This window comes from Triticum urartu, chromosome 5A (genome assembly GCF_056163025.1).
Source record: "Triticum urartu cultivar PI428250 chromosome 5A, HENAU_Tu73, whole genome shotgun sequence".
In the NCBI taxonomy this organism is placed as follows: Eukaryota; Viridiplantae; Streptophyta; class Magnoliopsida; order Poales; family Poaceae; genus Triticum; species Triticum urartu.
In genome coordinates this window covers 475,509,435-475,581,523 of record NC_141877.1, presented here as the reverse complement: position 1 = coordinate 475,581,523, position 72,089 = coordinate 475,509,435, and the positions used below count along the sequence as shown (strand labels likewise).

The following is a 72,089-nucleotide window of genomic DNA, read 5'->3' as shown; positions in this document are numbered from 1 at the left end:
CTAAGGAAATGATACTTGACATTCGGAAAAGCTATAGCAAACGAACTACACGATCTTTGAGCTATGCTTAGGATTGGGTCTTGTCCATCACATCATTCTCCTAATGATGTGATCCCGTTATCAATGACATCTAATGTCCATAGTCAGGAAACCATGACTATCTTTTGATCAACGAGCTAGTCAACTAGAGGCTCACTAGGGACGTGTTGTGGTCTATGTATTCACACATGTATTACGATTTTCGGATAACACAATTGTAGCATGAACAATAGACAATTATCATGAACAAAGAAATATAATAATAACCATTTTATTATTGCCTCTAGGGCATATTTCCAACATTATAAACCATAGAGAAGTTGGAATACAGTAGGTTTAACACCAATATAAATAAAGAATGAGTTCATTACAGTACCTTGAAGTGGTGATTTACTTTCTTATACTAAGGGAGCTTACGAGTTTTCTGTTAAGTTTTGTGTGGTGAAGTTTCCAAGTTTTGGGTAAGGATTCGGTGGACTATGGAATAAGGAGTGGAAAGATCCTAAGCTTGGGGATTCCCAAGGCACCACAAGGTAATATTCAAGGATATCCAAGAGCCTAAGCTTGGGGATGCCCCGGAAGGCATCCCCTCTTCCGTCTTCGTTCATCGGTAACTTTACTTGGAGCTATATTTTTATTCACCACATGATATGTGTTTTGCTTGGAGCGTCAATTTATTTTGTTAGGATTTTCTTTCTGTTATTTAGAACAATTTTTTGCATCTTTTATTTCAATAAAAGTGGCATTGATAGCCTTTACTATGCCTATTTTACAAGTCCTCATGTTGCTGTTTGAAAACAGAAAGATTACCGCTGTTGCAATAATTCCCTAGAAAAGTCAGAATGTGATAAAATGTTTAAACCTTTTGCATATTAAGCTCTGATAAATTTACTACAGTGGGAATTTTCTTTCATAATTTTTTGAGCTGGGGAAGTATGGATCTTGCTGCACTCTTTACAGACTGTCCTGTTTAGGCAGATTGTTGTTATGTTTGCATATGTTTGCTTCTTTGATGATTCTATTTTGAGGATAGGACTATTAAATATGCAGAGGCATGTAGTATGCAATGTTGAATAATAATTTTAGTTATTTTCTACAGTAGAGTATGATAAGGTTTTTGCAATGGTTTATACTAACTTATCTCACGAGTCCTTGTTGAGTTTTGTGTGGATGAAGCTTTTGAGATTTAGGGAGACCGTGATATGAGAGGAATTAAGGAGACACAAAAGCTCAAGCTTGGGGATGCCCAAGGCACCCCAAGATAATATTTCAATAAGTCTCAAGCATCTAAGCTTGGGGATGCCCCGGTTGGCATCCCACCTTTCTTCTTCAACAACTATCGGTTAGTATCGGTTGATCCTAAGTTTTTGCTTCTTCACATGATGTTCGCTATTCTTAGATGTCATTTTATTTTGTTTTTCTTGCTGTTTGAATAAAGTATCAAGGTCTAAAATTATTAAATGGGAGAGTCTTCACATAGCTGCATAATTATTCAACTACTCATTGATCTTCACTTATATCTTTCGGAGTAGTTTGTTGTTGCTCTAGTGCTTCACTTATATCCTTTTAGAGCACGGTGGTGGTTTTATTTTATAGAAATAGATGAACTCTCATGCTTCACTTATATTATTTTGAGAGTTCTAAACAGCATGGTAATTTGCTTTGGTTATGAATTTAGTCCTAATATGATAGGCATCCAAGAGGGGTATAATAAAAACTTTCATATAAAGTGCATTGAATACTATGAGAAGTTTGAAACTTGATGATTGTTTTGAGATATGAGGATGGTAATATTAGAGTCATGCTAGTTGAGTAGTTGTGAATTTGAGAAATACTTGTGTTGAAGTTTGTGATTCCCGTAGCATGCACGTATGGTGAACCGTTATGTGATGAAGTCGGAGCATGATTTATTTATTGATTGTCTTCCTTATGAGTGGCGGTCGGGGATGAGCGATGGTCTTTTCCTACCAATCTATCCCCCTAGGAGCATGCGCATAGTACTTTGTTTCGATAACTAATAGATTTTTGCAATAAGTATGTGAGTTCTTTATGACTAATGTTGAGTCCATACGCACTCTCACCCTTCCACCATTGCTAGCCTCTCTAGTACCGCGCAACTTTCGCCGGTACCATAAACCCACCATATACCTTCCTCAAAACAGCCACCATACCTACCTATTATGGCATTTCCATAGCCATTCCGAGATATATTGCCATGCAAATTTCCACCGTTCTGTTTATTATGACACGCTCCATCATTGTCATACTGCTTTGCATGATCATGTAGTTGACATCGTATTTGTGGCAAAGCCACCATTCATAATTCTTTCATACACGTCACTCATGAGTCATTGCATATCCCGGTACACTGCTGGAGGCATTCACATAGAGTCATATTGTTGTTCTAAGTATTGAGTTGTAATTCTTGAGTTGTAAGTAAATAAAAGTGTGATGATCATCATTATTAGAGCATTGTCCCGGTGAGGAAAGGATGATGGAGACTATGATTCCCCCACAAGTCGGGATGAGACTCCGGACGAAAATAAATAAATAAAAGAGGCCAAAGAAGCCCAAATAAAAAAGAGAGAAAAGATGCCATAAAAAAGAAGAGAAGGCCCAAATAAAAAATGAGAGAAAAAGAGAGAAGGGCAATGCTACTATCCTTTTACCACACTTGTGCTTCAAAGTAGCACCATAATCTTCATGATAGAGAGTCTCCTATGTTGTCACTTTCATATACTAGTGGGAATTTTACATTATAGAACTTGGCTTGTATATTCCAATGATGGGCTTCCTCAAAATTGCCCTAGGTCTTCGTGAGCAAGCGAGTTGGATGCACACCCACTTAGTTCTTTTGTTGAGCTTTCATATACTTATAGCTCTAGTACATCTGTTGCATGGCAATCCCTACTCACTCACATTGATATCTATTGATGGGCATCTCCATAGCCCATTGATACGCCTAGTTGATGTGAGACTATCTTCTCCTTTTTGTCTTCTCCACAACCATCATTCTATTCCACCTATAGTGCTATATCCATGGCTCACGCTCATATATTGCGTGAAGATTGAAAAGGTTTGAGAACATCAAAAGTATGAAACAATTACTTGGCTTGTCATCGGGGTTGTGCATGATTTAAATATTTTGTGTGGTGAAGATGGAGCATAGCCAGACTATATGATTTTGTAGGGATAGCTTTATTTGGCCATGTTATTTTGAGAAGACATGATTGCTTAGTTAGTATGCTTGAAGTATTATTATTTTTATGTCAATATTAAACTTTTGTCTTGAATCTTATGGATCTGAATATTCTTGCTACAATAAAGAGAAATACATGATGAATATGTTAGGTAGCATTCCACATCAAAAATTCTGTTTTTATCATTTACCTACTCGAGGACGAGCAGGAATTAAGCTTGGGGATGCTGATACGTCTCCAACGTATCTATAATTTTTGATTGTTCCATGCTATTATATTATCAACCTTGGATGTTTTATATGCATTTATATGCTATTTTATATGATTTTTGGGACTAATCTATTAACCTAGAGCCCAGTGCCAGTTTCCGTTTTTACCTTGTTTTAGAGTATCGCAGAAAAGGAAAATCAAACGGAGTCCAATTGACCTGAAACTTCACGGAACTTATTTTTGGATCAGAAGAAGCCCAGAGGACTTGGAGTGCACGTCAGGAAAGAAACACGGGAGCCACGAGGTAGGGGGCGCGCCCTCCACCCTCGTGGGCCCCTCGTGGCCCCCCTGACGTACTTCTTCTGCCTATATATCTCCATATACCCTAAAAACATCAGAGAGGACAATAGATCGGGAGTTCCGCCAGAAGCCTCCGTAGCCACCGAAAACCAATCTAGACCCGTTCCGGCACCCTGCTGGAGGGGGAAATCCCTCTCCGGTGGCCATATTCATCATCCCGGTGCTCTCCATGACGAGGAGGGATTAGTTCTCCCTCGGGGCTGAGGGTATGTACCAGTAGCTATGTGTTTGATCTTTCTCTCTCTCTTGTGTTCTTGATTTGGCACGATCTTGATGTATCGCGAGCTTTGCTATTATAGTTGGATCTTATGTTTCTCCTCCCCCTCTACTCTCTTGTAATGGATTGAGTTTCCCCTTTGATGTTATCTTATCGGATTGAGTCTTTAAAGATTTGAGAACACTTGATGTATGTCTTGCCGTGCGTATCTGTGGTGACAATGGGATACCACGTGATTCACTTGATGTATGTTGTTGTGATCAACTTGCGGGTTCCGCCCATGATCCCTAGGCCTTGTTTCCTATCATTGCAATACCGTTTACGCTCACTTTTATCACTTGTTACCTTGCTGTTTTTATAATTTCAGATTACAAAAACTATTATCTACCATCCATATACCACTTGTATCACCATCTCTTCGCCGAACTAGTGCACCTATACAATTTACCATTGTATTGGGTGTGTTGGGGACACAAGAGACTCTTTGTTATTTGGTTGCAGGGTTGCTTGAGAGAGACCATCTTCATCCTACGCCTCCCATGGATTGATAAACCTTAGGTCATCCACTTGAGGGAAATTTGCTACTGTCCTACAAACCTCTGCACTTGGAGGCCCAACAACGTCTACAAGAAGAAGGTTGTGTAGTAGACATCAGGAGCAAACTCAACAAAATAACTATCATGTGAGGCATAATCCAGTTGAAAATTAAAATCAAAATGACAAGTTTCATGGTTATCATTATTCTTTATAGCATACATGTCATCACAATAATCATCATAGATAGCAACTTTGTTCACATAATTAATTGGAACCTCTTCCAAAATAGTGGAATCATTACTAAATAAAGTCATGACCTCTCCAAATCCACTTTTATAATTATCACAATAAGATTCAACATCCTCCAAAATAGTGGGATAATCACTTCCTAAAGTTGACACTCTTCCAAACCCACTTTCATCAATATAATCATCATAAATAGGAGGCATGCTATCATCAAAATTTGGGGGACAAAAAATATCATCTTAATCAAACATAGCATCCCCAAGCTTGTAGCTTTGCATATCATTAGCATCATGGATATTCAAACAATTCATACTAACAACATTGCAATCATGCTCATCATACAAAGATTTAGTGCCAAACATTTTAATGCATTCTTCTTCACACTTTGGCACAATTATCGAAATCCTTATTTTCATGAAAGACATTAAAAAGATGAAGCATATGAGGTACCCTCAATTACATTTTTTGTAATTTTCTTTTATAGACTAAACTAGTGATAAAACAAGAAACGAAAAGATTCGCTTGCAAGATCTAAAGATATACCTTCAAGCGCTAACCTCCCCGGAAACAGCGCCAGAAAAGAGCTTGATGTCTACTACACAACCTTCTTCTTGTAGACGTTGTTGGGCCTCCAAGTGCAGAGGTTTGTAGAACAGTAGCAAATTTCCCTCAAGTGGATGACCTAAGGTTTACCAATCCGTGGGAGGCGTAGGATGAAGATGGTCTCTCTCAAACAACCCTGCAACCAAATAGCAAAGAGTCTCTTGTGTCCCCAACACACCCAATACAACAGTAAATTGTATAGGTGCAGTAGTTCGGCGAAGAGATAGTGATACAAGTGCAATATGGATGGTAGATATAGGTTTTTTGTAATCTGAAAATATAAAAACAGCAAGGTAACTAATGATAAAAGTGAGCACAAACGGTATTGCAATGCTTTGAAACAAGGCCTAGGGTTCATACTTTCACTAGTGCAAGTCCTATCAACAATAATAACATAATTGGATCATATAACTATCCCTCAACATGCAACAAAGAGTCACTCCAAAGTCACTAATAGCGGAGAACAAACGAAGAGATTATTGTAGGGTACGAAACCACCTCAAAGTTATTCTTTCTGATCGATCTATTCAAGAGTCTGTAGTAAAATAACATGAAGCTATTCTTTCTGTTCAATCTATCCTAGAGTTCGTACTAGAATAAGACCTTAACACACAAATCAACCAAAACCCTAATGTCACCTAGATACTCCAATGTCACCTCAAGTATCCATGGGTATGGTTATACGATATGCATCACACAATCTCAGATTCATCTATTCAACCAACACAAAGAACTTCAAAGAGTGCCCCAAAGTTTCTACCGGAGAGTCAAGACAAAAACGTGTGCCAACCCCTATGCATAAGTTCACAAGGTCACGGAACTCGCAAGTTAATCACCAAAACATACATCAAGTGGGTCACGTGATATCCCATTGTCACCACAGATAAGCACATGCAAGACATACATCAAGTGTTCTCAAATCCTTAAAGACTCAATTCGGTAAGATAACTTCAAAGGGAAAACTCAATCCATCACAAGAGAGTAGAGGGGGAGAAGCATCATAAGATCCAACTATAATAGCAAGGCTCGTGATACATCAAGATCATTCCGAATAAAGAACACGAGAAAGAGAGAGAGAGAGAGAGAGAGAGAGAGATCAAAAAATACGTCAGGGGGGCCACGAGGGGCCCACGAGGGTGGAGGGCGCGCCCCCTACCTCGTGGCTCCCGCGTTTCTTTCCTGACGTGCACTCCAAGTCCTCTGGGCTTCTTCTGATCCAAAAATAAGTTCCGTGAAGTTTCAGGTCAATTGGACTCCGTTTGATTTTCCTTTTCTGCGATACTCAAAAACAAGGAAAAAACAGAAACTGGCACTGGGTTCTAGGTTAGTAGGTTAGTCCCAAAAATCATATAAAATAGCATATAAATGCATGTAAAACATTCAAGGTTGATAATATAATAGCATGGAACAATCAAAAATTATAGATACGTTGGAGACGTATCACCCCCCCCCCCTTGTCATGTCAATTGTAACGAGAGGAGATGTGTTTGGCAGGAGCTTCCGATATGGGGCCCACTGATTACGGGATGACAGTGGCACCGCTCGTGACTACCACTGTCATAGCCACTCCACCACTTGCTCTAGACCTCGCAACGATGGCCATGGCATCGAACATCCATGTCCCTTGCTTCGGCATTGCGGCGAACCCGAGCATTGATCACCACGCCACCACCGATGTGGATGCATGGTACTAGATGGATGTGATCATGGAGGAATATTTTTCCTATGGCGAGGAGAGAGGCAGACTGCTATGACGAGTTGCGGAAGTGCGCCGACATGGAGGCCGCCTGCTAGGCCATTAATTGGATAGTTGGTGGCTTAACCACCTGGATGAATGGGTGGAGGCGGTCGATCGACTAGTCAGCAAGGCTAGCGGCATAACCATCAAGCCCAAAGGGAGGCAGCAAGGAAATTGTTTGGCATAGTTGTGTGGAGAACGGAATCCAACGATGTTTCCATGGCACTTGTTGGGAAAAATAGTAAAAACAAAAAATGCCCTACAATCCTGATCTCAAGAACACTACGAAGATGCATTAGAGATCTATATCAGATCGTTACCAACTTTAAGTTGCAGCGAAAGAAGAGTTGGTGTAGACTGAACTTGAAGTCCCTTGAACCGTCCACAATGATCCCTCGAACAAAAGACCGAAAGCACGGCCTGTTTACGGATTGCACGGATATGGGCTTCACGATCTGGTAGCGCTTCACCGTCCAGAGCTTGGCTTCGCCGAAGAAAGAGAGGTGGGAGAAGAGAACCACACGGGGCTTCTCTATTATGTGGACTAGAGAAAATTAGAACTAGATCTAGTCTAGAACATCACCGGTAGCACTTCGGCAATGGCGGTAAGCCCTATTTTCACCTCCTCGCTAACGATTTTCATATTTGATCCACGTATTAGATCTGGTTTGCGCATTTGATCTACGTGCTAGGGATGATTGATTGTGAGGGTTCGATATGATTGATCAGCACATCTTGATGAGTAGTAGCAGCGATGGATTTTAGGGTTTGATCAAGATTGAGTACAAGGGGATGGGGAATGGGGTAAATCTTACACAGTAGCGCTAAATCCTAGCCACGACGACCCTGGAGGCACTTGGAGTGGCGGGGGCCCTTGTCCTTGTAGTTTTCCACCTTCAGATCAACCGTAGCATGCACCATCTCCTCATCCTCACTGTCGTCCAGAATGATTGGCATAGTACGGTGGCCTGGCTCCAGCACCCTGACCACCACCTCCACCGCTTCTTATTCTTCCTTTGACTCTAGAATGATGATGGTTGGCGCCACTATGGCAGTTGGCTGGTCTTGACGAGCCTTGTACTGATTGTACTTCGCCATCTGGCTCTCTGACTAGCATCGTCAGACTCGGCCTGATCCATCACCCATCATAGCATGTCCACTAACATAGCACCTTTGATTAGATCAAGAATCAAAGTCTTCAACTCCTTATATGTCGCCTTCAACAACACAGTGTTTGCCTCCTTATGCATGTCCTCGATGTTGGGCAAGTTAGAGCACACTTCCATTGTGTTCTTGAACTTGGTGCGATCACCAAGTGGGTAGCCAAGGAAGAAAGCCCTCCATCCAATGCCCCGGGGGATGGGGTTCATGGCGATGGAGATGTGGAAGAGGAGTGATAGTGAGAGACAGAGAGGGTTAATTGAGTGCGGTGGTGGGTAAATAGTAGAGCCTTTGGGTGGGTAAATATATGGGCTTTGGACGATATAATTGAATGTTGATCGACCTGTGAACTTTATGTGGTTCATAATGTTGATCGAGACGGAGAACACGAAGGGCAAGGAGGTGGTGGCGCCCAGGGACAAGGGCAAGGTGGTGGTGGCGCCCAACGACAAGGGCAAGGACGTGGTGTCGGCCTTAGATAAGGGAAAGGAGGTGGTGGCTCCCTTATACAGTGATGTGGTGTTGGATGGGGGCCCAGCGGAAAGCGGAGGAACTATGACCACTACCATGAGGAGGCAGGACCAACTCACTTTCGCAAGGTGATCATTGCCCTGAAGCTGGAGTGCCTTCATATGCCTCTGTACTTCACGAAACACTTCTCTGTCGTGCCTTAGGAGTTCAAGCTAAAGACGAACACTAGATGCACATGGAGGGTGACAGTCCGGCTGATGAACGGCAAGGTCACCGTTGATCAGGGTTGGGCCCCCTGTGCCGTTGTTCACCAGATCAGGAGTGGCTACATGGTCACCTTGTTGCTGACTCCCGACACCCTGAAGGTGATCGTCTTCAACGACGACGACATTGGAGTGGTGACCAAGTGCAAGAAGCACGATGACGCCTTTGTTGTGAACGTCTAGAAAGCTCTCTTTTGCCTGATTGCGTGTCTTCAAAATTAAATTGGTTCCTGCTTTTTTAAGACTATGTCGTGTTGGCTTGGTTTAAGACTGCTTGTTTAAGTTTTGTACTATGTTAAACTTCTTCCTATGCTATCTATTTTGTGTGTCTCTAGTTTATTTTGCTTGTTAGTGTGATGGTAACTTCACCACCTCCACGAGGAGGTTACCAGACAACATGTGTTGCATGTAACTAAACAGACTGACTTGTGTTTCCACCTAATAAAACCCGCAACCAAACAACCCGCCTTCCATTTCGTTGTAGCCAGGCTAGAGGGTATGCAGGCAACCAAACAACATGCAGATGTTGGCTTTTAGCCTGTTTTCCTCAATCAGGCCCACTAGGACAAGCATGAAATGCAAGAAAATAGATGCGAGCAACCAAACACGTCTTAGTGATTTCGTGGGTTTTGGTCTGCTGTCCTAAAAAACTCGAGCAGGAGGGAGTACTTGGCAGAAGCAATCCTCCTCAGCCAGGCCCGGGGAATGCAGCTTTGGCCCATTTGGTTGCCTCTGTTTCCTTATGTTCTACTCACCTCCTTAATCTCCTTCACCTAATCTCTTCTAATCTACAAACATTGCTTCGGTTTGAGATAAGCTCTACATGAAAAGATGCACATCGGCGTTGTGATTCCATTCAGGCAATCGGTTGCAGACTTGTTCCTATGTTATCGATTTTGTGTGTCTCTAGTTTGTTCTGCCTATTAGTGTGATGGTAACCTCACCACCTCCCCGAGGAGGTTACCAGATAACATGGGTTGAATGTAACCAAACAGTCTAACTTGTGTTTCTGCCTAAACAAGCCCGCAACCAAATAGCCTGCCTTCCATTTCGCCGCAGCCAGGCTAGAGGGTATGCAGGCAACCAAACAACATGTAGATGTTGGCTTTTAGCATGTTTTTCCTTAGTAAGGCCCAACTGGGACAAGCATGCAATGCAAGCAAAATAGATGCGAGCAACCAAACACGTCATTAGTGATTTCGTGGGTTTTGGTCTGCTGTCCTTAAAAACCCGAGCAGGAGGGAGTACTTGGCAGAAGCAATCCTCCTCAGCCAGGCCCCGGTAATGCAGCTTTGACCCATTTGGTTGCCTATGTTTCCTTATATATGTTCTACTCATCTCCTTAATCTCCTTCACCTAATCCCTTCTAATCTACAAATGGTGCTTCGGTTTGAGATAAGCTCTACATGAAAGAGATGCACATCAGCGTTGTGATTCCATTCAGGCAATCGGTTCCTAGTTTCAATTACCATAAATCTTCAATTCATGCTTGGAGTTTTTTCAGACGAATTTCGGCAAATTCTTCACACACACACACACACACACACACACACACACACACACACACACATTTGACCATTTGAAACTTCCTTTAACCACTAGCTTCATCTCGTTCCATGCGGCTTTCGTGTTGTAAGTGTTCTGTTTCGACGGTCGTAGCCGAGTAGATCTATGTCTCCCTGCTGGACTATACAAATGTGTTCATGTGTGTGTGCTGTTTTTGGCGAATTTCGGCAAATTCTTCTCCCCAGGTTGATCGTTTGAAATTTCCTTTGGCCACTAGCTTTATTTCATTGTTCCACACAACTCTCATATTGTTAGTTTTTTTTTCTTTATTTCAACACTCATAGAAAAGTTCTTCAAATGTGGTGGTGTGACCGTGTGAGGTAAGTTCATGCATATAACCAAATAGTTGAGTGTTGCATATGATGAGCCCATGCATGCAAACAAACAGTCATGTGTATGTTTTTACTCAGCCAGGGTGGAGGTGCAGGCAACCAAATTGAGTGCAGGACCTAGAGCATATATTTACTCAATCAAACTCTACCAGGCCACATATGCAAAGAGGTCAAAATTGATGCAGGCAACCAAACAGGCTCCTGGTAAATCAATGGAGCCGTCGGTTATGTCACATAACTGTGTATGTGACATACACAGTTATTTACTACTCCCTCTGTTCTAAAATAAGTGTCTCAAACTTAATACAACTTTGTATTAAAGTTAGTACAAAGTTGAGACACTTATTTTGGGACGGAGGGCGTACATGACTGTGTATGTGAGTTAATATATGTCACATAATTGTGTATTTACATAACTTATGTGCCTCAGTTAATATATTTATTACCCTTTTGCGAAATAATTCGTTTACTTTTTGAGTTTGGTGTTTATTTACTATAGGGGGTATAATTCTGAGAAAAACATTAGATTGTCATTACAAAGAACCCAAAATAGGTTCTTTATTCTTACTTAAAATAATATTATAAATGATTCTGAAATAAAAAAACTCATATTCTTTGTAGATTATTTTGAATCCATTACATTTGAATATTAATTGATCCATATATAGTTTTTTTAGCAGCTTGGAACTACGTGAGCTTGTATCTAGCTCGGTCCCTGCAAGGTCTATTCTTAAGCAGCGACGCAAGCCATGCAACATTTGCAAGCAACCTTTGCTTCATCAACGCGTGCTTGTATCTTTTCCGCAAAAAAGAAAATGCATGCTCGTATCTGCTTTGGTGGCGGTTTAGGTTAATCCTGTGGCGAAGCCATGCAAAAACTATTTTTACAAGCAGTCTTTGCTTCACCAACAATAGACATTAGCATGTTAACAAGTTGGAAGTTTAAGGATTGCCAAAGGCTATGAAAGGTAGTTTCACCAAAAACACTAAAACTGATCTACCATGACTTTGTTTTTCATAGAATGGTACTATCATGGAGATCCTGATAGAAGTACGTAGAAAGATTTGATTGCGTGCAGTCCAGCGCTCCTAGTTTCTCATGCCTCAGTATAAATTAAAAGTAAACCAGACAGAAGCAATAACTTGTGGCTTTGAACAAACAACTACTTCAGCATATACACTGCAATCAATATGCCCCATTTACAGTACAAGCAAAAAAAAAGTTAACCGGCAACTACGGATTGATCAAAGGAAGCCAAAGCTGCTGAGGTTAAGACCAAATATGTGTAAGCATTTAGATATCAACAGGCTATGATGTCAGAAGACCAAACCTGTGTAAGCATTCACAAAATGGACAGTGCACCATTTACGCATAAACTTTGCTAGATGCAACAGAAGATAACACTATATGGATCATCATGTCTTACAGAGTAGGGTTACAGGTCAAAAACAAATAGGCTAATTAGAAATCTCTGAAGCTCATCTTAGGATCGTCGAGTCTCGAGTTCCCCCGCCTTCCCCTACCCCGGCCGCCTCTCCCTCGTCCCCTACCCCTACCTCTCCCCCTGCCTCTCCGCATAAAGAACGACTTCCCATGCTTCATCTCAACGAGGGAATGTAACAGCTCATCACACAAGATACAACCCTCATGCAAAGTAGCTCCATCTTCAAGAGGGGTGGCTTTCTTGTTGAAGTCGACTTCAATGATAGTTGACTCACATGTTGGGCATTTCTTATCTGTGGTGGTGATCTTATGAGCGGCATGTGGGAGTAGCACAACGCAGTTACACGTGTTGCAGAGAAGCCGCCATTTTGGTGCGCTAACTGGATCAAGAATCAGGGTACCGCTACACTCTGGACAGGCGCAAACTCCCTGAGTGATCATCGATTGCTTGCATGTCGGGTGCGGGCAAAGGAAGCACGGCATGCCAGCCCCTTTCCCAACCTTGCCGGTGTCATCAAGCTTGAGTGCACCGAAAAGTTTGTCGATGCCTTCGAATGGAGGACTATTGTAGCAACAGGGGCATAGTGGAAAAGATTTTGCATCAGGGCCCACCATTGAGAACAGAAGCAACTCAAAACCATCAAGGGGGCAAATAATTTCCTTGTAAAGCTGGAAAGGATAATATCATTAATCAACCAAGTATACATGAATTGATGCTTGGCAGAACAAAGCATAAAAGATAATGCACTTTTTACAATCATTACACATATCACAAAGGTCAATGCAGTAGGTATGTTCAACATGAAACGTGGTAAAAGAATGTTAGGCGTGACATACCGAAGTTTTGGACAGGAAATAAAGCAAAACAAATGGTAACAGAACGAATATAATATGGCAGTGAATAAGAAAAAAACTGAAAGCTGCAAAAACAGGACATCATGCTGAAAACTAAAATAACGACCACATAATCACACAGAAAAATGGGAATAGAATTTAGTAAAGTAACCACCTTAATAGAACCATTCTGGGGAAGATAATAGACCTCCTCACAAGTTACACAATACATCCTCATTGGCTGAGTGGAAATATATTTCATATACCGACCACATTTACCGCACTTGCTCAATAGACGCCCAGAGTCTGCCAGAGGTGAAAACTGTGCTTCGAACAAAGTATCCATGTTTTCAATCTGCAAGCAACACAGTTCATTATAAGAAACTAGGAGTAGAAGAAAAGCATCCATGTCAATCATTGTCATCATGTACAAAGGAATAGTTCAATAGTCAATTGTAAAGATGGATGTTATTAAAAAGCATTTACTAAGAATCTAAAATTTTATAGCAACTCAAACATGTCATGCCTTGCACTTGTGCTTTAACTAAAATTTGCCAACATTTTCTAGGTATGGCTTTAATGAGTTGCTCACTCAATGATTTGGAAATGCAAATGTAAATCGTAAAATAAGCAAAACTAACACGATGGAGTCGGTCTTTGCCACTCAAATGGTAATTCTCAATAAGTTGATATTTTCACTGTAACATAAGTTTTGGGACTCCATAGACCAAAATTATAAGGCATGACATTAGTAGGGGAACCGGGATTAATACCCTTTTCAGGCCGGGACCAAAGCCCTGTTTTCTACTAGTGTTACACTGGGAATGTTGACAGATTGTCAAGTGCCAATCTTTAAGGTGGCAAACGACCAGCTGTCCCTTAAAAACAATACACCACATATAAAACCATAATTTTAAATTAAAGTCTGAAACATTTGTTCTAACTTAACAATCTTATTATATTTATGAACGAACGGGCGTGAGCTCTGCCTAATTTCTTTATTTATAGAAGGTGAAAATAGAGTATGTACAAAGTGTCGCCGGCAAGTAAAGGCCCTGCTGAAGGCCGACCAAGCAACTGGAGAGGGAAAGCTAACTCACATGTACAAACGCTGAAACAGCCAAATGTAGCTAATAGGGACAACTAAGCACTTTGGCGTGCCCTCTCACACTATATCAGTAAATATTGGCTGTTAAAAACAAGTTAGGACACTGAAGATCGAACAGTACTTAGCAACACAATGAGAAGTAAATCTGTGGATCGTATGTTCCTCTGTTTAACTACATCAGCCAAATACAAGAAAGCATGGGTTTATGCTTGATGCGGCATTGGAAAAAGCTTAAGAACCCATTCAAGTCAATGAACATATATATTTTGGAAGATTATGCAAGTACGCTCAGGTGAAATATACAAGAATGCAATTCACAAGACATCAAAATCTCAGACTATTAACATAATCAACTACCTTCTTCACAAAATAAGAGTACTTTCTCATAAACTGTTGAAGGACATGTTGAATGACTTGAAGATGATCAGCTTTGCCTTTTGCAATTAGAGTAATCTGCTGCTCAATAAAACTTCGGATATCTGGCAGGCAGAGATCGGCATCAATACACTGATATCCTCTTATCAGGGTAGTTCCCAGGGCTGTTGGTACTAATCTTCTTCCAGAATTTACCTTCAATAAAGATGAGGAGTTGCATTTACTCATGTGTATATTTGCATATTTAAGCAGGCATGCAGCGTTGAAGTTCACTACCATAAGATGTCAAAACTGTCAGGAGAGAAAAGCCCTCAACTAACCTGGACATAATTACGCTCCGAAATGTTGTTTATATGGACAGGAATTGATGCGTCTGTGCCTATGCCATTCTTTTCCATGAGAGAGATCAATTCACTCTCACTAAGGTAATCAGGAGCCGTGGTGCTTCCCTTAGTAAAGAATAAATATCCGTCAGTAATCTCACATCCAAATAAAAAGCAAGCTCAGGTAAATGTGAGGCTGTGACAAACTCATAAGCTTTACCTCGTATATGTCAACCTTATGAATATTAATTGTGTCCCCTTTTTTAAATGTTGGGAGATTATTCTCACCCACAGCCAGCCATGGCATAATAGATGTAAATCCTTTGGAAGTGACTCGGTGGCCAACACAACGGAAAATCTCTCCACCTGAAGTGAACTCAACTGCAGTCCTGCAAACCATTTTTCCCAGAAAGGGAGATGTTAATCACTAATAGTTCCATCAATAATCAATAAAGCAAGAGCTGGATTGATATGTTTACATTACAATAGAACAAGACATAAATTTAGGTACGGGGATCAGGAATAATGCATGTGATGACCAATGGGACAACAATACATATAATTTAGCAATCAAATGCAAATCCGAATACTCGTGCACTACCTTGTATATCTACAATCATGACTGACAGTGCCAATAAAATGCTGGCATATGTACTGGTACAGCCTCCATGCATCAGTTTCCAAAGCTTCTTCTGGTGCTAGTCGCATTGGAGTAATCGGGGGATGGTCCCCAACATCATGACCTTGACGAGGCTTAACAAAACCAGCATCCATCAACGTTCGGACGTTATTGGACCACAAAGGATTATGTGCTAATGTAGAAAGTACACTTCTAAAATCAAATGACGCGGGATAGGCAGTGCTCTCTGTACGCGGATAACTGTATAAAGATAATTATTAGAGCTTTAGCAGGAAACTCAAAAAACAAACATAATCATTAACTGTACATCAGCACCTATTTATGCAATTTTCAGCTGTAGTAAAAAGATGGTTGTAAGTCAGATGACGATCTACTCTCATAAGTCGTAACTACAACAAGTTGACTACAGTAGGGGGCTCCCTTACAGTCTTTCTGTTAAGAAAAAACAAGTTGACTACAGATTTACAAATTTTCCAGATAAAATTTAAAACATTATCCTGTGTACTACATATGACATCGTAGAGAGTAGTGTAAGGCTGACCCTTAAATGACACCTAAAATAAAATAAGACCATGTCAGCATATATAAACTTGACATAAAAAGAGTTCATGCAGGAATAGTGGGTACAAGAAGGACAAGTCAGACCGCCTGTGAAATATTTTGACAGTTAATCATACTACTTATGTGATAATGCTAGCAGATAGAATGTATACGGTAAGTTGGTAAAACTTTTGCTAATTCTCAGTTTCCTGAAATTGTTGAAAATCTCAGTCACCCCATACTGCACAGGATTTAGCCCACAATTGCGCTCTTGGACGGTGTGCAACTTTAGATAAATGTTAGTGCAATATTTTTAGTTTAAGGTCATATATGGAATTACATGGAGGTGGAGAAGGTTGGATGTTGATCCAAAAGCTTACAGAAGTGACTGAGAGTTAAGAAACTTCAGGCTAATTATGAATAGACCCATATGTTAAATAGCTCATGCCGACTTCAAATTAACTAACATTTTCCATAGAAAAGGGAGAGTCATTTCTAAAACCTTATGTATCCTTGAATGTAAAGCCGCTCGGCCATATGCATGGCTGTCTGGGGTCCGATACCTAGCGCACTTGATGCAACCTGGGATAAGAGCAATATTAAGCACACTAAAACATGAAACTGATTCAATGATTGGAGAAACTCTATCTAAGCGTATCCTAGAACTAGAAGCCCATTTTATACTCAAACGGATGTCCTGGTGCCATTATGACATACTCCAACAGCATAATCTTGGTACTAGATTCCATTTAAAGGCCATATACATTAATATGAAATTGCAATATCAATACTAAGGTCCAAACAGAAGTGAGCAATGCATCATTCACAGGTAAGCACAAATGAACTTTGCAGGCAACAAAGTAAAATGGCAATCCATACAGACATCGTTATCCAATGAAGTTGTAACTTAAACATGGAAAAATACTGCCAGCCTTAGAACTATCGCACCTTAAGCAGATTCACCGTATTAAGACCAGGTGGGCGGGCTTTGCACTCTTCCTTCACTGATATATCTGTTATTTTTAGAGCTCCATCACTGGCTACCATCTTTTGGAACATTACAGTAACCTGTGAAATTGAATGATGAACATGCTGAGAATACTTAGAAGGATGAAGTCAAATCACTAAGGTAGGGGATCTTACATCGAAATCAAAAAGTTTCTTCCTGTCCCATTCTAGCTGTATTTCATCACCATCTTTGATAATGTAAGCTCTCAAAGACCAGAATTTCTCTGGTTTGAATGTGTTAATTTGCTGGTAGCGTTGTACACAGAATCCAAGCGTAGGTGTTTGACAGGGACCGTACCTAATTTAGAAGAAGAAAAACAATCATAAGACCAAATTCTCCAGGAGATTCTTAAAGCAGGGATTAATCAAAGCTTTAAGAAACAGAAAAATGAATGATAATTGCAATTCAAATCTCTCCCTGTAAACCAGATGAATCATTCAAACATCAAAAGCATAAACATCCGCACTTTCCAACATGAAAACGCCAGTGAAGGCATACTTACATTACTTGCACTATCAAATTTATAGAAAGTGTCAAAAGAAGAATATTTGGAAAGGTTGCAAAACTCAAGAGACCGAGCAAAAGGAACTTCCGGGAAAAGGTGATAAGCACTGACAATACAGATATTTAGATAAAAACCAGCAATGAGTATTTGAAGAATGTAGGTGGTACTTTCTTGTCAGAAAATTAATTCAATATGCAATTGGTTAACAAATTTATAGAGCTAAAGGGAGATAGAGAACTCACGAAATGACTCTTGAGTCGAGATTTCCATATTTTCCTTGAAAATATCGGGTCTGAAATCGAGTAAATGCTACTCCTACCTTCAAGTCTATTTCTTGCCGAGCATCCACCGCTAGTGCCTCGTCTTTGTTTGGCAACACAAGATTATCCATAGCATTTGATATGTCTTTCTCGGTAACAGATGAGAATCTAGCTCGAAATATTCTTTTGCCAACCTCATTCTCAGGAATCCCGGTGCAACTAATTACTGGAAAATACGATAGCATTGCTATTACATTAATAGGTTGTGAAAGAACCGAGCAAGCTGTGTACGCAAAAGTAATGAATGAAAATCACTCATATCAATTACATTACTCAGGAAAAGGTAAAATCTCGCATACACCAAATAATTTAGTTATAGATATTCACTGGGGAAAGAAAAATTATGTATAGCTTTGAGAAATTCAAAGCAATCTAACTAATCCAGCAGTTAACTTAGTTCAGCAGAGTATTTTGCCATCTGATAGTCTCTCTATCTTGGTCAAGTTGTTTGAACTTTGCTTTCTATTTCTAGAGTCCAGATCGTTTCTATCTCTATAGAGTCCAGATCATACAAAAATAAACTTCATGTAGAGCTCTTTGTGCAACAACCGAATTTCTAATACAGAACTAGATAGGATATAATGCACATATATTGCAGAACTGGAAATTATACCTTCAAAGCATATGTTTTCCCCTTCTCGGTCACAGTCAAGCCAAAGTACCAAATAGGTGCAGCCTCTAGCTTCCTGGGCTAGATGCCTGTGGATATGAGCCTTCAAGAGATACATATATCAGTTTGTATTTAAATATGGAAATGGGACTGTAACGATGGTGGTATTTGTGTATGTATAGTCAATTTGTCATAAAACTTAAGAAGAGGCATTTCAGTATTTCACCCACCATGTCCTTTACAAATTTATCCAAGTAATACAGCCGGGAGTTCTTTTGTGATAGGGCAGTAAATTTGTCAGTTTAGATTCTAGAAAGTAGAAACTAGGCATAGTGTCAAAACGTTCTTATATTTTGGGACGGAGAGAGTACATCAAAAAGCCAAGTAAACACTTATAGAGAAAAAGATGAAATAGGATGACTGAGGGTCAGCTAAACTGTGTAGTAGATCCACCATAGTACCATCTAAAGGTAGAGTAGAACTCGTGTATAAATGTACAATATATACGTAGAGAACTAACTGAAGTTGTTCTTACATAATTGAGATTGTTTGATTACTCCTGTGTCCTACTGTTAACTGAGTTGTATTCGCTAATTAGAGTTATAGAGTGCATTACCTTTGGGTTACTCTCGGATCTCAGAACTGGAGCGTTAAAAAGGTCCATCGGATCAGTCCCTTCCCAGTTCTGATATGCAGGTGGGAAATCAACACTGCAAAAGACGAGACATTGAGTAAAAAAATGGACACAAAAGAACTTATTGCCCAAGGTTAGAATTGTAGTGAGCAACTGCAATATTCATTCAGCAAAAGTGGAATAATTACTTATATATTTTGTTTAAGGTATCTATTTTGCAAATATGCAGTGGGTCCACCATGTGTTCATGTCTGTAACTGTAAGTATCAAGACTGACATGAAGAAAGCGTATGCACATCAATTCAAATGCATTGTGCAGTTAACAACTGGAATGGACTAGAGCTAGTGCATCAAGTGATGCAACTGTAATGAAGGATCTTGAAAGAATTGATGAAGAAATGCAGGACCTGAAGACATGTCCGATGACTGATGTCACTCTGAAGAATGCCTGAGAGCCCTGAAACATCCCATCAAACTCGTGAACATCGGTACTTCCCTTCCGCGTAGACATCTGCACAAATGTTGACGATTTTGAAATGTGTGATGAGAGTGAAATGCTAGAGCACCAAACGCCCATTTGCTTTTCATGATATAGCCCACATATGCAGTACAGTAGCAACTACCCAAAAGTGTATAGCCCTTCATCCCGGAAGTGATGAGTTGATCATTACACAAAATTTTGCACTAAGTTTGATTTGGATTTGCAGTGGGAGCATTAAGCAGCATCAGAAAGAAATGTTCCATCCATGTCAGTGCAACTAGTTCTATCAGCTCTCTACTAGCATGCCCTGAATCTCACTGGAGCTACTCTACAGTGACAACGACCGCGACTACTTGCAACATCGAGCCATTACGAGGACAAGCCGTTTCCTATAGGGGAAACCTGGGCTGCGACCAGACAAGCTATCTGCCTGGCTTCTCTGAACCAGAAACTTGTTGCCGTTAGGGCTCGGTCCTAATACACTGTCGCCGATTTCGAGTTAAAACCACAGCCAAATTAGTCGCCAGGGGGGCAAAAATATCACGGCCGTGGGAGGTTTGGGCGCGGGAGGGAGGGAGGAGGGAGACTTACGCGGCCGCCGGAGAGGGCGGAGGCGATGGAGAGCGCGATGCTGGGCTTCTCCGCGACCTGCAGCGACGGCGACCCGAGCGTGAGAAGGTCTGGAGAGTAGGGCTACCGCGGCCGCCATTAGCGACAGCGCGGTGGCTCGGTAAGCTACGCCGCGGCGGCGGCGGCGGCGGCGGCGGTGGGTGCTTACCATTAAAACCTTGGGCGCCATGGGGACGGAAGGAGAGAAAGAGGAAGAGGTTCGGCTCTGAGTGGGTCTAGCGGCCGAGCCCGTGTCCGTGTGGTACTGTGGTTGCGTTCGTGTCGTGTGTCGACCAATTGGCGGCCCTCACAGTAGTACCGCCGATACAGTAGCATTTTTTTTTCTGATTCCGAGAGTAAAATCTGTTTTAAACCTTGTAAAAATTTGAATTTGTAGAGATGGTTTAAATCAAACCCTAAACTTCATGAAACAAAATCAGCACCAACCGACAATTCATGGTCATTTACCTTTTGTCCATTTGCAAATAGGGATCGCTAACGTGGCCACAGTCGTCACGTCTATCTCATCGGCAACCATGAACCACATGTTCCCTCACACCATATCCCACATCTCCCCTGCTACCAACACACTTTCTTTAGTCATGCCCGTCCCTTCGCGCGCGCACATGAAGCTTGAGGAGGCCACCCCAACCAACACGCCGCTTCAGTTTGGAGCTCATTTGTGCCGGTCCTCCTTGCTGATGTTCTTCCAAGCTGCCTAGAGATCCATATTTGAAGCCACCGTGGCCATATGTTGGCACGGCACGACACGACACAGGGCCAAGTCGGCCCTTTCAACACAGTTTGGGGCCGTTTTGACCCATTTAGGGTTGTTTTGACCTTTGTGGTGGTTGTTTTGGCCTTTTTAACCTAAAAACAAAAGGCCCGGAAGACCGAAACAGCCCACAAGGTCAAAAATCGAGCCGGATCATCCCTTTTAGCATGCGTGTCAAGGCAATTCATGAGTCGAAACCTTTGGACCAGCATGACATGAGCCTTTTATAAAAGGGCCTACGTGGGTTAGTCATGCCAAGCCTTTTTATGGCTGGGTTGTGTCATGCCGCCCATATTGCCGCCCATATGGCCATGTTTGGATTAAACGCTTGTAATCCCCTCTCCCACACCGCCTCTCTGCATATGTATATATCCCTCTTGTACTTTGTACACATTGCAATGAAAATTACTAACGGGGAATCACCTGGTCATTGAGAAGCTTCACCTTAAGGGCATTGACACATCTACATGGCATACCAAGGACACCGTGAAGAATTGGTGGGTAAGCAGAACCAGCGTGGGCACATCTCATTGAAAAGTCATAGCTTTGCTTACCATGCTTATGGCTTGGACCATTTGGAATGAGCGTAACGCTAAGGTATTCCGCCACAAGAGCGCCTCTCCGGCAATCCTTCTCAACATCATCATGACCGAGGCAAACTTATGGATCACCGCAAGTGTGAAGAAATCAGGATCCGTTGTATCCAAGGTTATTTGTAACAAACTCTATCCTCCCTTAATTAATAGATTAGGCAAATCTTTTGCCTCCATTTCAAAAGAAAGTATATTAGCATGTGACAAGATGAGGATGATAGATATCAATATCTGTTGCTCATCTTGAGGGGAGTGTTGTGGTTGGAATGTGTTTATGTGTGTGGAGTAAAAGGCCCAACATGCATGTGCACTGAATATATATGTACTCTCCCTGCCTCACAATATAAGACGATTTTGCAAGCTATGGGACGGAGGGAGTATTATGTATGTCTTCCAAGGCAAGAAGAGAGAAGGATTTGGAGAGTTGCACACCAAAAATCGGGTATTTAAAATGGTGTTCAGGCTCATGTGCTCCGCATTGAATACTAAACCAGAAGAAGAAAACAGTAAAAAAATGTTTACTCTCAAGTGTCAACATGAGTGTCTTGTAAACTGTGTGCAAATTTTCACGAGGAAAAGACATCTATGGTGGTCTGCGAAAAAAATTAGCGTTCATAACCCTGAGTTTCAAAATGCTTCCCCCACCAAAAAATCTGTTAAAAATGTGTACTGTTATCGTCTATCCTGCACAACTACAAACTGAGATCAAAAATTGAAGGTCAGTATGATGACTGACATAATCACCATGGAAGACCCTTGGGCACAAAAACTTCTGGATGATTCAAGAGAACAATGAATTGATCTCTTATTGACAAAATGAATAAGCCATCAGTTACAAGATCATCAGCAGTTTTGAGTGAAGGAAAGAACAAGCCTAAGGTAATTCTATGAAACAGATTACACTGATCACTGTCCATTCATTAACAGGACGAATTTCCCCTAAAGAACACTCCTTAAGAATCAAGAGGGAAAATCCCACTCCCTAAAGAACACTCTTGAAGAAACAAGGAGGAAAAAATCAACTTATTTTTTAGCAGTGGCATGACTCTAGACTCCTTGTTTGGGCTACACAGAGAATGGCAGCTGGTAGAGGTAAGTGAAGCATATGTACAGAACCGGAGCAACTCCTTCCCTTCCTGGTTTATGTGAGATATCTAAAGGCTTCCCTGACCCCCATCTCCTAGACAGAACTGCAGTATTGATTGTACTCCTTTCTACAGGCCTCAGGGACAACGCATGCGGTACAAATCATGCACCTCCGCGCTTGCGAACTGCGCGTAGTCCTGTTGTTGTTGACGACTCGCCTCCTTCTTCTTAGAAGAACGCTTAGTCGGCGCTTCACTGGGCATGTTATTGCTTGGTGGAGTTAGTGTCACCGGTGGATTGATAGGTGGGGGCGCTGATGTTGCTGGGCAGCGATGTCGGACATTGATCATGTGCGTCTTGGTTGCAGTTGAGGTGCTACCAGTTATGTTTACCATAATAACAGCTTCCTTGTCCCTGGTGTCTTCGCACCACCAGTTTTGTGGTATCCCGTCGACAAATTCTTCTTGTGTGTAGAAGTCCTCATGGTGTATTGTAATATCCACGGTTTCTCCTGGTTTAATAAGACCGTTCGCTGGTAGGACCTGTCGTGCCATGGTAAATTACAAGTTGGTTATGGTATTCAGCATAAAGGCAAAGACAAATCGAGAATGCCAAAGAACCCGCACTTCAGAACTACTGTCTGCCCTCTGCCATGGTCAGTCAAACTTCCGCCGTGATTCAGTAATGACTAACGATTATTGATCTATATGGGCAAATGGCTACATAGTTTGTTTCTTATAATCTTTGCTAGAAATTATAAGGAGTAATAATCGATGAATCATATGGTTCCTATAGGTTGCCGCGAGAACCTACATATAGACTGAAGTTTCACATCATGGAGTCATCGATGGATCATATGGTTCCTATAGGTTACCTTTAGACTCCATGATGGTACAACATAAAAAGTTGGTCGAAAAATTTAGTTGCATCAAGTATAAAAAAAATAGTCATTCATACCTCAAGCCAAAGTGGAAAGCCAAATGATGCCCTTGGAATAATCTCTGGTTTAGTCCCGTCGTCCTTTTTGATCGACTGGCCTTCACATAGGATTTCAAAAGCTGCTTTGCTTGTTTCACAATTATTGGTAATTTGGAAAACAATATTCTCTTGATTTTCCAATATAATTTCCTCTGTGCTAACTGTGCTGTCAGGAACAAAACAAGACTCCTTAAGCATAGACCGCACTTCCTCATTCGATTCGATTATTTCTCCATACTCTTGTCTTCTTGTTAACTCATCTACTCGTGCAATATCAACGCTAAATGTGCACCTCACAGGTTTATGATCACTCTCTGTGACCTCCATGACAGCTACATACCTATTAAAACAGAGGTAAAACAATATGCATATGAGAGAAAGGAATGGTGGGATATCACAAGAAGAAATCAAGAAAAAGTGTTGTAGTAGCTGACGATGTAATTGCAGCAACTACAGGGCACTCTAGCGAGCATTCGGCTACTGATACAGCACGACTGTCGCGATATAGCACCCTATCACACCAAGCAGGTATCCGCTTCTTCTCACCCGAATCATACCCTACAAGGCAGTTGAATAAGAAGCTTAAGAACCAATGGTTTTATTTACTATGCGCTAATAAATTACAAAGCAATTAAGAAATATATATTTCTAAGTGAGCCAGTGGCAAGATCTGAGCAGAGTTTTTTTAAAAAAAATCATCGGTGAACAGAAAATAATTGATCAAATGCTTGTAGAATCAAAAGAGGCATACCTCCAAGACCTGGCGCGTGCTTTTGGAATTTGTAAGTCGGTGGGAATTTGATCAGACCTTCACGCATTCCTTGAAATACTTTTCCAGCTTTCATTTCTGCTCGAAGCTGATCCTTCTCTCTTAGCCAATCAAAGCTTCTTTGGGAAACCATGTCCCTTGCTTCATCATATGTGATACCATAAAGCCGGTAGTTGAAATCACCAAGAAAGACAACCATATCAGCATCAGCCAAGTCAGGCCTGACCTCATCAACTGGATTTCCATTAACCTGCCATTACCACAAAATCTGGACATTAGCATAATTCATCAGTATGGATATCCTGAAGGTTAGAGAACACGTACATTCACTGTTCTGTGCAATTGGACAGATGTAGCAGAAGCTGAAACAAAAGAAATCACAAGGGTTAGAGAAAGTACATTTTGGTGCTTGAAACAACATTATGCAATACTCCCTCCGTTCCACAATGTAGTGCATATAGATTTTTCTAAAAGTCAAACTTTATAAACTTTGACCAAGTTTGTAGAGAAAATCATATACATCTAGAATACCAAACACATGTGCTTAGATACATCACAAGACATACTTTCATATTATGTACATTTGGTATTGTAGATATAAATAGTTTTCTCTATAAACTTGGTCAAACTTTATAAAGTTTGACTTTGCAGAAAATCTATATGCGCTACATTATGGAACGGAGGGAGTACATATGTAACACCTAAAGTCCAATACAAAAATATATGGAAATTAAATAGGAAACGAACATGTGGATCCATGAGGTTTGTTGAAAGCCATTGTACGATAAATGTGATCGAAGTCAGCATTGCGCCTGGCAACAGCTTCCAGATGTGCAGCAAAATGATTGCTCACAAAACACATTTTACGATCGTAGACTCTTATTCTTAATCCTACACCACCCTGCAGAAGAATCACTTGTCATGACACAAGGAAAATAATTGGGGAGCATGACTTAGACACATGCAACAAAATATAAATCGGTGCAGTGATCAGTGATTTGAATGTGCTCCTGCATGCAAGTGTTTCTTCCTATTCAGAGAGGCTTGCTTATGAAATCGTAAATAGAATTTCATTTTCCCACATAATATATACCACAGAAGCCCTTTATCTTGTAAGGAGTATACAAAGAAAATATCCTCGAATATCTGGCGAGTACTCTACTGATTACTTTGTTCCAACTTTCATTCTTCATGTTTAGAAACATGTCATTATGGTAGTTGTACATAAGGACACAACCTTCAAAAATGGAGGCCACAACGAGGAACTTGAATGTCTGTACATATATACCATCATATACCTTATTGCCGATGGCACGTCCAAGACCACATGGAACTGCTGCAGCCTCAACATCACCGACATATGGCTTAAGACTTTTTCTTGCCCTTGAAAAGTTAATATTTTCCATATTATGTATATCACATGAGAACGGAAACTCAACAGGTTATCATTATGCGGCAAGAGAAATTTGATCGTAATTCTAAGAAACTAATTCATGACAGGCCCATACCATGCAGCAATAAGCAATGCAGCCAACTGCCTAGAACCAACTCGGTGGAATGATGTCCCCTCATCAAGTGCTTTGCCTATATTATCTATCCACCATTGACCATTGGCACTTCCCTCAAGTCCTACCTAAAACCATGAACAAGGGAAGTTCAGTAAAGCGTGTGACTCAGGGATACTTACACATAATGAAAGCAACAATATGAGCCATCACGGAGATCATAATTTTTAAATTTGAGAGAGAAAGTAAAACAATCAAAATAAGATAGACTTAACGAAAAGAATGATGCAGATGACATTTTGGTTCATTCAAGTGAATATCATAAAATTGGAAGTGTCCAAGAAAAACTGTAGTTGACATGAAACAATACATAAATCATGTCGCATTGATGATTGATAACCAAAAGCTTGGTTGCTGGGGAAAGCAACAACTAATGACTGAATTGTACAATATCAGGAAAAGATGAAACAGCAAAACCGTGATAAAATGGCTAAAACATGTTAGTAAGAGTATAATGAACAACATTACAACTTGGAACAGTATTGAAGTGTTCTTTTCGCATAAGAATGCTCGTAATTGCTTTAGAAAAAAAAAGCTGTCACAAAACTAATCTCCGGTGGTGAAAATTCAAGAGTTGAGAGTGATCTAAAGCACAAAAACGGAATCTAAAGGGAATAATCTCACTTCACAAGTAAATTGCTAAGATGGTGAGATTGGCAGGTTGAACCATATACTTCAAATTAACACTCCTAAAGCAGGATTAGTTGTTAATGTTCTTAGCTACCAATACATACTTGGACGCAGGCTTTAAATAATTGATTGATTGAACAGCAACAAAATGAATGACTGAAAGGGAGATAAAGTATCTCACAGTTTCTTTTGCTGCAGAAATTGCAAGAAAACCTGCACCCATCTCAACCTCTTGTAATCCAACAACAACTAACCCGACATCAGATGCTACGCTACCCAACCATGCTTTAAGTGACTCGGCAGTTGCTTTTCCCTGCGCTACATTCCAACTTCCAACCATTATGTTTATCTTTTCCATTCTAGTGTATGACAATTCTTTGTTAGCCAATTCAGTTCGCAAAACATCATCAAGAGGTCCAGGGGATGTCAGTGGCCATCCCCGGATACCGCCATGATGTGCCAGAGTGTAGATGTAAGAACCACCAATCGCCATCCTTATGACCGGGCAGCTATGTCCAGTCCATCCTGCGAGAAGGTTACCATCGACATCCATGACTTGAACAGTACCACTGGCGTAGCCGACCCACACCCTATCTCCGAGTGCCTTTATGCACTGCACAGAAGAAGTATGATGCTGGAACTCCTGCATTCGGTTCCCATTTCCATCCCACTGGATAATGCAACCATTTGTGCATCCAGACCAAATTGCCCCATCATCTGCTTGAGCCACTGCTCCTGTTCTCCGGTTATCTTCGACAAATGTCCCCTTTGTTGCAACCCTGCGCACCGCGTCGGCTGCTCCCATTAAGGCATTCCTAGATTTCTGGAAGAAGTTCAAAGAGCCTCCCGACTTGTCCTTCTTAGATGGTTTTACTTTGACCTCTACTTCCTCCATGGGTTGCTCTGGCATGACCGGTGTATCTAGCCGAGCCGACTCAACTTGGCCATCCATTCCAAATACTTTCAGCAGCTCCCTTGTACGAGCATCCCTGAGGCACACATTTCAGTACAATCTACAAGTTAAAGCAGCTACCTGGCAAAGACGGTAATCTAATCTAAACACAACATTTCATTAGTATTTCTGAAGGCATACCAGAGAGCAAATGTCATGCTTGTCAGGGTCCAAACCTTGGCCCGAGAATGATCGGCAAGCATGTACTTAACATCAGATGCAGGGAGAGAGCATACGTTGCCAACTGTGCAATGGTTCCTGAGGTCAATGTACGCCCTCTCCACCAACAATGCAGCCATGTGCCTCTCTTCCGGTGACAGCGAGAGGGACTTGGCAATGGCGTCGTATGGCCATGCCTTTATGACTCCACCCTCTGAGCCCGACCATATCTCACCTGTCAGATTCAAACAGCGAGAGGGACTCTTCACATTTGGCAAGCACATACAAGAGAAATGCATTGTCACAATATGAGGAGATGATAGATAGATGGCATGCTGCTCACCATACGAGGTGATGGCCATGGAGAGCACCGGCGTGCGGCCGTAGGCCTGCCACGTGAGGGCTTCCCTGAACACGGGGGCGCTGTTGGGTCCACCGTGTGCGCTTCCCCCAACGCTCCCTTCGCCGCCTGAACCAGGAGGCGGAGGCGCGGGCGCCGTGGCGGCCGTCTCGAGGTCCATGCGCCACGAGCGGATCCTCCCGTCCTTGTGCCCCGTCCACAGCAGGCCGTTGGCCCTGTCCATGGCGACGCAGAGCGCGGGCGGCGCGGGCACGCCCTCGCGGAAGGGCGCGCTCTCCTCGTCGCCGCGGCGCGCGCCAGCGCCCCACCCGGCGAACACCTCGTCGAGCGCCCACACCCGGATCCCGGACTCGGCCCCGGCCCAGAGCTGGCGGCGCTGCGGATCGGAGGCGAGCGTGCGGAGGAAGGAGCCGGCCTGCGTCTCCCGGAGCGGGTGGGGCCGCACCTCGAGCGGGGGAGGGCGGTGCGGGTGCATTGCCGCGCGGAGCGGCACGCGGAAGATGCCCTTGCCGCCGCCCGCGCCGACGAACTCCGGGAGGGTGCCGGCGCCGCCGCCGTACTCGGACATGGCGCGCTCGAGCGTCATGGAGCCGTCGCTGGCGCCGCCGACGGAGCGGCGGGAGCTGGGGCCGGAGGAGTAGGAGGCGCTGGGGTGGTGGTGGTGCTGCTGCTGCGGCGGGAGCGGCGGGTGGTATCCCGCGGGGACGCCGGCGGAGGGGTCGTGGTGCGCGTAGGAGAGGGAGTGGGAGGCCGGGAGGACGTGGTCGTCGTCGAGGCTGAGGTTGCGGAGCGCGGCGCGGCGCGCGGACGCGGTGTCCCCGCGCGACAGCGGCTGGCTGTAGGAGATGCCCCTCCGCTGCGGCGGCCGCGACGAGGCGGCGGCCAGCTCCTTGAGCGCCTCGTCGTCGGGCTCCATGGGTGTGATCGCGCCCCCGCCACCGACGGCCGGTCGATCTGATGTGCGTGCGTGCGCGCGGCCTGATCGGTGAGTGGTCCTGGGGCTGGGCGTGGGAATGGGAGCGGGAGGGATAAGATGGAAATGGTCAAGATGGCGAGGCGAGGGAGGAGGGCGCGGCGAGGGAGGCGCGGGAGAGGGAGTGGTCGGGGCTCCGACGCCGTCGGAGACGGAGGCCAAGGGGGGCGCGTGTCGCGTGCTCCTGTCTGCGGACCGGGCCCCACTGTCAGCGCCCAAGGCTATTTTTTCACTCTTTTCATCATTTCTCTTCTCCTTGCATGAAATTTCCTTCAATTTCAGCCACCTAAATTAGTACTGCTACAAGATTAGTTACTATCTAACACTCAGCCAAGCAATGTTATTGGGTACTATGTTCTTTTGTGTTTAGGGTATTACGTTTGAGGTTCTAATTATGTTTCAAATGTGATTAATTAGTCCTAATAATTTGAAACAACCTAGTCCCAGTTATTTACAGACCTAACCTACTACCAGGCGAGTCCGAGCGCCCCTTCTCCCTCCGCCTGTCTCTGCAACGACGAGAGGGACGGGCACCTCAGGTCTTCGGTCTGATGGTGGTAAGGTTAGAATAAATTTAGCATTGTCACCATTCGATGGCGATGAGGCAATGTTTTGTCGCCGTCAACGTGGAATAAGGTATCCCAGTCTCGCCCTCATTCCAGTGATGCTTCTTCATATAATCGAAAGGTGTGTAAAAGATGTTGTGTCCCGAATCTGGTTCTTTAGGTTTGCTTTTTTTTTCCTATAGGTTTGTCTCGATCGCACTATCCTACACAGGGAAAAATGTGGTTGTACATCTTGGTCATCTGGCTCCAGTTCCGATCTATAATGGTTGGCAAGCCTCGGTCCTATTGGGGAGCGTAGGAGATTTGTGCTCTTCGACTCCGTCTGGTCAGAACTGAGGCGTTCTGCAGGCCTTGTCTTGAGTTTTCTTCTCTAGGGCGGCGATTTTTTATGCAGGTTGCGGCCACCTGTGTCTTATGGTCTACAAGGACAATTTTACGGCCGCTACTTTTGCAAGATCCTAGGGTTAAACAAGTTTTTTCTGCTAAGACACGGGGCAGAGGCGACGACAAGCTTTGCTTGAGGCGCGTCGTCGATGAAGGCAAGAGAACGATACATTGCCACATATATTCTACTCTTGACAGCGTACGATTTAGGGTGCCGACGATGCTCAATGTATTCACATCAGAAGGTGCGACAAGGGGGTGTGGCTATGCGGACCAAGGGGATGGAGACGCGGTGATGAAGGCCCGACCCCCATCCCTTGAGCAGCGACATACGACCGACCGAAGGGGGGACCCTTGTTCCTCTTTTTTTATGGGAGCATGACCGGTTCGTTCTCTCAAGAGGCAACCTCCTCTGTCCGGGAGGGAAATAATGAATCGATATCCACTAACAAGTGGCAAAGGGGGGTAAATACTCCCAACTTCTAGGGAACATAGCAAAATGGTTAGTTGTGAAGTTGGAAAATTGGGGTGATCCGGAAGCCAAAAATACACTACCAAGTTCTAGGTTTTTCACCGCCGCCCGATTCGAGCTCCCCTCCCCCCTCCCCCCGGCGCCACCAGATCCCCACACAGACCCGCTGCCACGCCGCCGCCGCGTTTCTACGGCTCGATTCGAGCTTATCGTGCCGCTACGCCGCTGCCAATCCGCCACCCAATTCGAGCTCCCGCCACCGGCCATTTGAGCTCCCTGCCCGCCACATTTGACGCTAGACGCTCAGGCGCTGCACCGCTCCTCGCCGCTCAGCCACTGACGCTCCTCTCGAAGCTCGGTCGTCACCGCTCGATCTATAGTCGTGTCGCCGCCATGTCGCTAAAGAAAATCCCGAAGAGTAAGACCGGATTCTTCGGGGTGCAGAAAAAGCCGTTTGGAAACTTCAGCATGGAGTTCCAGTGCGATGGCTATCGCTGCTGGATCGACAGGTTCAACTCCATCACATGGTCCTGCGTGCATATGACATTGCCACGCGACGCTTTGGCTGACAGAGGCACAAGATGAACTTCCCAGAGATCGAGACTCAGGCGGGCATGGAGCTAATTGGGCCGAAGAATATTAACATTTGGCAGATGAAAACGAGAAGGAGGAGGAGGAGAAGCAGAGGCCGGTAATTCTCTTTGCTCTCGGCGATATTCATGAGGCGACAATGACGAGGTTCGCGCAGGAGCATCCAGAGTATGTCCAGGCCGAGCACGAGTTCTTCTGAAAGCGCAAGGCCAAGCAAAAGAAGAAGAGGATGAAGAAGAAGGAGGAGACCAGCCCCTCGGCAATGATCACCGTCGAGTCTGACTCAAGAAGCATGATAGTTGGGGAGCCGGATCCCCTGACGTACGGCCACCTTACGTTAGGTCATTGACGCGTGCGTCCAGATCCACACGTCAGTGTGTGGACCGTACGTCAGAGGAGCCGTGTCCAAGGCAGAAAGAAACCATTGCTACCTAGGTATGCCGTCGCGAATATATATCAGTACACTGCACAAGGTTGTTTCGGCGAGAAGCGTACCTTGTGCAACGGCTTGCTATACTTCATGTAGGAGTGAGCCTATTGTTTTGTAAGCCAAAAGTCATCTTCTGCTCCCGAGCTCATTTGAGCTTGGGATGGACAAAAATATTGAAATATTTTTGGTGTAAATACTGACAAAAGTTTTACGTGCTCGCAAAATTTCATGTTGAAAAGACATTTTTGGAAATCATGGCAAAAGAAACAAAATCAACACTCCAAAATACTTTTGAAAATAACATTTTTGAAGAATCGATTTTTCTTACCGCGGATTTTAACAATGTGATATGAAGATGAATTTTTGTGAGCATGTAATTTTTTTGTCAATGTTTGTACAAAAAAATCAGAACCTTTTGATTTGTTCTTTTTTTGGACTTTACTGTTCATTTGAGCTCATTTGAGCTCGGGCTCAGAAACTCCATATCCATTGTAAGCAGCTTTTTTATATAGAAAGTCATATTACGAGTGGGCTTGCATTTTAGTTTTTTCTTGTGCAAGCTATGCTTCTATTAATTAAATTCACAACAATAGCTGCTATCCTTGTTTTAGGTTCTGTCAATGGCCGACTGAGATGTCTCTACTGTCTCATCACCTCGATGATATTTTCACACACACACACACACACACATTCAGCTTATCATGTTTTCTCTAAACAATATTTCTTCAAAACAAAATCTAAAATCATTTATGACCTAGTGTCTATTTGCAAAAATTGTTTCTAAACATTAAATTATTTGTTAGCTATTCCCGCAATAATGTATTGGGTATCATCTAACAACCCACACCACGACAAAGGAATTGCTTCATACTCCCTCCGTCCGAAAAAATTTGTCCCTCAAATAAATGTATCTAGCATCAAGTTAATGCTAGATACATCCATTTAAAAAACAAGATTGGGACAAGTTTTTCCGAACGGAGGAAGTACAAGCAATACGTCTTAGGGATGCAAGAGTGGGTCCCACCAAGCCCGTAAAAACATGAAAAAATTATGTGGTAACGATAGGTGGTGCAACACATTGCGCCAACCTTGTCTCCCAGCGAGTTGTTGGGTTTTTCTTCTACACGTGGGTGGGAGGATTGGTACATGCTTTCTTTTGCTATATATCTAATTTTCCAAAATGAACTATCTCTTAATCGAACTCAAATTACAAACTGTTTTCACTGTTGTGTCTGTTGTGTCAAGAGCTTCAAAACTAGATCTTATATTAATAGATTTTAATATATTTTTCTTAGGCTTAACTTATACTCCCAACTATATTTGGACCAGTATCACGTCCCCGCCCCTGCTAGGGTCCTCCTGAAGGTGCAACTATCCCTGAGTGGTTTTGGTAATTCCTAACAACATATAGCTCATTGAGTTAACATTATTCCAAGATTAATATTTCAGGAAAAGCTCAATGAATGGCATGGCATAGATGAGGAAAGTGGACCCCTCAAAATACTAAGGACAAAAAAAATGGCTCAAGATCAAAGCTCAAGACTCTACATTTTATATTTTAGTGATCCAAGATCACATTGAGTCTTTAGGAAAAGCCAATACTATCAAGGAGGGATGAGGTGTTGCTTGATGAGGTTCTTGCTTCATAGTGCTTAGTGATATGCTCCAAAAACATCAACTACCTTCCCACATCCATATATGACCTAAACCAAAAGTCAAACTCGGCCCCACCGATTCTTTCTATCCTGCGCCACCGAGTTCAGATGTCATAGCCACTTCCACAAACCCTAGACAAATCGGTCTCACCGATAGGGATCTCGGTCACACCGAGATGGGGTTGTAATCTCTCTGTTTTCCTTCGTAACATTTCGGTACTACCGAGATGAGTGACCGATCCCACCGAGATTGCAATGTAAACTCTTTGTTTCCTTTTGTAACATTTCGGTCCCACCAAAATGAGCAAATCGGTCCCACCGAGTTTACCCGACCAACTCTCTGGTTAGCTTATTACCAAAATCGGTCCCACCGAGTTTGTGTAAGCGGTCACACCGAGATTACGTTATGCCCTAACCCTAACCATATCGGTCCTACCGAGTTGCATCTCGGTCCCACCGAAAATCCTAACGGTCACTAGGTTTGCTAAATCGGTCCGACCGAGTTTCTCAATTCGGTCTCACCGAGATTGGTAAATTGTGTGTAACGATTAGTTTTTGTGTGGAGGCTATATATACCCCTCCACCCACTCTTCATTCGTGGAGAGAGCCATCAGAACATACCTACACTTCCAATACACATTTTCTGAGAGAGAACCACCTACTCATGTGTTGAGGCCAAGATATTCCATTCCCACCATATGAATCTTGATCTCTAGCCTTCCCCAAGTTGCTTTCCACTCAAATATTCTTTCCACCAAATCCATATCCTGTGAGAGAGAGAGTTGAGTGTTGGGGAGACTATCATTTGAAGCACAAGAGCAAGGAGTTCATCATCAACACACCATTTGTTACTTCTTGGAGAGTGGTGTCTCCTAGATTGGCTAGGTGTCACTTGGGAGCCTCCGACAAGATTGTGGAGTTGAACCAAGCAGTTTGTAAGGGAAAGGAGATCGCCTACTTCGTGAAGATCTACCGCTAGTGAGGCAAGTCCTTCGTGGGCGATGGCCATGATGGGATAGACAAGGTTGCTTCTTCGTGGACCCTTCGTGGGTGGAGCCCTCCGTGGACTCGCGCAACCGTTACCCTTCGTGGGTTGAAGTCTCCATCAACGTGGATGTATAATAGCACCACCTATCGGAACCACGACAAAAACATCCGTGTCTTCAATTGCGTTTGAATTCTCCAAACCCTTCCCTTTACATTCTTGCAAGTTGCATGCTTTACTTTCCGCTGCTCATAGACTCTTTGCATACTTGCTTGAATTGTGTTAAGATTGCTTGACTTGTGCTAAGATAACTAAAATCTGCCAAAGACTAAAATTGGGAAAAGGATAGATTTTTAATTGGTCAAGTAGTCTAATCACCCCCCTTCTAGACATACTTTCGATCCTACACCCCCCCTGCCGCCGCCGCCCGCCCGCCCAGCGCGGCGCCCCGCTCCCCTGCTCCCGCTCCCCCGCTCGCCCGGCGCGGTGCCCAGCTCCCCTTCTCCCTCCCCTGCTCCCGCCGCCACCGCCTGCCCAGCGCGGGCTCCCCGCCCCCCTCTCTTCCCTCCTTCTCGTCCCGCCGCCTCCGCCGTCTCCCCGGGAGGCGGCCGGGACGGTGTGCGACCCCCTTCCGCCATGTCCGCCCCTCTTCGTCCCTTCCCCCGCCGCCGCCTGCGGTCGCCCCCGGATCTGGCCGGGTGGTGTCGGCGGCGGCGGGCCATCCCTTATCCGTGCGCGCTCCTCCTTCCCGGGGTGGGGGAGGCGGCGGTGATGCTCGGCCATGGCGGTCCGGCGTCATGGTGCGGAGGCCGGCATCGCTCGCCGTGGTGGTGCCGCTTCTTGGTGGTGGGGCGGTCCGGTGGTGCTGGTCGGCCGGTGGCGTGTCCCCGGTCCAGATCTGGGGCCGTAGGGTCCCTTCTGGGTCCTTGCGGGTCGGCTCCAGCGTGACCGTGATGCCCTCTATATGGGGAGGCAGAGGTGCGGCTTGGACTGCGACAATGTCGACGACGGCATGCCAGCTGCTGCGCGGAGGCGGGAGCTGTCCGGGCCTTTGAGGGCCCGGCCAGGCCTGTGGGGCCACAGGCCCGGTAGGCTCCTGCTATGGCATCCGGTCGGCTACCATCGTGGATGGTGGAGGTGGGGCCCTCCTGTATGCCGACGGTGCCGCTGCACTAGTCCCGGCTCCTCTTCTTTGTTGTGAAGACCATCTTCGCGGTGCTGTGATGAGACAGCGTGGGAAGCTTCGTGTCCGTGTTGGCGCAGGGTGGTGGTCGGTTTGGTGGCGAGCTCCGAAGTGCCTTAGGTAGAGGCTGGGATTGGGAGAAATCCCTGTTGGCTTGGCCGACACCAACGCGGTGGCGCCTGAGGGTGCCGCAGGACCTTCCTGGAGGGCGTCGGGGCTACCCTTCCTCTCTCCTCGCCGTGTACCGGCGGAAACCCTTGGCAGCAGCGTCGTCATTGTCACGTTCCTTCTTGGAGGTGTTGATTGGTATCGCCGCTTCGGAGTCTCGGAGCTTGGTGGGCAATCTCCGGTGAACGCAGCGGTCATGAGGCTTTGTCGTTTTTGTCGAGCTGCTGTTATCGGCATTTGTTTCTTTTCTTTTTCTCTTTCATTTCTTTTGGGCGTGATTATGTTGCTTCCGCTCTAGCTCCTATCGTTGGTTGTATCGGATGGTTACTTTGTAATACAAAGCGGGGAAACCCTTTTTCTTAACTATATTTAGACTTGTACTCCCCATGCCACAAACTTGTACTTCACGTGTAACATACTTCTACTCCCTATGTGGTAATGTACTTCTCGGGGTTGTAATTTGTACTCCTAGTGGAGTGCAACCTGAACTACCCGCATCACACAACCTGTACTTCCGACGGTATACTCCCTATGTGTTCAACACGTACTATCTACTTAATGCACTTTTTTTGCGGGTTATCTACTTAATGCATTTGTACTCACACGTTGTGTGAGAAACCCAAGGAAGTATTAGAGAGAGAAATATTTGTTAACCCCAATAGAAAAAATCAGACACAAAATGAAAAACAAACAAAAAGCACCAGTCTCCCCATACCGACAACCTCCACGCCTGTATCCCTCATGTGCCTCTGGGCGCCACTTCCTAGGCTTCTATCGTGTGCCATGCATCACATACTTGGGTCATCGTGCACCCGAGAGGTGCCCCATCTATGGGGGTTACCTCCTAAAAGAAAGAAAATAGTTAACGTGTCTGTATACTTTTTTTGCCAACTCAGCCTGACAGTTGAGACCTCCCTGTCATAAATCGCATCAATCGGCAGTTATGGGGCCATCAATGTTTTAGAGTCATGGGTGGTTCTTCATTACCTAAACGAATTGTGATGGTTTTTGGTTATTTTTTACGCAGATATGATAATTTTATGTGATTAACTCAATTATCCCGGTCACGGCCATCTGAAACAAGAGGGGTAAGTCTGGGTCTGAGTTAACCAAGTCGTTCGGCGCGTACCCCTTGGCTGAGCTCTAGCGAGTCAAAGGCGGCTAGGGCTGCACGCCTCCTGCCGGCCCCGCCGCAGGTGTATTCGTCTGTTGTGGCCTTAGGCCATGGATATGTGGTGGATCTGGTCATTACCGGCGGGAGGGCTCCAGCTCTGTTCTTAGGTGCGTAGAATGCGAGGTCGTGGAGGCTCTTTGAAGATGGAATAATGTTCTCCCCGCCCGCCCTCTGTCCCGACGGTACGTCTAGCCTCGTTGGAGGGCGTGTGGAGGTGTGTCTCCAGCGGATCCTCGTGGAATTCGGTCGGTGTTTGTCTTCAGTGGATCCGCTTGAATCCAGTCTTCGTTCGTCTGCCTGTGTACCTGCAAGTTGAATCCTTCCGATCTATACTTCTCTTAATCAGCGGTGGTTGCTGTTCTAGTGCGCTAGTCCCAGTGGCGGATCCAGGAATTTAAAATTGGGTGTTCAAAAAAATTCACGCTAACAGAGGAGCCAATTCGTTCACAGCAACACAAATTGTTCAGTAGCAACAACATCTATATCAATAAAAGCAGAAGCAAGCAACTAAAAGACAACAGATGAGTCAATTCTGGATCCGCCTTAACAGAGGAGCCAATTCGTTCACAGCAACAGCAATACAGATTAAGGAAATTACAAAATAGATAAGAAAATTACAACTCGACCATATGCTTTGTCATGGCTTGAAAGCGAGAAATGACAACATCATCCTTCACTTTAAAAAAGAATTCCCTCTCAATAAATGTAACCAAGCAATCATTCAAGAGTTGATTCCCCATTTTATTCCGTAGCTTGTTTTTCACATAAGTCATTGAAGAGAACACTCTCTCAACACTAGCTGTTGCTACTGGTAGGATTAGAACCAATTTGAGAAGCTTGTAAACAAGGTTATAAGTGACACTCTTGTTTGTCTCGACAAGCATAATAGAAAGGTCGACTATGTTTTTGACCTTTCTAAACCTCTCATCTCTACGCATATCAGTAATGAAGTGTGTAAGTTGATAAGGAATATGCATCAGATCTTCCTCCGTGAAATCCAAAGGATAAAGATGTGCAAGCTTAACCAATTTTTCCTTATGATAAGCAGCAAAAGAATTTACCGGACTGAATGATCCCATGTAATGAAGTAATTCAGTGTTTACCTCATCAAATCTATCTCCAAGCTCTCGAAGTTGCCTATCAATAAGACCCAAAAACATCTCAACATGGAAGCGATGGAGATTCGTGAGATTTTTGTAGAATCTTGAGGGTCTTCCAGGTGGCTTGTACTTACCACCCATTTGAGGAACTTTGACTTTATGCTTGACACAATAAGAAGTGACCTCTTCAAGGAAAGTTTTGTTGGGTTTCGTAGTAATTTCAAAATTTTCCTACGCACACGCAAGATCATGTGATGCATAGCAACGAGAGGGGAGAGTGCTGTCTACGTACCCACACAGACCGACTGCGGAAGCGTTGACACAACGTAGAGGAAGTAGTCGTACGTCTTCACGATCCAACCGATCAAGCACCGAAACTACGGCACCTCCGAGTTCGAGCACACGTTCAGCTCGATGACGATCCCCGGACTCCGATCCAGCAAAGTGTCGGGGAGGAATTCCGTCAGCACGACGGCGTGGTGACGATCTTGATGCACTATAGCAGCAGGGCTTCGCCTAAACTCCGCTACAGTATTATCGAGGAATATGGTGGCTGGGGGCACCGCACACGGCTAAGGAATAGATCACGTGGATCAACTTGTGTGTTTCTGGGGTGCCTCTACCTCAGTATATAAAGGAGCCAAGGGGGAGGGGGGCGCCGGCCAGGAGGAGGGCGCAGGAGGAGTCCTTCTCCTTCCGGGAGTAGGACTCCCCCCCCCCAATCCTAGTTGGACTAGGATTCCCCGAGGGGGAAAGAGAGAGAAGGGGGGCCGGCCACCTCTCCTAGTCCTAATAGGACTAGGGGGAGGGGGAGGCGCGCGGCCACCTTGGGCTGCCCCTTTCTCCTTTCCACTAAAGCCCATCTAGGCCCATATGGTTCCCGGGGGGTTCCGGTAACCTCCCGGTACTCCGGTAAAATCCCGATTTCACCCGGAACACTTCCGATATCCAAACATAGGCTTCCAATATATCAATCTTTACGTCTCGACCATTTAGAGACTCCCCGTCATGTCCGTGATCACATCCGGGACTCCGAACAACCTTCGGTACATCAAAATGCATGAACTCATAATATAACTGTCATCGTAACCTTAAGCGTGCGGACCCTACGGGTTCAAGAACAATGTAGACATGACCGAGACACGTCTCCGGTCAATAACCAATAGCGGGACCTGGATGCCCATATTGGCTCCTACATATTCTAGGAAGATCTTTATCGGTCAGACCGCATAACAACATACGTTGTTCCCTTTGTCATCGGTATGTTACTTGCCCGAGATTCGATCGTCGGTATCCAATACCTAGTTCAATCTCGTTACCGGCAAGTCTCTTTACTCGTTCTGTAATACATCATCTGTCAACTAACTCATTAGTTGCAATGCTTGCAAGGCTTATGTGATGTGCATTACCGAGAGGGCCCAGAGATACCTCTCCGACAATCGGAGTGACAAATCCTAATCTCGAAATACGCCAACCTAACATCTACCTTTGGAGACACCTGTAATGCTCCTTTATAATCACCCAGTTACGTTGTGACGTTTGGTAGCACCCAAAGTGTTCCTCCGGCAAATGGGAGTTGCATAATCTCATAGTTATAGGAACATGTATAAGTCATGAAGAAAGCAATAGCAACATACTAAACGATCGGGTGCTAAGCTAATGGAATGGGTCATGTCAATCAGATCATTCAACTAATGATGTGACCTCGTTAATCAAATAACAACTCATTGTTCGTAGGTTCATCATGATCTAGTAGCATGACTTCTAGAACAGGATTACCGTACCACTCTGGTGCGGATCTCACTCTGGTTGATCTACGAGGTTCAGTAGTATCTTGATCTGAAGTTTCATGATCATTATCATTAGCTTCCTCACTAACTGGTGTAGGTGTCACTGAAACAGTTTTCTGTGATGTACTACTTTCCAATAAGGGAGCAGGTACAGTTACCTCGTCAAGTTCTACTTTCCTCCCACTCACTTCTTTCGAGAGAAACTCCTTCTCTAGAAAGTTTCCGAATTTAGCAACAAAAGTCTTGCCTTCGGATCTGTGATAGAAGGTGTATCCAATAGTTTCCTTTGGATATCCTATGAAGACACATTTCTCCGATTTGGGTTCGAGCTTATCAAGTTGAAGCTTTTTCACATAAGCATCGCAGCCCCAAACTTTCAGAAACGACAACTTTGGTTTCTTGCCAAACCACAGTTCATAAGGCGTCGTCTCAACGGATTTTGATGGTGCCCTATTTAACGTGAATGCGGCCGTCTCTAGAGCGTATCCCCAAAACGATAGCGGTAAATCAGTAAGAGACATCATAGATCGCACCATATCTAGTAAAGTACGATTACGACGTTCAGACACACCATTACGCTGTGGTGTTCCGGGTGGCGTGAGTTGCGAAACTATTCCACAATTTTTCAAATGTACACCAAACTCGTAACTCAAATATTCTCCTCCACGATCAGATCGTAGAAACTTTATTTTCTTGTTACGATGATTTTCAACTTCACTCTGAAATTCCTTGAACCTTTCAAATGTTTCAGACTTATGTTTCATTAAGTAGATATACCCATATCTGCTTAAATCATCTGTGAAGGTGAGAAAATAACGATATCCGCCACGAGCCTCAATATTCATCGGACCACATACATCTGTATGTATGATTTCCAACAAATCTGTTTCTCTCTCCATAGTACCGGAGAACGGCGTTTTGGTCATCTTGCCTATGAGGCACGGTTCGCAAGTACCAAGTGATTCATAATCAAGTGGTTCCAAAAGTCCATCAGAATGGAGTTTCTTCATGCGCTTTACACCGATATGACCTAAACGGCAGTGCCACAAATAAGTTGCACTCTCATTATCAACTCTGCATCTTTTGGCTTCAACATTATGAATATGTGTGTTACTACTATCGAGATCCAACAAGAATAGACCACTCTTCAAGGGTGCATGACCATAAAAGATATTACTCATATAAATAGAACAACCATTATTCTCTGATTTAAATGAATAACCGTCTCGCATCAAACAAGATCCAGATATAATGTTCATGCTTAACGCTGGCACCAAATAACAATTATTTAGGTCTAATACTAATCCCGAAGGTAGATGTAGAGGTAGTGTGCCGACTGCGATCACATCGACTTTGGAACCGTTTCCCACGCGCATCGTCACCTCGTCCTTAACCAATCTTCGCTTGATCCGTAGTCCCTGTTTCGAGTTGCAAATATTAGCAACGGAACCAGTATCAAATACCCAGGTGCTACTGCGAGCATTAGTAAGGTACACATCAATAACATGTATATCACATATACCTTTGTTCACCTTGCCATCCTTTTTATCCGCCAAATACTTGGGGCAGTTCCGCTTCCAGTGACCAGTCTGCTTGCAATAGAAGCACTCAGTTTCAGGCTTAGGTCCAGGTTTGGGTTTCTTCTCTTGAGTAGCAACTTGCTTGCCGTTCTTTTTGAAGTTCCCCTTCTTCTTCCCTTTGCCCTTTTTCTTGAAACTAGTGGTCTTGTTGACCATCAACACTTGATGCTCCTTCTTGATTTCTACCTCCGCAGCTTTCAGCATTGCGAAGAGCTCGGGAATAGTCTTGTTCATCCCTTGCATATTATAGTTCATCATGAAGCTCTTGTAGCTTGGTGGCAGTGATTGAAGAATTCTGTCAATGACGCAGTCATCTGGAAGATTAACTCCCAATTGAATCAAGTGATTATTATACCCAGACATTTTGAGTATATGCTCACTGACAGAACTGTTCTCCTCCATCTTGCAGATATAGAACTTACTGGAGACTTCATATCTCTCAATCCGGGAATTTGCTTGAAATATTAACTTCAACTCTTGGAACATCTCATATGCTCCATGACGTTCAAAACGTCGTTGAAGTCCCGATTCTAAGCCGTAAAGCATGGCACACTGAACTATCGAGTAGTCATCAGCTTTGCTCTGCTAGACGTTCATAACATCCGGCGTTGCTCCTGCAGCAGGCCTGGCACCCAGCGGCGCTTCCAGGACGTAATTCTTCTGTGCAGCAATGAGGATAATCCTCAAGTTACAGACCCAGTCCGTGTAATTGCTACCATCATCTTTCAACTTTGCTTTCTCAAGGAACGCATTAAAATTCAACGGAACAACAGCACGAGCCATCTATCTACAATCAAACATAAACAAGCAAGATACTAATCAGGTACTAAGTTTCATGATAAATTTAAGTTCAGTTAATCAAATTAATTAAAGAACTCCCACTTAGATAGACATCCCTCTAATCCTCTAAGTGATTACGTGATCCAAATCAACTAAACCATAACCGATCATCACGTGAGATGGAGTAGTTTTCAATGGTGAACATCGTTATGTTGATCATATCTACTATATGATTCACGCTCGACCTTTCGGTCTCTGTGTTCCGAGGCCATATCTGTATATGCTTGGCTCGTCAAGTATAACCTGAGTATTCCGCGTGTGCAACTGTTTTGCACCCGTTGTATTTGAACGTAGAACCTATCACACCCGATCATCACGTGGTGTCTCAGCACGAAGAACTTTCGCAACGGTGCATACTCAGGGAGAACACTTCTTGATAATTTAGTGAGAGATCATCTTATAATGCTACCGTCAATCAAAGCAAGATAAGATGCATAAAAGGATAAACATCACATGCAATCAATATAAGTGATATGATATGGCCATCATCATCTTGTGCTTGTGATCTCCATCTCCGAAGCACCATCGTGATCACCATCGTCACCGGCGTGACAACTTGATCTCCATCGTAGCATCGTTGTCGTCTCGCCAAGTTTATGCTTCCACGACTATCACTACCGCTTAGTAATAAAGTAAAGCATTACATCGCGATTTCATTGCATACAATAAAACGACAACCATAAGGCTCCTGCCAGTTGCCGATAACTCGGTTACAAAACATGATCATCTCATACAATAAAATTCAGCATCATGTCTTGACCATATCACATCACAACATGCCCTGCAAAAACAAGTTAGACGTCCTCTACTTTGTTGTTGCAAGTTTTACATGGCTGCTACGGGCTTAAGCAAGAACCAATCTCACCTACGCATCAAAACCACAACGATAGTTTGTCAAATAGACTCCGTTTTAACCTTCGCAAGGACCGGGCGTAGCCATACTTGGTTCAACTAAAGTTGGAGAGACAGTCGCCCGCAAGCCACCTGTGTGCAAAGCATGTCGGGGGAACCGGTCTCGCGTAAGCGTACGCGTAAGGTTGGTCCGGGTCGTCTCGTCCAACAATGCCGCCGAACCAAAGTATGACATGCTGGTAGGCAGTATGACTTGTATCGTCCACAACTCACTTGTGTTCTACTCGTGCATATAACATCAACATAAATAACCTAGGCTCGGATGCCACTGTTGGGTTTCGTAGTAATTTCAAAAATTTCCTACGCTCACGCAAGATCATGTGATGCATAGCAACGAGGGGGAGAGTGCTGTCTACGTACCCAACACAGACCGACTGCGGAAGCGATGACACGACGTAGAGGAAGTAGTCGTACGTCTTCACGATCCAACTGATCAAGCACCGAAACTACGGCACCTTCGAGCACACGTTCAGCTCGATGACGATCCCCGGACTCCGATCCAGCAAAGTGTCGGGGAAGAGTTCCGTCAGCACGACGGCGTGGTGACGATCTTGATGCACTACAGCAGCAGGGCTTCGCCTAAACTCCGCTACAGTATTATCGAGGAATATGGTGGCTGGGGGCACCGCACACGGCTAAGGAATAGATCACGTGGATCAACTTGTGTGTTTCTAGGGTGCCTCTACCTCAGTATATAAAGGAGCCAAGGGGGAGGGGGGCGCCGGCCAGGAGGAGGGCGCAGGAGGAGTCCTTCTCCTTCCGGGAGTAGGACTCCCCCCCCCAATCCTAGTTGGACTAGGATTCCCCGAGGGGGAAAGAGAGAGAAGGGGGGGGCGGCCACCTCTCCTAGTCCTAATAGGACTAGGGGGAGGGGGGAGGCGCGCGGCCACCTTGGGCTGCCCCTTTCTCCTTTCCACTAAAGCCCATCTAGGCCCATATGGTTCCCGGGGGGTTCCGGTAACCTCCCGGTACTCCGGTAAAATCCCGATTTCACCCGGAACACTTCCGATATCCAAACATAGGCTTCCAATATATCAATATTTACGTCTCGACCATTTCGAGACTCCTCGTCATGTCCGTGATCACATCCGGGACTCCGAACAACCTTCGGTACATCAAAATGCATAAACTCATAATATAACTGTCATCGTAACCTTAAGCGTGCGGACCCTACGGGTTCGAGAACAATGTAGACATGACCGAGACACGTCTCCGGTCAATAACCAATAGCGGGACCTGGATGCCCATATTGGCTCCTACATATTCTACGAAGATCTTTATTGGTCAGACCGCATAACAACATACGTTGTTCCCTTTGTCATCGGTATGTTACTTGCCCGAGATTCGATCGTCGGTATCCAATACCTAGTTCAATCTCGTTACCGGCAAGTCTCTTTACTCGTTCTGTAATACATCATCTTGCAACTAACTCATTAGTTGCAATGCTTGCAAGGCTTATGTGATGTGCATTACCGAGAGGGCCCAGAGATACCTCTCCGACAATCGGAGTGACAAATCCTAATCTCGAAATACGCCAACCCAACATCTACCTTTGGAGACACCTGTAATGCTCCTTTATAATCACCCAGTTACGTTGTGATGTTTGGTAGCACCCAAAGTGTTCCTCCGGCAAACGGGAGTTGCATAATCTCATAGTTATAGGAACATGTATAAGTCATGAAGAAAGCAATAGCAACATATTAAACGATCGGGTGCTAAGCTAATGGAATGGGTCATGTCGATCAGATCATTCAACTAATGATGTGACCTCGTTAATCAAATAACAACTCATTGTTCATGGCTAGGAGACATAACCATCTTTGATTAACGAGCTAGTCAAGTAGAGGCATACTAGTGACACTTTGTTTGTCTATGTATTCACACATGTATTATGTTTCCGGTTAATACAATTCTAGCATGAATAATAAAAATTTATCATGATTATAAGGAAATAAATAATAACTTTATTATTGCCTCTAGGGCATATTTCCTTCAAGTTTCCCATCCACCATCATCTCTCAACAATTGCAATTGAATCTTTGTCAAATGAATGAGTTCAATAGCATTAACAATGTCTTGATCTTTCTTTTGCAAAGCACGACTTAAGTCATTGGTGTGCCCAAATATGGTTTGCAACAAGTGTGCCATGAAAACAAAGTCAAATGACTCAAAATATGTCGACATAGTTTCAGCAAGCATAGCCTCGTTGCTTTGAGTTGGTTCTCTTACTAACTTGTTGAGAACTAGCCAGATTGAAGGATACATGCGGAGAATATGCATAATAGTTTTGTGGTGAGATCCCCAACGAGTGTCACCCGGCCTACTCAAACCCATCTCTTGATTCATGCCTTTCCCAGTTTCAATTTCCTCCAATTCCAATGCTTTAATGATCCGTTCAGCTTGAGCCACACGAAGCATTCTAATCTTCTTACAAGACATCCCAAGAACATTCAATAGATTAGCAAGTTGTTGAAAGAACAAAACACAATCACGGTTCTCCTTAGCAACGACAACTAGAGATAACTGAAGTTGATGAGCAAAACAATGCACATAATAGGCAGAAGGGGACTCATCCATAATTAGTTTCTTTATACCATTGACATGACCCTTCATGTTGCTAGCACCATCGTACCCTTGCCCACGTACTCTAGAGAAGGTCAAACCATGTTCCATAAGCAAACTCTCATTTGCTGTTTTGAGTGTCAAAGATGTGGTGTCTGCAACATGTAAAATACCAAGAAACCTCTCAACCACCCTTCCGATTTTATCAACATAACGCAGACAAAGAGGCAATTGTTCTTGTAGATACACATCACCTGATTCATCACCAAGTATTGAGAAACAACTATCACCTAGCTCTTCCATCATAAGCCTAGTAGTTTCTTTGGCACAAGAGTTGATGAGGTCTGTTTGTATTTCATGAGCTATCATTTTGTTGTTCTTTGGAGCATTCTTAAGAACCACCTTATTCACTTCTTCAAAATTCTTTGCTAGCCAATGTAGAAGCTCAAGGAAATTACCTTTATCAAGTGAAACTTCTCTTTCATCATGTCCACGAAAAGCTAACCCTTGACCCAAAAGAAACCTCAGGCATTTAAGAGAATATGTCAAGCGAGCTATATATAGAACCTTGTCTTGTTTGGTGGTTGAAGAAAATGATTCTACGATTGTTGTTTTGGGTGCAATGAAGAAATTGTATTTCTCTTGTGCTTTCTTGTGTGCACTATTGATCCCACCAACATGTTTCCCAAAACTAGCCTTGTGATTCCAATTTCTAAATCCTCCATTCACAAAGCAATCCCCACCAACATCTGAATTATCCTTGAAAAGATAACATACAAAGCAGAAAGCAGCATCTAGTTCTTTACTATACTCAAGCCATTTATAAGACTTGAACCATTTAGCTACAAATCGACACATACCTTCAACAGGGTGTTGTGGAAAAGCATACTTTTTTGGTCGACAAGCCCCTTTTGCAATGTATCCTCTTCTAATCCTGTTCTGGTCATTAACATCATAATCTACAATAGCAATCCTCTTCCCAGGATTAGGTTCAAAGAGCTGAACATCGTAAACTGCATTTTCAGAGTCATTCTCTTCCTCTATATTTTCAGATTCTTTGCTTGCTTCATGCTCAATCTCAGGTTCTGCAATTGGACTTGTGTTCATGGCACCAACAATCTGTAGCTGCTGCTGATTTTGTGTTGGGGAACGTAGCAGAATTTTAAAATTTTCTACACATCACCAAGATCAATCTATGGAGTCATCTAGCAACGAGGGAGAGAGGAGTGCATCTACATACCCTTGTAGATCGCGCGCGGAAGCGTTCAAGAGAACGGGGTTGATGGAGTCGTACTCGACGTGATCCAAATCACCGATGACCAAGTGCCGAACGGACGACACCTCCGCGTTCAACACACGTACGGTTGGGAAGATGTCTCCTCCAACTTGATCCAGCAAGGGGGAAGGAGAGGTTGATGAAGATCCAGCAGCACGACGGCGTGGTGGTGGAAGCAACGGTGATCTCGGCAGGGCTTCGCCAAGCGCAGGGAGACGAAGGAGTGTCACGGGAGGGAGAGGGAGAGGCCAGGGGCTTGGGTGCGGTTGCCCTCCCTTCCCCCCCCACTTTATATAGGGTGCCTAGGGGGGGCGCCGGCCCTAGGAGATCCAATCTCCTAGGGGGGCGGCGGCCAAGGGGGTGCCTTGCCCCCAAAGGCAAGGGTGGCGCCCCCACCCCTAGGGTTTCCAACCCTAGGCGCAGGGAGAGGCCCAAGGGGGGGCGCACCAGCCCACTAGGGGCTGGTTCCCCTTCCACTTCAGCCCATGGGGCCCTCCGGGATAGGTGGCCCCACCCGGTGGACCCCCGGGACCCTTCCGGTGGTCCCGGTACAATACCGATTACCCCCCGAAACTTTCCCGATGGCCGAAACTTGACTTACTATATATAAATCTTCACCTCCGGACCATTCCGGAACTCCTCGTGACGTCCGGGATCTCATCCGGGACTCCGAACAACTTTCGGGTTACCGTATGCTAATATCTCTACAACCCTAGCATCACCGAACCTTAAGTGTGTAGACCCTACGGGTTCGGGAGACATGCAGACATGACCGAGACGCCTCTCCGGTCAATAACCAACAGCGGGATCTGGACACCCATGTTGTCTCCCACATGCTCCACGATGATCTCATCGGATGAACCACGATATCAAGGATTCAATCAATCCGTATACAATTCCCTTTGTCAATCGGTACGTTACTTGCCCGAGACTCGATCGTCGGTATCCCAATACCTAGTTCAATCTCGTTACCGGCAAATCACTTTACTCGTGCCGTAATGCATGATCCCGTGATCAACCACTTGGTCACATTGAGCTCATTATGATGATGCATTACCGAGTGGGCCCAGAGATACCTCTCCGTCATACGGAGTGACAAATCCCAGTCTCGATTTGTGCCAACCCAACAGACACTTTCGGAGATACCTGTAATGTACCTTTATAGTCACCCAGTTATGTTGTGATGTTTGGCACACCCAAGGCACTCCTACGATATCCGGGAGTTGCACAATCTCATGGTCTAAGGAAATGATACTTGACATTCAGAAAAGCTACAACAAACGAACTACACGATCTTTGAGCTATGCTATGGATTGGGTCTTGTCCATCACATCATTCTCCTAATGATGTGATCCCGTTATCAATGACATCCAATGTCCATAGTCAGGAAACCATGACTGTCCTTTGATCAACGAGCTAGTCAACTAGAGGCTCACTAGGGACGTGTTGTGGTCTATGTATTCACACATGTATTACGATTTCTGGATAACACAATTATAGCATGAACAATAGACAATTATCATGAACAAAGAAATATAATAATAACCATTTTATTATTGCCTCTAGGGCATATTTCCAACAGTCTCCCACTTGCACTAGAGTCAATAGTCTAGTTACATTGTGATGAATCGAACACCCATGCAGTTCTGGTGTTGATCATGTTTTGCTCTAGGGAGAGGTTTAGTCAACGGATCTGCCACATTTAGGTCCGTATGTACTTTACAAATCTCTATGTCTCCATTTTAAACACTTTCATGAATGGAGTTGAAGTGACGCTTGATATGCCTGGTCTTCCTGTGAAACCTGGGCTCCTTGGCAAGGGCAATAGCTCCAATGTTGTCACAGAAGAGAGTCATCGGGCCCGACGCATTGGGAATGACTCCTAGGTCGGTAATGAACTCCTTCATCCAGACTGCTTCTTGTGCTGCCTCCGAGGCTGCCATGTACTCCGCTTCACATGTAGATCCCGCCACAACGCTTTGCTTGCAACTGCACCAGATTACTGCCCCACCATTCAAAATATACACGTATCCGGTTTGTGACTTAGAGTCATCCAGATCTGTGTCGAAGCTAGCATCGACGTAACCCTTTACGACGAGCTCTTCGTCACCTCCATACACGAGAAACATGTCCTTAGTCCTTTTCAGGTACTTCAGGATATTCTTGACCGCTGTCTGGTGTTCCATGCCGGGATTACTTTGGTACCTTCCTACCAAACTTACGGCAAGTTTTACATCAGGTCTGGTACACAGCAAAGCATACATGATAGACCCTATGGCCGAGGCATAGGGGACGACACTCATCTTTTCTCTATCTTCTGCCGTTGTCGGGCATTGAGCCGTGCTCAATCTCGTACCTTGCAATACAGGAAAGAACCCCTTCCTTGACTGATCCATTTTGAACTTCTTCAATATCTTGTCAAGGTACGTACTCTGTGAAAGACCAATGAGGCGTCTCGATCTATCTCTATAAATCTTGATGCCTAATATATAAGCAGCTTCTCCAAGGTCCTTCATTGAAAAACACTTGTTCAAGTAGGCCTTTATGCTTTTCAAGAATTCTATATCATTTCCCATCAACAGTATGTCATCCACATACAATATGAGAAATGCTACAGAGCTCCCACTCACTTTCTTGTAAATGCAGGCTTCTCCATAAGTCTGCGTAAACCCAAACGCTTTGATCATCTCATCAAAACGAATGTTCCAACCCCGAGATGCTTGCACCAGCCCATAAATCGAGCGTTGGAGCTTGCACACCTTGTCAGCATCTTCAGGATCGACAAAACCTTCCGGCTGCATCATATACAATTCTTCCTTAAGGAAACCATTAAGGAATGCCGTTTTGACGTCCTTTTGCCATATCTCAACATTATAGAACACGGCAATTGCTAACATGATTCGGACGTACTTCAGCTTCGCTACGGGTGAGAAAGTCGCATCGTAGTCAACCCCTTGAACTTGTCGATAACCCTTAGCGACAAGCCGAGCTTTATAGATGGTCACATTACCATCCGCGTCTGTCTTCTTCTTAAAGATCCATTTATTTTCTATGGCTCGCCGATCATCGGGCAAGTCAGTCAAAGTCCACACTTTGTTTTCATACATGGATCCTATCTCGGATTTCATGGCTTCCAGCCATTTGTCGGAATCCGGGCCCGCCATTGCTTCTTCATAGTTCGAAGGTTCACCGTTGTCTAACAACATGATTTCCAAGACAGGGTTGCCGTACCACTCTGGTGCGGAACATGTCCTCGTGGACCAACGAAGTTCAGTAGTAACTTGATCTGAAGTTTCATGATCATCATCATTAACTTCCTCTCTAGTCGGTGCAGGCACCTCAGGAATATTTTCTTGAGCTGCGCCACTTACCAGTTCAAGAGGTAACACTTCATCAAGTTCTACTTTCCTCCCACTTATTTCTTTCGAGAGAAACTCTTTCTCTAGAAAGGACCCATTCTTGGCAACAAAGATCTTGCCTTCGGATCTGAGGTAGAAGGTATACCCAACAGTTTCTTTAGGGTATCCTATGAAGACGCATTTTTCCGACTTAGGTTCGAGCTTTTCAGGTTGAAGTTTCTTGACATAAGCATCGCATCCCCAAACTTTTAGAAACGACAGCTTAGGTTTCTTCCCAAACCATAATTCATACGGTGTCGTCTCAACAAATTTCGACGGAGCCCTATTTAAAGTGAATGCGGCAGTCTCTAAAGCATAGCCACAAAATGACAGCGGTAAATCGGTAAGAGACATCATAGATCGCACCATATCCAATAGAGTGCGATTACGACGTTCGGACACACCATTACGCTGAGGTGTTCCAGGCGGCGTGAGTTGTGAAACTATTCCACATTTTCTTAAGTGTGTGCCAAATTCATGACTCAAGTATTCTCCCCCATGATCTGATCGCAAGAACTTGATTTTCTTGTCACGTTGATTCTCAACCTCACTCTGAAATTCCTTGAACTTTTCAAAGGTCTCAGACTTGTGTTTCATTAAGTAGACATACCCATATCTACTCAAGTCATCAGTGAGGGTGAGAACATAACGATAGCCACCGCGAGCCTCAACACTCATTGGACCGCACACATCAGTATGTATGATTTCCAATAAGTTGGTTGCTCGCTCCATTGTTCCTGAGAACAGAGTCTTGGTCATTTTACCCATGAGGCTGAAGGAAATATGCCCTAGAGGCAATAATAAAGTTATTATTTATTTCCTTATAATCATGATAAATGTTTATTATTCATGCTAGAATTGTATTAACCAGGAAACATAATACATGTGTGAATACATAGACAAACAAAGTGTCACTAGTATGCCTCTACTTGACTAGCTCGTTAATCAAAGATGGTTATGTTTCCTAACCATGAACAATGAGTTGTTATTTGATTAACGAGGTCACATCATTAGTTGAATGATCTGATTGACATGACCCATTCCATTAGCTTAGCACACGATCGTTTAGTATGTTGCTATTGCTTTCTTCATGACTTATACATGTTCCTATGACTATGAGATTATGCAACTCCCGTTTACCGGAGGAACACTTTGGGTGCTACCAAACGTCAAAACGTAACTGGGTGATTATAAAGGAGCATTACAGGTGTCTCCAATGGTAGAATGTTGGGTTGGCGTATTTCGAGATTAGGATTTGTCACTCCGATTGTCGGAGAGGTATCTCTAGGCCCTCTCGGTAATACACATCACATAAGCCTTGCAAGCATTGCAACTAATATGTTAGTTGTGAGATGATGTATTACGGAACGAGTAAAGAGACTTGCCGGTAACGAGATTGAACTAGGTATTGGATACCGACGATCGAATCTTGGGCAAGTAACATACCGATGACAAAGGGAACAACGTATGTTGTTATGCGGTCTGACCGATAAAGATCTTCGTAGAATATGTAGGAGCCAATATGGGCATCCAGGTCCCGCTATTGGTTATTCACCGGAGACATGTCTCGGTCATGTCTACATTGTTCTCGAACCCGTAGGGTCCGCACGCTTAAGGTTACGATGACAGTTACATTATGAGTTTATGCATTTTGATGTACCGAAGGTTGTTCGGAGTCCCGGATATGATCACGGACATGACGAGGAGTCTCGAAATGGTCGAGACGTAAAGATTGATATATTGGAAGCCTATGTTTGGACATCGGAAGTGTTCCGGGTGAAATCGGGATTTTACCGGAGTACCGGGAGGGTTACCGGAACCCCCCGGGAGCCATATGGGCCTACATGGGCCTTAGTGGAAAGGAGAAAAGGGCAGCCCAAGGGGGATGCGCACCTCCCCCCTCCCCTAGTCCTATTAGGACTAGGAGAGGTGGCCGGCCACCCTTCTCCCTCTTTCCCCCTCGGGGAATCCTAATTGGAATAGGATTGGAGGGGAGTCCTACTCCCGGAAGGAGTAGGACTCCTCCTGCGCCTCCCTCCTTTGCCGGCCAGCCTCCCCCCCTCTACTCCTTTATATACGGAGGCAGGGGACACCTCTAGACACACAAGTTGATCCACGTGATCTATTCCTTAGCCGTGTGCGGTGCCCCCTGCCACCATATACCTCGATAATACTGTAGCGGAGTTTAGGCGAAGCCCTGCTGCTGTAGTTCATCAAGATCGTCACCACGCCGTCGTGCTGACAGAACTCTTCCCCGACACTTTGCTGGATCAGAGTCCGGGGATCGTCATCGAGCTGAACGTGTGCTCGAACTCGGAGGTGCCGTAGTTTCGGTGCTTGATCGGTTGGATCGTGAAGACGTACGACTACTTCCTCTACGTCGTGTCATCGCTTCCGCAGTCGGTCTGTGTTGGGTACGTAGACAGCACTCTCCCCCTCGTTGCTATGCATCACATGATCTTGCGTGAGCGTAGGAAATTTTTGAAATTACTACGAAACCCAACAGTGGCATCCGAGCCTAGGTTATTTATGTTGATGTTATATGCACGAGTAGAACACAAGTGAGTTGTGGACGATACAAGTCATACTGCCTACCAGCATGTCATACTTTGGTTCGGCGGTATTGTTGGACGAGACGACCCGGACCAACCTTACGCGTACGCTTACGCGAGACCGGTTCCCTCGACGTGCTTTGCACATAGATGGCTTGCGGGCGACTGTCTCTCCAACTTTAGTTGAACTGAGTATGGCTACGCCCGGTCCTTGCGAAGGTTAAAACGGAGTCTATTTGACAAACTATCGTTGTGGTTTTGATGCGTAGGTGAGATTGGTTCTTACTTAAGCCCGTAGCAGCCACGTAAAAACATGCAACAACAAAGTAGAGGACGTCTAACTTGTTTTTGCGGGGCATGTTGTGATGTGATATGGTCAAGGCATGATGCTGAATTTTATTGTATGAGATGATCATGTTTTGTAACCGAGTTATCGGCAACTGGAAGGAGCCATATGGTTGTCGCTTTATTGTATGCAATGCAATCGCGATGTAATGCTTTACCTTATTACTAAACGGCAGTGATAGTCGTGGAAGCATAAGATTGGCGAGACGACAATGATGCTACGATGGAGATCAAGGTGTCGCGCCGGTGACGATGGTTATCATGACGGTGCTTCGGAGATGGAGATCACAGGCACAAGATGATGATGGCCATATCATATCACTTATATTGATTGCATGTGATGTTTATCTTTTATGCATCTTATCTTGCTTTGATTGACAGTAGCATTATAAGATGATCTCTCACCAAATTATCAAGAAGTGTTCTCCCTGAGTATGCACCGTTGCGAAAGTTCTTCGTGCTGAGACACCACGTGATAATCGGGTGTGATAGGCTCTACGTTCAAATACAACGGGTGCAAAACAGTTGCGCACGCAGAATACTCAGGTTATACTTGACGAGCCAAGCATATACAGATATGGCCTCGGAACACGGAGACCGAAAGGTCGAGCGTGAATCATATAGTAGATATGATCAACATAATGATGTTCACCACTGAAACTACTCCATCTTACGTGATGATCGGACATGGTTTAGTTGATTTGGATCACGTGATCACTTAGAGGATTAGAGGGATGTCTATCTAAGTGGGAGTTCTTAAGTAATATGATTAATTGAACTTAAATTTATCATGAACTTAGTACCTGATAGTATCTTGCTTGTTTATGTTGATTGTAGATAGATGGCTTGTGTTGTTGTTCCGTTGAATTTTAATGCGTTCCTCGAGAAAGCAAAGTTGAAAGATGATGGTAGCAATTACACGGACTGGGTCCGTAACTTGAGGTTTATCCTCATTGCTGCACAGAAGAATTACGTCCTGGAAGCACCGCTGGGTGCCAGGCCTGCTGCTGGAGCAACGCCGGATGTTTTGAACGTCTGGCAGAGCAAAGCTGATGACTACTCGATAGTTCAGTGTGCCATGCTTTACGGCTTAAATCGGGACTTCAACGACGTTTTCAACGTCATGGAGCATATGAGATGTTCCAGGAGTTGAAGTTAATATTTCAAGCAAATGCCCGGATTGAGAGATATGAAGTCTCCGATAAATTCTATAGCTGCAAGATGGAGGAGAACAGTTCTGTCAGTGAGCATATACTCAAAATGTCTGGATATAATAATCACTTGATTCAATTGGGAGTTAATCTTCCAGATGATTGCGTCATTGACAGAATTCTCCAATCACTGCCACCAAGCTACAAGAGCTTCGTGATGAACTATAATATGCAAGGGATGAACAAGACTATTCCCGAGCTCTTCGCGATGCTGAAAGCCGCGGAGGTAGAAATCAAGAAAGAGCATCAAGTGTTGATGGTCAACAAGACCACTAGTTTCAAGAAAAAGGGCAAAGGAAAGAAGAAGGGGAACTTCAAGAAGAACAACAAGCCAGTTGCTGCTCAAGAGAAGAAACCCAAGTCTGGACCTAAGCCTGAAACTGAGTGCTTCTACTGCAAGCAGACTGGTCACTGGAAGCGGAACTGCCCCAAGTATTTGGCGAATAAGAAGGATGGCAAAGTGAACAAAGGTATATGTGATATACATGTTATTGATGTGTACCTTACTAATGCTCGCAGTAGCACCTGGGTATTTGATACTGGTTCTGTTGCTAATATTTGCAACTCGAAACAGGGGCTACGGATTAAGCGAAGATTGGCTAAGGACGAGGTGACGATGCGCGTGGGAAACGGTTCCAAAGTCGATGTGATCGCGGTCGGCACGCTACCTCTACATCTACCTTCGGGATTAATATTAGACCTAAATAATTGTTATTTGGTGCCAGCGTTGAGCATGAACATTATATCTGGATCTTGTTTAATGCGAGACGGTTATTCATTTAAATCAGAGAATAATGGTTGTTCTATTTATATGAGTAATATCTTTTATGGTCATGCACCCTTGAAGAGTGGTCTATTCTTATTGAATCTCGATAGTAGTAATACACATATTCGTAATGTTGAAGCCAAAAGATGCAGAGTTGATAATGAAAGTGCAACTTATTTGTGGCACTGTCGTTTAGGTCATGTCGGTATAAAGCGCATGAAGAAACTCCATACTGATGGACTTTTGGAACCACTTGATTATGAATCACTTGGTACTTGCGAACCGTGCCTCATGGGCAAGATGACTAAAACACCGTTCTCCGGTACTATGGAGAGAGCAACAGATTTGTTGGAAATCATATATACCGATGTATGTGGTCCGATGAATATTGAGGCTCGTGGCGGATATTGTTATTTTCTCACCTTCACAGATGATTTAAGCAGATATGGGTATATCTACTTAATGAAACATAAGTCTGAAACATTTGAAAAGTTCAAAGAATTTCAGAGTGAAGTTGAAAATCATCGTAACAAGAAAATAAAGTTTCTGCGATCTGATCGTGGAGGAGAATATTTAAGTTACGAGTTTGGTGTACATTTGAAAAACTGTGGAATAGTTTCGCAACTCACGCCACCCGGAACACCACAGCGTAATGGTGTGTCCGAACGTCGTAATCGTACTTTACTGGATATGGTGCGATCTATGATGTCTCTTACTGATTTACCGCTATAGTTTTGGGGTTATGCTCTAGAGACGGCCGCATTCACATTAAATAGGGCACCATCAAAATCCGTTGAGACGACGCCATATGAACTGTGGTTTGGCAAGAAACCAAAGTTGTCGTTTCTTAAAGTTTGGGGCTGCGATGCTTATGTGAAAAAGCTTCAACCTGATAAGCTCGAACCCAAATTGGAGAAGTGTGTCTTCATAGGATATCCAAAGGAAACTATTGGATACACCTTCTATCACAGATCCGAAGGCAAGACTTTTGTTGCTAAATTCGGAAACTTTCTTGAGAAGGAGTTTCTCACGAAAGAAGTGAGTGGGAGGAAAGTAGAACTTGACGAGGTAACTGTACCTGCTCCCTTGTTGGAAAGTAGTACATCATAGAAAATTGTTTCTGTGACACCTACACCAATAAGTGAGGAAGTTAATGATAATGATCATGAAACTTCAGAACAAGATACTACTGAACCTCGTAGATCAACCAGAGTAAGATCCGCACCAGAGTGGTACGGTAATCCAGTTCTGGAAGTCATGCTACTAGATCATGATGAACCTACGAACTATGAAGAAGCAATGGTGAGCCCAGATTCCGCAAAGTGGCTTGAAGCCATGAAATCTGAGATGGGATCCATGTATGAGAACAAAGTATGGACTTTGGTTGACTTGCCCGATGATCGGCAAGCAATTGAGAATAAATGGATCTTCAAGAAGAAGACTGACGCTGATGGTAATGTTACTGTCTACAAAGCTCGACTTGTCACGAAAGGTTTTCGACAAGTTCAAGGGATTGACTACGATGAGACCTTCTCACCCGTAGCGATGCTTAAGTCCGTCCGAATCATGTTAGCGATTGCCGCATTTTATGATTATGAAATTTGGCAGATGGATGTCAAAACTGCATTCCTGAATGGATTTCTGGAAGAAGAGTTGTATATGATGCAACCGAAAGGTTTTGTCGATCCAAAGGGAGCTAACAAAGTGTGCAAGCTCCAGCGATCCATTTATGGACTGGTGCAAGCCTCTCGGAGTTGGAATAAACGTTTTGATAGTGTGATCAAAGCATTTGGTTTTATACAGACTTTCGGAGAAGCCTGTATTTACAAGAAAGTGAGTGGGAGCTCTGTAGCATTTCTGATATTATATGTGGATGACATATTACTAATTGGAAATGATATAGAATTTCTGGATAGCATAAAGGGATACTTGAATAAAAGTTTTTCAATGAAAGACCTCGGTGAAGCTGCTTACATATTAGGCATTAAGATCTATAGAGATAGATCAAGACGCTTAATTGGACTTTCACAAAGCACATACCTTGACAAAAATTTGAAGAAGTTCAAAATGGATCAAGCAAAGAAAAGGTTCTTGCCTGTGTTACAAGGTGTGAAATTGAGTAAGACTCAATGCCCGACCACTGCAGAAGGTAGAGAGAATATGAAAGATGTTCCCTATGCATCAGCCATAGGATCTATCATGTATGCAATGCTGTGTACCAGACCTGATGTGTGCCTTGCTATAAGTTTAGCAGGGAGGTACCAAAGTAATCCAGGAATGGATCACTGGACAGCGGTCAAGAACATCCTGAAATACCTGAAAAGGACTAAGGATATGTTTCTCGTATATGGAGGTGACAAAGAGCTCATCGTAAAAGGTTACGTTGATGCAAGCTTTGACACTGATCCGGATGATTCTAAATCGCAAACCGGATACGTGTTTACATTAAACGGTGGAGCTGTCAGTTGGTGCAGTTCTAAACAAAGCGTCGTAGCGGGATCTACATGTGAAGCGGAGTACATAGCTGCTTCGGAAGCAGCGAACGAAGGAGTCTGGATGAAGGAGTTCATATCCGATCTAGGTGTCATACCTAATGCATCGGGTCCAATGAAAATCTTTTGTGACAATACTGGTGCAATTGCCTTGGCAAAGGAATCCAGATTTCACAAAAGGACCAAACACATCAAGAGACGCTTCAACTCCATCCGGGATCTAGTCCAGGTGGGAGACATAGAGATTTGCAAGATACATATGGATCTGAATGTTGCAGACCCGTTGACTAAGCCTCTTCCACGAGCAAAACATGATCAGCACCAAAGCTCCATGGGTGTTAGAATCATTACAGTGTAATCTAGATTATTGACTCTAGTGCAAGTGGGAGACTGAAGGAAATATGCCCTAGAGGCAATAATAAAGTTATTATTTATTTCCTTATAATCATGATAAATGTTTATTATTCATGCTAGAATTGTATTAACCAGGAAACATAATACATGTGTGAATACATAGACAAACAAAGTGTCACTAGTATGCCTCTACTTGACTAGCTCGTTAATCAAAGATGGTTATGTTTCCTAACCATGAACAATGAGTTGTTATTTGATTAACGAGGTCACATCATTAGTTGAATGATCTGATTGACATGACCCATTCCATTAGCTTAGCACACGATCGTTTAGTATGTTGCTATTGCTTTCTTCATGACTTATACATGTTCCTATGACTATGAGATTATGCAACTCCCGTTTACCGGAGGAACACTTTGGGTGCTACCAAACGTCACAACGTAACTGGGTGATTATAAAGGAGCATTACAGGTGTCTCCAATGGTAGAATGTTGGGTTGGCGTATTTCGAGATTAGGATTTGTCACTCCGATTGTCGGAGAGGTATCTCTGGGCCCTCTCGGTAATACACATCACATAAGCCTTGCAAGCATTGCAACTAATATGTTAGTTGTGAGATGATGTATTACGGAACGAGTAAAGAGACTTGCCGGTAACGAGATTGAACTAGGTATTGGATACCGACGATCGAATCTCGGGCAAGTAACATACCGATGACAAAGGGAACAACGTATGTTGTTATGCGGTCTGACCGATAAAGATCTTCGTAGAATATGTAGGAGCCAATATGGGCATCCAGGTCCCGCTATTGGTTATTGACCGGAGACGTGTCTCGGTCATGTCTACATTGTTCTTGAACCCGTAGGGTCCGCACGCTTAAGGTTACGATGACAGTTACATTATGAGTTTATGCATTTTGATGTACCGAAGGTTGTTCGGAGTCCCGGATATGATCACGGACATGACGAGGAGTCTCGAAATGGTCGAGACGTAAAGATTGATATATTGGAAGCCTATGTTTGGACATCGGAAGTGTTCCGGGTGAAATCGGGATTTTACCGGAGTACCGGGAGGGTTACCGGAACCCCCCGGGAGCCATATGGGCCTACATGGGCCTTAGTGGAAAGGAGAAAAGGGCAGCCCAAGGGGGCTGCGCACCTCCCCCCTCCCCTAGTCCTATTAGGACTAGGAGAGGTGGCCGGCCACCCTTCTCCCTCTTTCCCCCTCGGGGAATCCTAATTGGAATAGGATTGGAGGGGAGTCCTACTCCCGGAAGGAGTAGGACTCCTCCTGCGCCTCCCTCCTTGGCCGGCCAGCCTCCCCCCCTCTACTCCTTTATATACGGAGGCAGGGGACACCTCTAGACACACAAGTTGATCCACGTGATCTATTCCTTAGCCGTGTGCGGTGCCCCCTGCCACCATATACCTCGATAATACTGTAGCGGAGTTTAGGCGAAGCCCTGCTGCTGTAGTTCATCAAGATCGTCACCACGCCGTCGTGCTGACGGAACTCTTTCCCGACACTTTGATGGATCGGAGTCCAGGGATCGTCATCGAGCTGAACGTGTGCTCGAACTCAGAGGTGCCGTAGTTTCGGTGCTTGATCGGTTGGATCGTGAAGACGTACGACTACTTCCTCTACGTCGTGTCATCGCTTCCGCAGTCGGTCTGCGTTGGGTACGTAGACAGCACTCTCCCCCTCGTTGCTATGCATCACATGATCTTGCGTGAGCGTAGGAAATTTTTGAAATTACTACGAAACCCAACAGAGGCATGGTTCACACGTGTCAAATGATTCGTAATCAAGAGACTCTAAAAGTCCATCTGCATGGAGCTTCTTCATGCGTTTGACACCTATGTGACCAAGGCGGCAGTGCCACAAGTATGTGGGACTATCATTATCAACCTTACATCTTTTTTTCACACTATGAATATGTGTAGCATTACGCTCAAGATTCATTAAGAATAAACCATTCACCATCGGAGCATGACCATAAAACATATCTCTCATATAAATAGAACAACCATTATTCTCGGATTTAAATGAGTAGCCATCTCGAATTAAACGAGATCCTGATACAATGTTCATGCTCAAAGCTGGCACTAAATAACAATTATTGAGGTTTAAAACTAATCTCATAGGTAAATGTAGAGGCAGCATGCCGACGGCGATCACATCGACCTTGGAACAATTCCCGACGCGCATCGTCACCTCGTCCTTCGCCAGTCTCCACTTATTCCGCAGCTCCTGCTTTGAGTTACAAATGTGAGCAACTGCACCGGTATCAAATACACAGGAGCTACTACGAGTACTGGTGAGGTACACATCAATTACATGTATATCACATATACCTTTACTGTTGTCGGCCTTCTTGTCCGCTAAGTATTTGGGGCAGTTCTGCTTCCAGTGACCACTTCCGTTGCAATAAAAACACTCAGTCTTGGGCTTGGGTCCATTCTTTGGCTTCTTCCCGGCAGCTTGCTTACCGGGCGCGGCAACTCCCTTGCCGTCCTTCTTGAAGTTCTTCTTACCCTTGCCTTTCTTGAACTTAGTGGTTTTATTCACCATCAACACTTGATGTTCCTTTTTGATTTCCACCTCTGCTGATTTCAGCATTGAATACACCTCAGGAATGATCTTTTCCATCCCCTGCATATTGAAGTTCATCACAATGCTCTTGTAGCTCGGTGGAAGCGATTGAAGGATTCTGTCAATGACCGCGTCATCCGGGAGATTAACTCCCAGCTGAGTCAAGCGGTTATGCAACCCAGACATTTTGAGTATGCGCTCACTGACAGAACTATTTTCCTCCATCTTACAGCTGAAGAACTTGTCGGAGACTTCATATCTCCCAACCCGAGCATGAGCTTGAAAAACCATTTTCAGCTCTTCGAACATCTCATATGCTCCGTGTCTCTCAAAACACTTTTGGAGCCCCGGTTCTAAGCTGTAAAGCATGCCGCACTGAACGAGGGAGTAATCATCAGCACGTGACTGCCAAGCGTTCATAACGTCTTGGTTCTCTGGGACAGGTGCGTCACCTAGCGGTGCTTCTAGGACATAATCTTTCTTGGCAGCTATGAGGATGATCCTCAGGTTCCGGACCCAGTCCGTATAGTTGCTGCCATCGTCTTTCAGCTTGGTTTTCTCTAGGAGCGCGTTGAAGTTGAGGACAACGTGGGCCATTTGATCTACAAGACATATTGTAAAGATTTTAGACTAAGTTCATGATAATTAAGTTCATCTAATCAAATTATTCAATGAACTCCCACTCAGATAGATATCCCTCCAGTCATCTAAGTGAAACATGATCCGAGTTAACTAGGCCGTGTCCGATCATCACGTGAGACGGACTAGCCAACATCGGTGAACATCTTCATGTTGATCGTATCTTCTATACGACTCATGCTCGACCTTTCGGTCTTCCGTGTTCCGAGGCCATGTCTGTACATGCTAGGCTCGTCAAGTCAACCTAAGTGTATTGCGCGTGTAAATTTGGCTTACACCCGTTGTATTCGAACGTTAGAATCTATCACACCCGATCATCATGTGGTGCTTCGAAACAACGAACCTTCGCAACGGTGCACAGTTAGGGGGGAACACTTTCTTGAAATTATTATGAGGGATCATCTTATTTAAGCTACCGTCGTTCTAAGCAAATAAGATGTAAAACATGATAAACATCACATGCAATCAAATAGTGACATGATATGGCCAATATCATTTGCTCCTTTTGATCTCCATCTTCGGGCTCCATGATCATCGTTGTCACCGGCATGACACCATGATCTCCATCATCGTGTCTTCTTGAAGTTGTATCGTCATCTATTACTTCTACTACTATGGCTAACGCTTTAGCAATAAAGTAAAGTAATTACATGACGTTTATGTTGACACGCAGGTCATAAATAAATAAAGACAACTCCTATGGCTCCTGCCGGTTTTCATACTCATCGACATGCAAGTCGTGATTCCTATTACAAGAACATGATCATCTCATACATCACATATATCATTCATCACATCCTTTGGCCATATCACATCACAAAACACTTGCTGCAAAAACAAGTTAGACGTCCTCTAATTGTTGTTGCAAGTTTTTACGTGGCTGCTATAGGTTTCTAGCAAGAACGTTTCTTACCTACGCAAAACCACAACATGAATTGCCAATTTCTATTTACCCTTCATAAGGACCCTGTTCATCGAATCCGATCCGACTAAAGATCGAGAGACAGACACCCGCCAGCCACCTTATGCAACTACTGCATGTCAGTCGGTGCAACCAGTCTCACGTAAGCGTACGTGTAAGGTCGGTCCGGGCCGCTTCATCCCACGATGCTGCCGAATCAATATAAGACTAGTAACGGCAAGCAAATTGACAATATCGACGCCCACAACTGCTTTGTGTTCTACTCGTGCATAGTAACTACGCATAGACCTAGCTCATGATGCCACTGTTGGGGAACGCAGCAGAATTTTAAAATTTTCTACGCATCACCAAGATCAATCTATGGAGTCATCTAGCAACGAGGGAGAGAGGAGTGCATCTACATACCCTTGTAGATCGCACGCGGAAGCGTTCAAGAGAACGGGGTTGATGGAGTCGTACTCGACGTGATCCAAATCACCGATGACCAAGTGTCGAACGGATGACACCTCCGCGTTCAACACACGTACGGTTGGGAAGATGTCTCCTCCAACTTGATCCAGCAAGGGGGAAGGAGAGGTTGATGAAGATCCAGCAGCACGATGGCGTGGTGGTGGAAGCGACGGTGATCTCGGCAGGGCTTCGTCAAGCGCAGGAAGATGGAGGAGTGTCACGGGAGGGAGAGGAAGAGGCCAGGGGCTTGGGTGCGGCTTCCCTCCCTCCCCCCCACTATATATAGGGTGCCTAGGGGGGCGCCGGCCCTAGGAGATCCAATCTCCTAGGGGAGCGGCGGCCAAGGGGGTGCCTTGCCCCCAAAGGTAAGGGTGGCGCCCCCACCCCTAGGGTTTCCAACCCTAGGCGCAAGGGGAGGCCCAAGGGGGGGGGGCTCACCAGCCCACTAGGGGCTGGTTCCCCTTTCAATTCAGCCCATGGGGCCCTCCGGGATAGGTGGCCCCACCCGGTGGACCCCCGGGACCCTTCCGGTGGTCCCGGTACAATACCGATTACCCCCGAAACTTTCCCGATGGCCGAAACTTGACTTCCTATATATAAATCTTCACCTCCGGACCATTCCGGAACTCCTCATGACGTCCGGGATCTCATCCGGGATTCCGAACAACTTTCGGGTTACCGTATGCTAATATCTCTACAACCTTAGCGTCACCGAACCTTAAGTGTGTAGACCCTACGGGTTCGGGAGACATGCAGACATGACCGAGACGCCTCTCCGGTCAATAACCAACAGCGGGATCTGGATACCCATGTTGTCTCCCACATGCTCCACGATGATCTCATCGGATGAACCACGATGTCGAGGATTCAATCAATCCGTATACAATTCCCTTTGTCAATCGGTACGTTACTTGCCCGAGACTCGATCGTCGGTATCCCAATACCTAGTTCAATCTCGTTACCGGCAAGTCATTTTACTCGTGCCATAATGCATGATCCCGTAATCAACCACTTGGTCACATTGAGCTCATTATGATGATGCATTACCGAGTGGGCCCAGAGATACCTCTCCGTCATACAAAGTGACAAATCCCAGTCTCGATTCGTGCCAACCCAACAGACACTTTCGGAGATACCTGTAATGTACCTTTATAGTCACTCAGTTACGTTGTGACGTTTGGCACACCCAAGGCACTCCTACGGTATCCGGGAGTTGCACAATCTCATGGTCTAAGGAAATGATACTTGACATTCAGAAAAGCTACAGCAAACGAACTACACGATCTTTGAGCTATGCTTAGGATTGGGTCTTGTCCATCACATCATTCTCCTAATGATGTGATCCCGTTATCAATGACATCCAATGTCCATAGTCAGGAAACCATGACTATCCTTTGATCAACGAGCTAGTCAACTAGAGGCTCACTAGGGACGTGTTGTGGTCTATGTATTCACACATGTATTACGATTTCCGGATAACACAATTATAGCATGAATAATAGACAATTATCATGAACAAAGAAATATAATAATAACCATTTTATTATTGCCTCTAGGGCATATTTCCAACATTTTGAACTGAAGGGGAGCTCATAGTGCTATGAAGTTGATTCAATGGGGAAGTGTTCTGCACCTGCACTTGCTGCTCAACCTGAATATGTTCTGCAATTGGACTTGTGTTCACTAGAGCCCCTGCACATGCTCTAGATTTCTTCCCAGCTCTACTCCACAAAGTTTTCAAATCAATGGCAATGCTCTTCCTCTTGAGTTTTGAATTCTGTACTGCCTACAATTCAAATACAATTCCTTTGTTATTTTTATGCTAATAAATCAACAGATGCTAACTCCTTTCAATGACATCTATAGCTACTTCTCACTGAATCAAATAGAAACTACACATTTAGTTCGGATTTCACAATGAATCAAATCAAAGAATGAAATTTCAGAGTTGGAACTTGGAACTTGAAAGGGGATTCACCTTAGGCTTAGAGATTGAGGTTGTTGGAGCAAATTGCTGCACTGGAGGTACACTCCCCTCCGCGGCATCGACAACTGCGGCGGCCGGCCCCGCACTGGGACAGGGTACTAGCTCCTGCTCCTCACCGGCGGTGGCCGCGTCGGCGATGGCCCTGGTGAACTCCTGCGCCGGCGGCTGGCCGTGGCTCGCCATGCCCTCGCGCCGCCGCTCCTGTCTCTGTTCATGGGAATTGGGGAAGGAAGCGGCTGGCCGGGTGCGTGTCCAGGCTCTCGTGCGCAGTCAAGTAATACCTAATGGCCTAATGGGCTGCTCGCCTACTGCCAAAGTGCCAAAGTGCACGTATTAGGCCCATGTAGGATCGTATTTCTATACTCTGCCATATATGCCTATACGTAAAAAAAAATCGCAGAAATTTTCGGGTGTTCATCTGAACACCCTTGACCCATGGTGGATCCGCCCCTGGCTGGTCCTATGGGGCCTTAGCATGGTGACTTCTCAACTTTCTATTACAATAAGGTTTGCCCGGTTCCGGTGAGAGAGGGGCGATGACGACGGCACGCTCCACTGATTGTAGTCATCCCTAGCTGGTCTACGGATCTGAATGTAATTTTTATTTCTAATGTCGTATGTACTATCTTGACAGCTGATGTATACATCAGAAGTTTTTCTCCAGAAAAGAAAAGCATGGTATGAGAGTTTCGGGTTTGGGTTTTTGGGTTCGTGTTTAGATGACCACGTAGCCTACTCGGCTTGGCGCCTATATTCGATTGACACCACCCAGCCGAACTCGGCTTCGCGCCTTCGCTCCTATATATACTCCTCTACGCCCTGCCTGTTGGGGAACGTTGCAGAAAACAAAAAATTTCCTACAGTTTCACCAAGATCCATCTATGAGTTCATCTAGCAACGAGTGATCGGATTGCATCTACATACCTTTGTAGATCACGCGCGGAAGCGTTCAAAGAACGGGGATGAGGAAGTCGTACTCGACGTGATCCAAATCACCGGAGATCCTAGCGCCGAACGGACGGCACCTCCGCGTTCAACACATGTACGGTCAGCGTGACGTCTCCTCCTTCTTGATCCAGCAAGGGGGAAGGAGAGGTTGATGAAGATCCAGCAGCACGACGGCATGGTGGTGGATGCAGCAGTCACCGCAGCAGGGCTTCGCCGTTCTCTACGGAGGAGGAGGAGGTCTTGGAGGGGAGAGGGAGGCGCCAGGGGCATGGGGTGTGGCTGCCCTCCCTCCCCCCCTCTATATATAGGGTCCCCAAGGGGGGGCGCCGGCCCTGGAGATCCAATCTCCCAAGGGGGCGGCGGCCAAGGGGGTGGAGTGCCCCCCAAGGCAAGTGGGGCGCCCCCCACCCTAGGGTTCCCAACCCTAGGCGCAGGGGGAAGGCCCAAGGGGGGCGCACCAGCCCACTAGGGTCTGGTTCCCCTCCCACTTCAGCCCATGGGACCCTCTGGGATAGGTGGCCCCACCCGGTGGACCCCCGGGACCCTTCCGGTGGTCCCGGTACAATACCGGTGACCCCGAAACTTGTCCCGATGGCCGAAATAGCACTTCCTATATATAATTCTTTACCTCCGGACCATTCCGGAACTCCTCGTGACGTCCGGGATCTCATCCGGGCTCCAAACAACTTTCGGGTTACTGCATATACATATCTCTACAACCCTAGCGTCACCGAACCTTAAGTGTGTAGACCCTACGGGTTCGGGAGACATGTAGACATGACCGAGATGGCTCTCCGGTCAATAACCAACAGCGGGATCTGGATACCCATGTTGGCTCCCACATGCTCCTCGATGATCTCATCGGATGAACCACGATGTCGAGGATTCACGCAATCTCGTATACAATTCCCTTTGTCAATCGGTACGTTACTTGCCCGAGATTCGATCGTCGGTATCCCAATACCTCGTTCAATCTCGTTACCGGCAAGTCACTTTACTCGTATCGTAATGCATGATCCCATGACCAGACACTTGGTCACTTTGAGCTCATTATGATGATGCATTACCGAATGGGCCTAGAGATACCTCTCCGTCATACGGAGTGACAAATCCCAGTCTTGATCCGTGTCAACTCAACAGACACTTTCGGAGATACCCGTAGTATACCTTTATAGTCACCCAGTTACGTTGTGACGTTTGGTACACCCAAAGCACTCCTACGGTATCCGGGAGTTACACGATCTCATGGTCTAAGGAAAAGATACTTGACATTGGAAAAACTCTAGCAACCGAACTATACGATCTTGTGCTATGTTTAGGATTGGGTCTTGTCCATCACATCATTCTCCTAATGATGTGATCTCGTTATCAATGACATCCAATGTCCATAGTCAGGAAACCATGACTATCTGTTGATCAATGAGCTAGTCAACTAGAGGCTTACTAAGGACATGTTGGTGTCTATGTATTCACACATGTATTACGATTTCCGGATAACACAATTATAGCTGAATAAAAGACAATTATCATGAACAAGGAAATATAATAATAATCCTTTTTTATTATTGCCTCTAGGGCATATTTCCAACAGTCTCCCACTTGCACTAGAGTCAATAATCTAGTTACATTGTGATGAATCGAACACCCATGGAATTCTGGTGTTGATCATGTTTTGCTCTAGGGAGAGGTTTAGTCAACGGATCTGCTACATTCAGGTCCGTATGTACTTTACAAATCTCTATGTCTCCATTTTGAACACTTTCACGAATGGAGTTGAAGCGACGCTTGATATGCCTGGTATTCCTGTGAAACCTGGGCTCCTTGGCAAGGGCAATAGCTCCAGTGTTGTCACAGAAGAGAGTCATCGGGCCCAACGCATTGGGTATGACTCCTAGGTCGGTAATGAACTCCTTCACCCAGACTGCTTCGTGTGCTGCCTCCGAGGCTGCCATGTACTCCGCTTCACATGTAGATCCCGCCACAACGCTTTGCTTGCAACTGCACCAGCTTACTGCCCCACCATTCAAAATATACACGTATCACGGATGTGACTTAGAGTCATCCAGATCTGTATCGAAGCTAGCGTCGACGTAACCCTTTACGACAAGCTCTTTGTCACCTCCATAAACGAGAAACATTTCCTTAGTCCTTTTCAGGTACTTCAGGATATTCTTGACCGCTGTCCAGTGTTCCTTGCCGGGATTACTTTGGTACCTACCTAACGAACTTACGGCAAGGTTTACATCAGGTCTGGTACACAGCATGGCATACATAATAGAACCTATGGCTGGGGCATAGGGGATGACACTCATCTCTTCTATATCTTCTGCCGTGGTCGGACATTGAGCTGAGCTCAATTTCACACCTTGCAACACAGGCAAGAACCCCTTCTTAGACTGATCCATATTGAACTTCTTCAATATCTTATCAAGGTATGTGCTTTGTGAAAGACCTATGAGGCGTCTTGATCTATCTCTATAGATCTTGATGCCTAATATATAAGCAGCTTCTCCAAGGTCCTTCATTGAAAAACTCTTATTCAAGTAGGCCTTAATGCTGTCCAAAAGCTCTATATCATTTCCCATCAAAAGTATGTCATCTACATATAATATGAGAAATGCTACAGAGCTCCCACTCACTTTATTGTAAACGCAGGCTTCTCCATAAGTCCGCATAAACCCAAACGCTTTGATCATCTCATCAAAGCGAATGTTCCAACTCCGAGATGCTTGCACCAGCCCATAAATCGAGCGTTGGAGCTTGCACACCTTGTCAGCATTCTTAGGATCGACAAAACCTTCCGGCTGCATCATATACAGTTCTTCCTTAAGATAACCGCTAAGGAATGCCGTTTTGACGTCCATTTGCCATATCTGATAATCATAGTATGCGGCAATTGCTAACATGATTCGGACGGACTTCAGCTTTGCCACGGGAGAGAATGTCTCATCGTAGTCAACTCCTTGAACTTGTCGATAACCCTTAGCGACAAGCCTAGCTTTATAGATGGTCACATTACCATCCGCGTCTGTCTTCTTCTTAAAGATCCATTTATTTTCTATGGCTCACCGATCATCGGGCAAGTCAGTCAAAGTCCATACTTCGTTTTCATACATGGATCCTATCTCGTATTTCATGGCTTCCAGCCATTTGTCGGAATCCGGGCCCGCCATCGCTTCTTCATAGTTCGAAGGTTCACCGTTGTCTAACAACATGATTTCCAAGACAGGGTTGCCGTACCACTCTGGTGCGGAACGTGTCCTTGTGGACCTTCGAAGTTCAGTAGGAGCTTGATCAGAAATATCTTGATCATCATCATTAACTTCCTCTCTAATTGGTGCAGGCACCACAGGAACATTTTCCTGAGCTGTGCTACTCTCTGCTTCAAGAGGCAGTACTTCATCAAGCTCTACTTTCCTCCCACTTACTTCTTTCGAGATTAACTCTTTCTCTAGAAAGGATCCATTCTTGGCAACAAAGATCTTGCCTTCGGATCTGAGGTAGAAGGTATGCCCAATAGTTTCTTTAGGGTATCCTATGAAGACGCATTTTTCCGACTTGGGTTCGAGCTTTTCAGGTTGAAGTTTCTTGACATAAGCATCGCATCCCCAAACTTTTAGAAACGACATCTTAGGCTTCTTCCCAAACCATAATTCATACGGTGTCGTCTCAACGGATTTCGACGGAGCCCTATTTAAAGTGAATGCGGCAGTCTCTAAAGCATAGCCCCAAAATGACAGCGGTAAATCGGTAAGAGACATCGTAGATTGCACCATATCTAATAGAGTGCGATTACGATGTTCGGACACACCATTACGCTGAGGTGTTCCAGGTGGCGTGAGTTGTGAAACTATTCCACATTTTCTTAAGTGTGTGCCAAATTCATGACTCAAGTATTCTCCTCCACGATCTGATCGCAGGAACTTGATTTTCATGTCTCGTTGATTCTCAACCTCACTCTGAAATTCCTTGAACCTTTCAAAGGTCTCAGACTTGTGTTTCATTAAGTAGACATACCCATATCTACTCAAGTCATCAGTGAGGGTGAGAACATAACGATAGCCACCGCGAGCCTCAACACTCATTGGACCGCACACATCAGTATGTATGATTTCCAATAAGTTGGTTGCTCGCTCCATTGTTCCTGAGAACGGAGTCTTGGTCATTTTACCCATGAGGCATGGTTCGCACGTGTCAAATGATTCGTAATCAAGAGACTCTAAAAGTTCATCTGCATGGAGCTTCTTCATGCGTTTGACACCTATGTGACCAAGGCGGCAGTGCCACAAGTATGTGGGACTATCATTATCAACCTTACATCTTTTGGTATTCACACTATGAATATGTGTAGCATTACGCTCGAGATTCATTAAGAATAAACCATTCACCATAGGAGCATGACCATAAAACATATCTCTCATATAAATAGAACAACCATTATTCTCGGATTTAAATGAGTAGCCATCTCGAATTAAACGAGATCCTGATACAATGTTCATGCTCAAAGCTGGTACTAAATAACAACTATTGAGGTTTAAAACTAATCCCGTGGGTAAATGTAGAGGTAGCGTGCCGACGGCAATCACGTCGACCTTGGAACCATTCCCGACGCGCATCGTCACCTCGTTCTTCGCCAGTCTCCGTTTATTCTGCAGCTTCTGCTTTGAGTTTCAAATGTGAGCAACCGCACCGGTATCAAATACCCAGGAGCTACTACGAATACTGGTAAGGTACACATCAATTACATGTATATCACATATACCTTTTGTGTTGTCGGCCTTCTTGTCCGCTAAGTATTTGGGGCAGTTCAGCTTCCAGTGACCACTTCCCTTGCAATAAAAGCACTCAGTCTCGGGCTTGGGTCCATTCTTTGGCTTCTTCCCGGCAGCTTGCTTACCGGGCGCGGCAACTCCCTTGCCGTCCTTCTTGAAGTTCTTTTTACCCTTGCCTTTCCTGAACTTGGTGGTTTTATTGACCATCAACACTTGATGTTCCTTTTTGACTTCTACCTCTGCTGATTTCAGCATTGAAAATACCTCAGGAATGGTCTTTTCCATCCCCTGCATATTGAAGTTCATCACAAAGCTCTTGTAGCTCGGTGGAAGCGACTGAAGGATTCTGTCAATGACCGCGTCATCCGGGAGATTAACTCCCAGCTGAGTTAAGCGGTTATGTAATCCAGACATAGTGAGTATGTGCTCACTGACAGAACTATTTTCCTCCAATTTACAGCTGAAGAACTTGTCGGAGACTTCATATCTCTTGACCCAGGCATGAGCTTGAAAAACCATTTTCAGCTCTTCGAACATCTCATATGCTCCGTGTCTCTCAAAATGCTTTTGGAGCCTCGTTTCTAAGCTATAAAGCATGCCGCACTGAACGAGGGAGTAGTCATCAGCACATGTCTGCCAAGCATTCATAACGTCTTGGTTCTGTGGGACGGGTGCGTCACCTAGCGGTGCTTCTAGGACATAATCTTTCTTGGCAGCTATGAGGATGATCCTCAGGTTCCGGACCCAGTCGTATAATTGCTGCCATCGTCTTTCAGCTTGGTTTTCTCTAGGAACGCGTTGAAGTTGAGGACAACGTGGGCCATTTGATCTACAAGACATATTGTAAAGATTTTAGACTAAGTTCATGATAATTAAATTCATCTAATCAAATTATATAATGAACTCCCACTCAGATAGACATCCCTCCAGTCATCTAAGTATAACATGATCCGAGTTAACTAGGCCGTGTCTGATCATCACGTGAGACAGACTAGTCAACATCGGTGAACATCTTCATGTTGATCGTATCTTCTATACGACTCATGCTCGACCTTTCGGTCTTCCGTGTTCCGAGGTCATGTCTGTACATGCTAGGCTCGTCAAGTCAACCTAAGTGTTTGCATGTGTAAATCTGTCTTACACCCGTTGTATGTGAACGTTGGAATCTATCACACCCGATCATCACGTGGTGCTTCGAAACAACGAACTGTCGCAACGGTGCACAGTTAGGGGAAACACTTTCTTGAAATTATTATGAGGGATCATCTTATTTACTACCGTCGTTCTAAGTAAACAAGATGCAAAAACATGATAAACATCACATGCAATCAAATAATAATAGTGACATGATATGGCCAATATCACATAGCTTCTTTGATCTCCATCTTGGGGCTCCATGATCATCTTGTCACCGGCATGACACCATGATCTCCATCATCATGATCTCCATCATCGTGTCTCCATGAAGTTGCTCACCAACTATTACTTCTACTACTATGGCTAACACGTTTAGCAATAAAGTAAAGTAATTTACATGGCGTTTCTCAATGACACGCAGGTCATACAAAAAATAAAGACAACTCCTATGGCTCCTGCCGGTTGTCATACTCATCGACATGCAAGTCGTGATTCCTATTACAAGAACATGATCTCATACATCACATATATATCATTCATCATTCATCACAACTTTGGCCATATCACATCACAAAGCACTTGCTGCAAAAACAAGTTAGACGTCCTCTAATTGTTGTTGCAAGTTTTACGTGGCTGCAATA

General features: G+C 44.5%; 4 protein-coding genes across 4 annotated transcripts; 1 reads left to right on the top strand and 3 right to left on the bottom strand.

The window, feature by feature from the left end:
• Positions 1-12,294: 12,294 nt before the first annotated feature.
• Positions 12,295-20,687, bottom strand: LOC125509898 (DNA topoisomerase, type IA, core). Its single transcript, XM_048674926.2, has 15 exons — positions 20,545-20,687; positions 20,358-20,414; positions 19,693-19,796; positions 19,268-19,361; positions 18,655-18,754; positions 17,964-18,207; positions 17,351-17,513; positions 17,156-17,275; positions 16,710-16,789; positions 15,629-15,907; positions 15,248-15,416; positions 15,025-15,153; positions 14,687-14,899; positions 13,397-13,576; positions 12,295-13,056 (listed from the first exon to the last, which is right to left on the bottom strand). Exons 1-15 carry the CDS (start codon positions 20,563-20,565, stop codon positions 12,406-12,408), a joined length of 2,604 nt encoding a protein of 867 aa, XP_048530883.2. The 5' UTR covers positions 20,566-20,687; the 3' UTR covers positions 12,295-12,405.
• Positions 20,688-22,523: 1,836 nt separating this feature from the next.
• On the bottom strand, positions 22,524-29,424 carry LOC125509896 (type I inositol polyphosphate 5-phosphatase 13-like). Its single transcript, XM_048674924.2, has 11 exons — positions 28,226-29,424; positions 27,865-28,117; positions 26,953-27,760; positions 26,085-26,209; positions 25,875-25,959; positions 25,324-25,477; positions 24,901-24,938; positions 24,559-24,826; positions 24,242-24,365; positions 23,787-24,147; positions 22,524-23,371 (listed from the first exon to the last, which is right to left on the bottom strand). Exons 1-11 carry the CDS (start codon positions 29,157-29,159, stop codon positions 22,967-22,969), a joined length of 3,555 nt encoding a protein of 1,184 aa, XP_048530881.2. The 5' UTR covers positions 29,160-29,424; the 3' UTR covers positions 22,524-22,966.
• A 1,607-nt stretch (positions 29,425-31,031) lies between these two features.
• On the top strand, positions 31,032-31,428 carry LOC147972062 (uncharacterized). Its single transcript, XM_087524216.1, has 2 exons — positions 31,032-31,212; positions 31,292-31,428. Exons 1-2 carry the CDS (start codon positions 31,032-31,034, stop codon positions 31,426-31,428), a joined length of 318 nt encoding a protein of 105 aa, XP_087380342.1.
• Positions 31,429-37,438: 6,010 nt separating this feature from the next.
• On the bottom strand, positions 37,439-64,822 carry LOC147972061 (uncharacterized). The gene is made up of 5 exons (XM_087522921.1): positions 64,583-64,822; positions 64,175-64,390; positions 62,058-62,060; positions 45,047-46,739; positions 37,439-38,124 (listed from the first exon to the last, which is right to left on the bottom strand). Exons 1-5 carry the CDS (start codon positions 64,772-64,774, stop codon positions 37,439-37,441), a joined length of 2,790 nt encoding a protein of 929 aa, XP_087379047.1. The 5' UTR covers positions 64,775-64,822.
• Positions 64,823-72,089: the final 7,267 nt, after the last annotated feature.

Excerpts from the sequence above, each read along its gene's own strand:
- LOC147972062 (XM_087524216.1), top strand. The coding sequence starts at position 31,032 with ATGTCGCTAAAGAAAATCCCGAAGAGTAAGACCGGATTCTTCGGGGTG. Across the intron at positions 31,213-31,291 it reads CGACGCTTTGGCTGACAGAG|ATGAAAACGAGAAGGAGGAG; the intron begins GCACAAGATGAA and ends AACATTTGGCAG.
- LOC147972061 (XM_087522921.1), bottom strand. The coding sequence starts at position 64,774 with ATGGCGAGCCACGGCCAGCCGCCGGCGCAGGAGTTCACCAGGGCCATC. Across the intron at positions 64,391-64,582 it reads CCTCAATCTCTAAGCCTAAG|GCAGTACAGAATTCAAAACT; the intron begins GTGAATCCCCTT and ends TTTGAATTGTAG. Across the intron at positions 38,125-45,046 it reads GAGAGATGATGGTGGATGGG|AAACTTTCCTTGAAGAGGTC; the intron begins AAACTTGAAGGA and ends CGAAACCCAACA.
- LOC125509896 (XM_048674924.2), bottom strand. The coding sequence starts at position 29,159 with ATGGAGCCCGACGACGAGGCGCTCAAGGAGCTGGCCGCCGCCTCGTCG. Across the intron at positions 26,210-26,952 it reads TTTCTGCAGCAAAAGAAACT|GTAGGACTTGAGGGAAGTGC; the intron begins GTGAGATACTTT and ends TCATGGTTTTAG. Across the intron at positions 23,372-23,786 it reads GCTTTCCACTTTGGCTTGAG|GTCCTACCAGCGAACGGTCT; the intron begins GTATGAATGACT and ends ATGGCACGACAG.
- LOC125509898 (XM_048674926.2), bottom strand. The coding sequence starts at position 20,565 with ATGGCGCCCAAGGTTTTAATG. Across the intron at positions 18,208-18,654 it reads GGAAAACATATGCTTTGAAG|TAATTAGTTGCACCGGGATT; the intron begins GTATAATTTCCA and ends CGTATTTTCCAG. Across the intron at positions 16,790-17,155 it reads ATACGGTGAATCTGCTTAAG|GTTGCATCAAGTGCGCTAGG; the intron begins GTGCGATAGTTC and ends CTCTTATCCCAG.